Below are 72,089 nucleotides of genomic sequence, written 5' to 3'. Positions count from 1 at the left end.
CCCCAAGTTGCTAACCCAGTACTGAATGACACTCTGTTTCCAAAAGGTATGCACGATTTGGCACAGGTTATGACCCCATGTTATTTTTAGTTAAAAAGAGCTGGGAGCAGATTTTACCTGGGAGTTTGGATCATAGTAGAGCCCCGTTACAGGATCATAATAGAAACCTGATGATTCATCATATTGGTATGTAGAAGTATCTGGAACAGCTGAAAATTTAGAAGTGTGAGCTATTATTATTAACTGCATGTGTTAAATCACCATTACTTAGTAGATGTCAAACCACAAATCGCAACAGTAAATATGATAAAGCAGCAGTTGTCTGACCAACTTGCTCATAATGAACTAGCTAGTCTCGATCAACCCTAGGTCTGAGACACCCAAGAGCAGGCATCATCTGGAATTCTGCTCATAGCAATGCTGATAATCATTCTCGACTCCCTTTTGTATCAATAATTTCCTTCCAGCAGTGCCTTTGCCCTTTCATTTTGCCTCCCAACCCCCCCCCCCCAAAGGTCTTGGATATTCTCACTTCAGGAAAACACTACAGCAGATTAAAAACAAGTTCATCCTACCCACATGGTTACTTTTGTCCTAAAAATGAGCACTATCAATACGTATGAGTGCAAACTGCTGTCTATTTCCATTGATCATTGGAAGGGAAGTTTGCTTACCATACTTGGTGCCAGGGACCACGCCAGTTGAAGATGCTGATGGCACCTGCGCACTAGTGCCTGGCTGTGCTACTTGAGTCTATGGGGGGGGGGTGAACAATTTAAAAATAGGATCTTTAAAAGTTGCTACTATTCAGCAACTTAACATAAAAAAACTTACACCCAGTCCCCCTCAACCTGGTGCCCTCCAGATGGTTTTTTAACTACAATTCCTACCAGCCAAATCAGCATGGCCAAAAGCAGTTAACTGAAGCTGAGGTTCAAAACATCTGGAGTTCACTAGATCTTGAAGGCTGCCTTAAATGAACCTATTCAGTATACTACATACAGGTCAATACTTCCAAAATGGAGTTTATACATGCAAGCTCCACTAAGCCACACCATTATCTTTCAGCCAAATGTACCTTCCAAATTATTATAAGATAAAATCTCACTCCAACAGAATACAGATTATATTTACCGGAGAATCGGGAGAGCTGTTCTGTTGATTATATAACTGAGGACTCTGGGAAACAACAGCTGCTGTGGTAGCACTTGTCACTGGAGTACCTGGCAACAGAGTTATTAAAAGTTCAGCAAAGCAATCTGAAAAACTACAATAGCACTTTGTTACTCAACTAGAGCAGGCATGGCCAAACTTGGCCCTCCAGCTGTTTTGGGACTACAACTCCCATCATTCCTAGGTAACAGGACCAGTGGTCAGGGATGATGGGAATTGTAGTCCCAAAACAGTTGGAGGGCCAAGTTTAGCCATGCCTGAACTAGAGCATTTAGATTTTCTAGACTGTTCAAATACACAAACTCATTGTTTACCCTTGTATGCCACTCTACTGAATGCAGAGACCAGCACTGAGTATTCCATACAGCTCTTGCACAGGAACATGGGTAAGTAGAATTTTACCACAGTAATAGGAAGAGGAAACTGTTACCTGATATTGTAGCTGTATCTGTGTCCAATGTTCCTGCTTGATTCTGGTAAAACTGCTGATAATCCTGTGAACACTATGCAAAGAATTAAGACAAAATTACTTGTGTGGTACATATGTATTTACACAGGCTTGGCTCTTAACAGAAAGAAATTTATAGAAGAAAAGTCCTGGAAGTCCTGCTCCCTGCCCTGTAGAATTTTTTCCACCCAGCTTTGGGTGGGCGGGCCTTGACTGACTCCAGCTACAAAAAGCTGAGGCTGCTGAAGAGGTCGGAGACCATTTTGGTTCTCTCTTTAGTGCAGACCCAGGTCATCAGGCCTGAGCTGCTACAGCTACCACCCACCATGAACCACCCTTGGAAGGCCTGGCAGCAGATGCGTTCTATGCTTAATTATGCTGTTTTAAATGTGCATTTTACATTTGACTTCCTTTAGCAATATTTTCTTATGAAACATTTAAGATATTTTTGTTGCATTAAATTTGCATTCTGTGCTTTACTTCCTTTGTAATGTTTTATTTTGAAATCTTCAGTTTCCTGTTATGTTGTTTTGAATGTATACTTTGACTTTCTTCAGTAATGTTTGATTCTGGATTGTTTTATTTGATGTTTTAATGTGTTGTAAACAGCTTTTGAGATTCCCCCTCATTTAAAATATAAAGTGGTATAGAAATGAAATGCATAATAATGATGATGTTTTCTGCCTCCTGGAGGGTTGGGGAATCTTCTAGATAATGCTGTCTAAGGTTCAGCTTAATTGCAAAAAACTGGGGAAGAGCCCAATCCAATTTTGGGATGATTCATTATCCTCCCAGAAGCTCATTGCCCCCCATTTCATAGCCCTGGATAGGCTTTTTGGAGTGGGTGGGAAAAGAGAGGAAACTTTCTGTCAACTTATTTCTGTTCACTTGCGAACCTAAGATAATACTAGTCATACGTACCTGAGTGTACTGGGTATAGCCATCCTGTCCCAGCTGGAGGTAGTTGAATTCAACTGCTCCGCCTTCTCCACTTTGCGGCTGTAAAATTAAAGGATATGGTAAAGTAAATAAACCAAACCAAACCAAACCAAACCAAACCCAAAGGTGGTTTAGATGGCTAATTAAATTGATGGAATAAGGCAAGGTCATTTACAACAATCAATTTTAGACTCAGATCCCCTACCTGGGTTGATGACCACTGGGCTGCAGCAATGGCTGTACTAGCAACAGAGAAAGCACTGACACGATTACCATCTGGGAGAAGCAAATCCCTAAAAACAAGAAAAACATCTAAGAACATTTCACAGACAACCTGCTGTCATCAAAAGCTTCAAAACACCATTTCATTTCAGTTTTATCACTGACATTTGCAAATATAGCAGCAATACCAATTTCCAATTATTTACCATTTGGAGAAAATTTGACATACATTTTAAATATGAAAGAGCAGCAGTTAATGAAACTCACTTCCTGGCACTCTTGGCAAAATCCACACCAATCGTTTTGCCATCTATTTTAAGAGGTGGCTGAAGACTCTGCAAAATTTGCAACAGCTGAGAAGCATCCTAGAAAGAAATTACAGGTATTGGACAAAGCTCAAATTAAAACACAATATTATTGCTCAGAAGGGCACTGAGCTAGGCAGGCACATCACGTGGGCTGCATACCTTTACACAAGATTTTGTTCTATTATGAGTATTAATGGCCTGATACAATGCCACTGACTGATAAGATGACCAAACGCTGTACCCTTCTCACCACATTTAAGAAGTGTCTTGTCCACTCATTTAGTACTATGTAAGCCATAAATGTGGAATGCCAATAAGATGATCCTCCAAAAGTTGCTTTAATTCCACTACCTCTACAAAGCTAGAGAAGGTACAATTGCTCAAGATGCTGCACATCTCACTGAACTGGAATACTTTTACTTTTTTCCAGTGACCATATACGAAATTCAGTATCAAAGTGAAATAAAGTATGTTCTCACCATTGCTGAAGACAACTGTACAAAAGCAAAGCCTCTATTCTGTTGGGTCTGTTTGTCTTTAATAAGTCGAATGTTATTTACTGCCAGTGAAGCATATGGTGACAGTGCTGTCATGATCGATTCCACTACTGTGTGAGGGGCTATGTTTCTGAGAATAAGAGCTAGGAGAACAAATAGCAAGTTATTACAAGATGCTCCATATATTACCCTTTAAGTGTAAGAGCACACCAAATTCATAAATTAAAAAATATTGTATTAGTATTTTATAATAACACCTAAGGTATATTGATATAACCTAGTCATTTATATGTTACACTCACTATCACAGGAATACATTAGTAAGATGTAGTTTTAAATATGAGTACAAGCAACCCCTGATTTTTGTGGGAGTTGTGTTCTGGGTTATTGTGCACAATGGTGGAGTGTGTATAAGCTTGCCCCACCCCCTCTTTTCTAGCGATTTCTGGGGCGGGCATGTGTCACTTGGAATCACATAAATCGGTTGTTGCCTGTATGTTAGAACTTCTTAGTATAAATATAAAGCTAGCGAGGAGGCCTTTCCTATATGTACGAAGAATGGGGAGCAGGAAGAACCCCAACAAAGAGAATCAAGTCTTATAGGAAATAACATGATTGCAGGGGAGGAAACAATGTGGGGGGAGGGTTCTTGTCTACAGCAAGGGGCCCAAAAAGGGGAGAGAGAGGCAGTGAGTGAAGGGAAAACCTAGAGAAAACCAATTCTCAAAGTGCCAAAATGTTTTATTATGCTCAACATTTCATAATTAGAAAATTTCTTTATCAAGGATAGCTTACAAAATCTGCAGCAAAGCTTTTTGAAATTTGAGAACATTTTGAAACTTGAGCCACTGATGAAAAAGAAAAAGAAGAGTAATGTACTAAGGAGGGGAAGCAGAGGAATATGTGCTCTTAAGAGTGGTGGTAGAGAAAGATCAGTTTAAAAAACATCAACAGAGAAAAACATGCTTGAAGACTGAGGAAGGGGGGAAGGAGTGGGGTAAAGAAAGCCCTGCAACAGCTGTGAGGGCTAAATTTGGGTTTCAAATGTCCTGAGCTAAAACGATCTCAATACTACTTATAAATCTCTGGGTTACTGTGCTTCAGCACCTTGGATTTCTGCCCTATGGTCTACTCTTCTGAAATGAAAATGAAAATACTGAATCAAATCTATGGGGATCTTGGCAGGAAATGGACTTTATCTTGCAACACACACTTTGGCCGACCAATCCCACAGTATAACAGAAGACTTGAGACTTTACTCACTATCACAGTAGTAGTCTACAGACTGAACAGCCTCTGGTCCTCCAGGTGGTACCTCCTGTTCTGAATCTTTATTGCAAATCAGAAAAAATAATTTTAATCATGCAGTAACTTAGGTTGTTACATCAAGACGCCTCTACTATGTCAGAGTAAGAATAACATGCATAATTTATAATTGTGAAATAAAAATATCTTTAGTTTAAGTTACTCAAATAGAACTTACCAAATTTATCTGCTCCACAACGGAAGCATTTTAGACGCCTCCTGAAGTTGTAAAGGCAGCACTAACAAACAAACAAATCCATTACATTTTTAGATCATTCAGCTGATGAAGCTTGCTGTAGCATACCACATCTATACCAATTAATTTAAAGTGAAACTGTTACCACATATAATCATCTGCAGCCTTCAGATACCAGTCTCAACAAACTTTATCCGTTCACACAAATAGCAATTCTGCAAGTAGCCTCTATAAAATAAACTAGCCTATCCTCTATAGCATTTTCTTAGCAATGCCCATCTTTCTATTGAAATATTACAGAATCACTTAATTTGGTGTAAACATTGTTCAGTGTTTGAGAAGAGCTAGAGCTCACAGTTCCCTCAGCTGTATGGGTCTATAGCCCTGGAACGTGCATTTAGAGCAGAGAAGGGAAAACACACAGAACTTATCATCATCTCTACGTGAAGCCAATAATCAGTGGCTTCCGCCTTTAAAGTTTGTTAACGTTTCTATTTTCTCATATTTATCTTCCGCTTTTCTTCCAATGTGGAACCCAGGGAAGTGTACTAGTGGTTCCCAGAAAGTCACCAAATCAGGCACTAAATACTAGACACAGACCTGCTTAGCTTCAGCAAGGAATGGCCTCACACCCCTTCAGATCATTCCCTGGGTATGTATATTCTTGCTGAACTGTTTGTACTTGTTTCTGACAAGCCTTATAATTTATTTAGATTTTGCTGTAATAGCTCTGAATTTTAAATGTTACTAAAATTTAAGTCACTTCCATGGGTGTAGTCAATAATGATTAATGAAGTTAAAGAGCAACTAGGAAAAATGTGAAACATTGCTTTACCTTGTTGCAAAGCCAGTCTTCAAATTTAGGCCTGGGATTACTGTAGTGCATTGCGATTTGTTTCCCTTGAATCAACAGTTTTTTCTGCAAAAAAAGCACATTTAGTTATTCCTGTATCACGGCACAGATGTCCATTTTCCCATGGCAGAGCACACTTCGGAGGATTCAGTGCTCATGAATTAAATGGACAACATATGGGGAGGACGTAGAGAACCAACCACCGCCTCCTACACTCTGCCCATTCAATCCTGCAGGACACGGGCAGTAAGAAAATGGGATGTGCAGTAAAAGTAAACGGAATCAGGGAGTGTTGATCAAGCTGCCAAAACTAAGCGCTGACATGGAACCAGGAAATGTCTCAAAGGAGACCGAGTCCTACTGGCATAGCAACACGCTTTTAAAAATATTGTCAAGTGATTGCTTCACTTCTTTCCCAACTCCAAACACCCTAGAATTTTAAAACTTCAAAACAAATGGACTGTTTTCAGTTGCTTTCTTCATGAAGTGCCCCTTGAAAGTACAGTAATTTCTCCCAAGAGGACCCTGGTTAGCTTCCTGGAGGCTGAACAAAACGTCATGAACTGAACACACGTTCAGTATGAATCTTTTTTGACTAATTCATCAGTTCACATAAAAGCTTGTGTAAGAAATTTGTGTTCTTCAGACAGTAGCTTTCTTCAAATAACTACAATGCTACTGAAATTTCACAATAGGGTATCAGTTCATTTTGCTCTCAGTGCCCCTTCAAAGTTAGAATGACGTTATAAACGATTAGCTGCTTAAATGTATACGAAGAAGCCAAGTTTCTCAACTTAAACTTTATTGATTCCTACATATACATAGTTCCCCTATCCCTCCCCTGATTTCTGTAAGCCATTAACAGCTATTCATTCAGAGAGATGCACCTTTAAGTATGTCAAGATGTGTATGTTAAACCTAATTTTTAGCTAAAATATTACGTCAGAAAGTAAAGTTCTAAATATAAATGGCATGAAGAAACTTAAAGTATCTGGTAGCTCTAGGGTGCAGATTTCATCCTTTTATTGCTAGAGTAGGCAAATAAGGGGAAGGTTGAAGGACCCAGAACAAACTGGGTTATGCACACACACGTTGCTGGCATATTTACAGTAAATCATGTTTGTCTGACAGTTAGCAACAGGGCCACTGGGGAGACGACTACTTTTCCCTAATGCTAGAGGATGTGTGGTTATTTTTTGGAGTGAATTTGAAATTTATTCAGTAAGATGAATACTGATATAGCTTTGTATATGTTAAAAATTGTGCAGAGTTTACTAATAAATCCAGCTAATGTTAATTCAGGCACCCATCTGCGCCACCAATGCATGCTATGGACATCATAAAAGTCATTTAATGCATGCAAGGATTAGGTACTCTTTCAGCTTAATTGATGTGGTGGGTGCCCATGATATGAAGTCTAGAGAAAAACTCATTATACTTCCAGTTATTGGATGTCAGAAGTGGAAAAATTCAGCAAAAGGTGAATTTTCAACCTTGTTTTAAAGCCACAATAATTGTAATTCTGCTCTTTATATATTTTAGCATCTCCACCAGCTGTATAGGTCTAGCTTAACAGCAATTCAGTAGGAGAGAAGTTTTGCTATGAAAAACTGAAGTATTAGTAATCCAGAAGCATACCAATGCACTGGAAATAAGCAGGGAGATATTTCATTATTATTTTAATTACAAATTTATGTTGATTACATTAGTAATACTCCACAATGTTCCACTTTCATTTGTTAAGTAATATTGAAAAGGCATATGTGTTACTATAAAAGTGCAGCTGTAGTTTAATAGACTGCCCTTTCACAGCTAGTGCTAGCATAAAGCACACATACAGTATTACTGCGTTCAGAAAAGCCTGTATGGTTTGAAACTTGAGAAGTTACTATGGAAATAATGTTGAGAGACCAAATCAGTCAGGTAAAATGCTATGTTATTACTATCAGAATAGTAATATGCTGATTTTATAACAGGCAGTTTGGCAAATCTACTGGGGCTCTCTAGCACTATGCAAACACATTTCGAAAATTTTAACATATACAAAGCTTTTAATCTTTAGGAAGTCATGGTTTTGGAACAAACCACTCCTTCAGCCTTTCATTTATTCCTTTTTAAAAACTGTACAGACTTGTTCCATTTTCAGGAATAATCTAGACTTTGTGAGTGAAGCAACCTGATTGGCTTCCATCCAGCTGGTAGCATCTTGAAAGTGATAAAACTCCACGAAGGCGAAACCACGGCTTACACCTAGAGACAGCATTCAGATATAGACGGGATAGTTGTGTTAGTCAGTTCCTTTAAAACAGGTGAATCTCTCTCCAACTGCTTCATTACTTCATGACAAAGCAGTTTTATAAATGCGACGTCAACTCTGAATTTGCTTCTTGTTTTGCCATGGCAAGGAAACCAAGCTGCCTTAACACCTGAATGGGATCCATGTTTAAAGGTAACCATGCAATGAACTACTAAAGTTTAAAAACAAATTAACAGTAGGTGTTACTTACCATACCCTTTAATATATAAAAATCTGAAGGCTTCTTCCACTATCTACAGCCTTTCAAAAGGCCAAATTCCTTACCCATGGCAAACCTTTGATTCTGATTGTACTTGCAGGTGTGGGGAAAACGTTTTAGGCCTGGGGAAGAGGAAGGTACTGCCAAGAAATAGGTTAACACTCTCACCTGTCTTTCTCTTCATCAGCCTCACATCCGCAGGCCGAGGGCCTTCACAGGACTCAATGATCTCACGAATCTGTATGCAAGTTTAATTTTTTAAAAAACTATTAATATTAAAAATTGAGTGCTTTTCACGATTATATAAGCTGTTTCAGCATTTATTCTAATGCAATCCAAATATTCTAAAGACAATAGTTAAGTATTACTTACATCATAGTCTGTAACAGTGATAGGGAGCCCACGCAACATGATGGTCTTGCTTTCTTTCTCATCATTAATGTCATTTCGATAGTCATGCTCTCCATAGTCCCCATCAGAATGATATCCATCTTCTGATTTGTCACTATTACGCCGCTCGCGTTCACGCTCTCTCTGCCAAGTAAGCATGTGTTTTAGCAAGCTGACTCTATAGCACTTTATCCATTAAAAAAACAATCAGGACTTGTGAAAATCATTCAATCCATATTCAAATAAGCCTTTCTTTGCTTGAGAAGCATGAGATACAATGTTTACTTTCTACAGTCAGTATCCAGAAAAAATATTGGCCATATGAGCTCCATATTGTAAGTAAAGCTAGGGAGTCTACCATTGATTAACACAGGAAACAGCACAATACAAAAACACTCATTATGCCAGGGATAAGGAACCTGTAGCCCTCCAACAGTCGAGGTTCTCCAACCACCATCAGTCCCAGCCACAATGGACAATGGTCAAGGATGATGGAAAATGCTAACCAAGAGTATTTGGAGGGCCACCTGTTTCCCATTTCTGCATAACAGTAACCAAAGTTAAAACATGTGTTGTTCAAAACTTTCCATGCACACAGACATTACACTCACCTCAGGACTGTCATAATCTCTACCATCATAATCTCTACCATCATAATCTCTGCCATCATAATCCCGACTATCGTAATCCCGGTAATCATCGTATCTGTCACTTCTGCGCTCCTCGCTAGATCTTTTATAGTCAGAATCCCGTCGACGACTTCTGGAGTCCCGCTCATCACGATCATCTCTATCTATGATAGAGCCATATCTTCCACTCCGTTCAGTTCTGCTCACACTACACAAAGAGTTGGTCAAGTCAGACAGCTTGAAAAATGTAATTAATCAGCAAAGCTTTTAACAGGATCAACAGGGTTATGCAAAAAACAATCAAATAAAGCCCCAATTAGCCCCAGCCACACTGGGGCATCATAGTACAATGGCTTAAAAAGAGAGAGGGAGAGGGAGAGGGAGAGGGAGAGGGAGAGAAAGAGAGAGAGAGAGAACGAGAACATGGCTATACAAGTAACTCCCAAATTATGTGGGGGCTACATTCTAAGTAACTGCACCTTAAAGTGAAATCACATATGCCGTATTGGCCCAAATATAAGCCGCACCTTTAATATTCAAGGGGGGGGGGGGAGAGAGAGACAATACCTGAATATAAGCCACTCCCTTAAAATTCAGCAGGGACTCATACCTGTTCCGTTTTACCGTATGTCTGTTTCAGCAGAAATATCGTAAAAGCCAATTTTTGTAAGGTCGCAAATTTAAGCCACTTAAACTTGTCACGGTTGGAAATTGGAAAAAAGTGAGGCTTATATTCAGGCCAATATGGTATTTGAAACACCACTGAAAAAGCCTGCAAACACCCCACCCCTTTTTGTATTACTTCTGGGTTCAGCACAATGCACATGTGTGCAGTCACACACATATCAGATGTGCCTAAAATGGTTGCTGCCTGTAATTTGTATGTGATTCTCCCTTTTCATAAAGACTTACCCAGGAATATATAAAGGTGGCCCAGGATAGTTTCAGGTACAACTTTGACTAATAAGAATTATTATGCACTTGTGACTTTATAGGAAGACATTCGTTTTAAGAAATCCTAACTAATAAGTGACCTTTTGTAAAGAATGCTAAATTGTAAAAAAAAAAAATCAAATATTTTTTCCTGTGATTACCTCTTTATAAAAAAATTCTAATTCATTGATGACTGACTAACTATTTAACACTATAGAAGACAGCATGAAAACTGCGCTCTCTTTTTGCAAGTATATAAAAAAGTAAATATTGGAATTTGGCTGTTTTACACTGAACAAATAAAAGGTTACTTCAGGATTTTAGTTTTTAGGGCTACAATCCCAAAGCCAATTCCTAGGTAATAAGCTTTGGGAGAGACGGGACTTAAGAAAACATGTACAGGATTGTGCTGTAAATTACTTAAGAGGATAACACAGTTGTAGAAATGATTGATACATTAACTGCTTTTAAAATCTCAATAGCATTTCACTGGAAAACAAATTCCCTACCTGCCTGTTTGGGATTTGGTTTATAGTATTTGGGACACAGCTAGAATGCTAAAAAAATTACTTAATATGCATCTTACTTAACAGTGGTAAAGACAAAAAATAAGGAAGCTATTTGTTAAAAAATGAACTCCAAAATCGTTAGCTTTCAGGAATGATTTAAATTTACAGGGATGTATGTCCTTATTTACTGTTTACACTGGTGTGGTAAAATATACAAAATAGTTGGGTCCTAAGTATTGTACAATCTCTCCTGCTCAGGTTCTTGTAACTAATGTATTAGCTAATTTTTAGCTGTGTTGTGTATTTCTTTAATATGTTAAATACACAACTGTTTTTCTATGTTAATACACAGTGGTTCAAGTGCTTTATAAAAAACACTTTTATTTATTAAACACATTTTTACTCTTCCTTTCCATCAAAACAATCAAAGCAGCTTTTATTACTTTACCTGTGTAAGGTGAACACATACAGGGAAAGCATCAACACACAATGACATTTGGTGAAAGTGGTTGTGCATTTAGGACCAGATTCAAAGATTACAGGTCCTCCCATCATCTTGTGACATATACTCTGAAGCAGGGATTGTATTCTAGGTTGCTTGGCTGGAGATTGAAAGCTAAGAACTTCAAGGCAGCTTTCTCTGAAATGCTACATACTCAATGTGCTAGACAGGCACAGGTGATTAATCTCAATGCATGGTTAATACAAGTGATGACAGTAGGAGGGATTTAGATTTTTTAGGCACTAGGGCAGGGGTTAACAACCTAAGGCCCATGGGCCGGAAGTGGCCCACGGAGGTCGTTTGACTGCCGAAAATTGCAGGGGGGCGCGCTCACGCACACCCACGATCCGACCCACGGAGATCTGATCTAGCCCAGGCAAAATAAACCTTGCTGACCCCTGCACTAGGGGACAAAAGAAAATGTTTATCCACAGGAGGCAGTGATTACCAACTGGGATGGCTTTAAAAAGGGATCAGCATAAATTCATAGAGGGCTATCTATGGCTACTGGCAGTGTGCTTTTTTACATCCCTCATTGTCCAATTGCATTTCTTTTTGCCAAGTTTGTGTTCCTTTTTGTTCTCATTTGGATAGGACTTCTACTTATTTAAAGAAATCTTACTCCATATAATTATTTGACTTTGCTAGTTAGTTACATTGGCTTGATGGTATACCCATTCTCACCTGCAATATACATTTTAGCTGAGCTTTTATTATTATAGTTTTGAACAACCCCCAAGCATGTGAATTTTTTCTTTTGATGTCAAGTGTGACTATCTTGGCAACTTACATATCACTTACATGTATGTTCAATTTGAAAGCATTATGGTCACTGTTTGTAGTCAATTCAATAACATTTACAAGTCACAAAATGTGCTGGATGCCAAAGACCAAGTAGAGGGGTCACCACCCTTCTGTTCTTTTCCATGGCCAACTGTTCAAGGGCACTGTCATTTAGAGTAATTAGAAATTTTATTTCTTTGTTGTGGATGGATCTATGGTGAGCAGTGAGGTGACCAAGTTTGCTGATCCCACCAAATCATTCAAGGTGTTAAGAACAAAAAGTATTGAAAGGTGCTCCAAAAGGATCCATCCAAAATGGGTAAATGGCTATTAAAATGGAAAATGCAATTCAACATAATCAAGTGTAAAATGATGCACATTGGGGCAAAAAGTACCCCAACTTCACATGTGTTTATAGGATCTGGACAGGTAGTAACTGACAGGGAAGAGAACCTTGGGGTAATAGTGAATAGTTTGATTAAAATGTGTGTTGTGCAGCAGCGGTGAAAATGCCATTTTCATATTAAGGATCATTAGGATGTCACTGAAAATAAAGCTACCAATATCATAATTATGGTTATACAAATCTTTGGTTTGACCATACACTGAATATGGAGTACAATTATGGCTTCTGTTCCTAAAAAGAATGTTTTAGAGCTGAAAAAGGGAGACTGAATATGATCATGGGGATGAAACAACCCCCTATGAGGAAAGGTTTCAACATGTGGGGCCTTTTAAATTTAAAAAGGGAAAGTAAGGGAGGACCTGATAAAGGCGTACCAAATTATGAATGATGTGCAGAAGGGGGATAGAGAAAAGCATTTCTCACAGTACTTGGGATCATTCAGTGAAACTGAATGTGGGAAAATTCTGGACAATAAAAAATGTTTTTCCCACAGCATATAAAACTATGGAATTCATTCCTACAAGATCTAATAAGGGCTATCTTGGAAGGCTTTAAAAAAAGATTTAAACAAATTCATGACACTGGAAGCAATATGCCTCTGAATACCAGTTGCCAAAGATCGTATGTGGGCAGAGTGCTGCTAAAACCAAGTGCTGCTTGCAAGCTACCACAGGCATTTTGCTGGCTACTGTAAAAACAAGATGCTGAACAAGATGGCTATTTGGTGTGATCCAACGAGGTGCATGCAAGCTTCCTACACAATTTAGAACCCTGACTGTTCAGGTTTTTTCTATTGTAGAGCAAATAGGCACTCTGCTTCAAAAAGGCAGAATCAGGGGCTATTCAACTTGGGGCAGGGCTAAACAAGTGACCATGCAGCCGCCATGGCCACACATGTTCCCATCATACAAGTAATGCCTGAAGATGGCTAAAGAAATACATTCATATACCACAGATCTGGGACACATCAGGAAAAAAAGTGCTTTTCATATTTCATAAATCTACATCTCTGAAATTGCAGCCGCCATTATGTAATACTTCAATGTTTGCTTTTGCCTACCGTTTGTCAGAACCCATGGCTTGCCTTCAGTTCCTGCTTCTAGTGAATTGAGTTGTCTATTTAGGAGGAAAAGAAAAACAATCAATGCAGACACCGATCATTTTTAAAGCATAGTGCAGAAATGCAAAGCTCCAAAGTAATGCCTACAAAAACCTGGTCAAGCACCCTAGTAATGAACGCCCCTCCAACAGCGTACTTTGAACTAAAAAATAGCTTTCAGTACCCTCGCTCCTAATGCTAAGTCTGCAGCAAAAAAGAAAAACAGTAACAAGATAATCAGGGAATCGCTGTAAAAGGGTTATCTGCAGAGGTGTTAAAATACATATTTAGATATTCACAAAAAGTGACTCTTAAGGTACGCTTATGTTGGGAAGGAATAGAGAAGTCAGAAGCGGAATGGCCACGCTGGTCTTGGTTAAATTAAACCAGAAGAATCCTTTCTACAACGGGTGCCTCCCGCTGGGCATTGCAAGAGACTGGCGCTGACAGGGCGGCGTTTAATGGTGGCCGATATTCCGCAGCAGACAGAGAGAGAGAGAAACGGAGGACGCAACCACACCTGCGGCGACCAACAATAGGGACCACAATAGCAATTATGCGGAGTTCTCCACAAACGCAATGAAGGGGAGGCGGCGACTCGGAGGAAGGGACGGAAAGGCATTTTAAAAGACCTAAAACTGAAGCTCCTTCCCACCGAAGAAGCATTTCCTAAGCCTTCCCCTGCTTGAGAAAGCGGACGGTTGGCGCTCCAAACTGCCGCGCCCACCTCCGCCGCCCCCCCCCCCAAACCGGGCTCCCTATAGCGTCTCTTCTCTCTTTGGCGCCTCTGAAGCTGTAGGAGGCTCCAGTTACGGCTTAAAAGTCTTATGAACAGGCAAAAAAATAAATTCTAATTCGTTATTCCCAAATCAGACTAAGGACTCTTCCCGAGTTCTTCTCTACTGACTATATAGCCGTCTCCGCATCGGAAACCCGATTTTCAGTACCTACCGGGGAGGGAAATGGGCCAAGGGCCGCCTCTGCCACCGCAACAGCTACAGCAGTAGCCACACCAGCTTCTGTCAAACACCACAAAATGGCGCTGAAGGGGAGCTCGCCGTCTTCTACCCACAATCCCTCGCGCTCCCCGCCTCCTCGCTCCTCCTCCTGGAAGCTTCCAGCGAGCCGCGAGCTCGAGAGGCAGCCTTGAGCTCCGCGCGGCCTGCTGGGTAGCGTCGGTGTGCTGGAGCCCAACCTTCGTTTATTGCGTTTCGCGGAGTGGGGGGGGGGGGGGGGAAGGAGGGGGATTGTGCCCAAAAATGTTCGTAGTGGGGCATCAGAGATGCGAAGCGAGACCCACCGCGGCAAGCTTGTAGCTCCCAAGTAGACCCATGACTCAAGCATCTCCCGGGGTTTCCTCCCCGCCGGCCACGGAGCCTGCTTTGTGCAAAAGTGATGTGCAGCGACTGCAAAGATCCCGCTGGGCAGACAACCATTTTGTGAAATTTACATCGCCGGCAATCACGGCCATTTCATAAAGCCGGCGAGTTGAACAGAAGTCTGGAGCGTGTGAATACACCATGATGATGTTTAATTTTTAAAATAATAATAATGGCGAAATGGTATTAAGTAGGCTTTCTAACACACGCCTTAATGGTACATCGCAATTCACATGCAGTCTATAGAAAAGCCTTTTCTTCTGCAGAATTGCCACGTTCTGGAAAAACAAGCGAAGCACGTAATGGGTGCGATCCTGTGCGCATTTACTTTGTATTAAGTCTCCTTGGGCACAGTGAGGCTTACTGTTGAGGAAGCATATACTGTACACAGGAATGGGGAAGCGTCTCGCCCGTCGCTCAACTGAGTCGCTTTGTAGCCGGCGCCGCCCCTCCCTCTCCGGACGCGCCTAGTCAAGGCGGATTCTGGTCTTCTTTTTGGTCCTATTGCAAATACATAAACGGGCCTTACTAAGGGCAGGTAGGATAGAGAAATAAAAGGCTTGCCGCTTGTTTACTCGCCGTATGAAATGGCAGGGAAGATGGTCTCTACATAAATGGGGCAAGCGAGAAAGCGATCTCCCAATTTTACACCCCCCTCCCGAATTCTAACCCTCCCAAAATGGCTGGCGCGGGTGGGTAGAGGTGGGATGCCTGTCAATACCAAAATATCCCTCAACAGCCACTTTCAGGAGCGACACTTGCACTCCAGAATGACTGCACCTGTAGAAATAGAGTTCAGCCAAAACGGTGACTTTCCAAAAATAAGCTTTGAGCTACTATTTATAAAGGTCTAATGCTTAGGGAACTGCAAGTGCAACTTCAGCAACATTTTCTCATGTGTAGCGATCGTCCTGTTCCTGGTTTCAGCCAGCCCTGACCTTCTCCAATAGATGTGGCCACAGTGGATCGCTTCCTGGCTGCCACACGTTTGGGGTTTATTTCTTAAATACTTTTTGTATTTTTGCAAACCCTGGGATTCCCCCAAAGCCTGCCTCCTGTGTGTGTTGGATGGTGCTGTCTTAGCTGCATATGGACACACACACTGAGAATGTGTCATTTTTGGTATTTAGGAAGGTTGTTTGAAATTCAAATTATCAACTTAAAGGGAAGCTTTATGGTTTCTGTACAAACTGAAAGCAGTTAGCTAAATGGGCAACCAAGCACATTAGTTGGAAAAGCATCCTAAGCGTGTTTATGTAGAAGTTGGCTCCAGTGAGAACACTGCCACTCCCCATCATTTTTTCAGATTACAATCTCTCACCTGCACACCCTTATTTGGCTCTGAAGTAAGACTGGTATCATACTGATGCATATATAGCTTTCCCCAGCAGGGATACAGTAGTGGGTGTGGAGGCTGTAAACAGGAAAATGGTAGCCTAAAATGGTTTGTGTATTTCTATTCCCAAACATTTGAATTTGTGCATTGTTTACATGCACCCCTGGTTAGTAAGAATTAAACCCTTTGCCCAAAAGGAGGCATTTGTTGTGAAAGCATGGGTTAAGAGGATATTGATATTGCCCACTCATCAAATGGGTGAAAAAAATACTAGGTTCTCATAATATTGTAGCATACTCCAGGCTGGAATCCTATACATATTTACCTAAGATTAAATCCCATTGAACACTGTGTGACTTGCTTCTGAGTAGCTATGCTTAGGGTTGCACTGCCTGTGGCTAAAACCAGCAGCATACCGTATGATTCTTCTCTTCAGCTTAATGCTGAAATACCATGTGGCTAGAACAGCTAGGAAACTTACAGTGCTTTAGAAATAGATGGGCTGCAGTAAGCATTAGGAGGCTACAATATAGAGCTTGGTAATTTTATATAATATCTGTTGTTGTTGTTGTTTAGTCGTTTAGTCGTGTCCGACTCTTCGTGACCCCATGGACCAGAGCACGCCAGGCACTCCTGTCTTCCACCGCCTCCCGCAGTTTGGTCAGGCTCATGTTTGTAGCTTCAAGAACACTATCCAACCATCTCATCCTCTGTCGTCCCCTTCTCCTTGTGCCCTCCATCTTTCCCAACATCAGGGTCTTTTCCAGGGAGTCTTCTCTTCTCATGAGGTGGCCAAATTAATCTTATGCAATTGCTGTTATTTTCTTTATACATTGTGCTGTATCAATTATTTTGGTAACATTGCACTGCTTTCGATTTCCCTTTTTGTTCATATGAAGTCATTTATTACTTCTTTAATATTTCCATATTGTTCATGGTATATCAGTAATCTTATTTTCTTTCAGTTTATGAAAGAATGAGGCTGCTATTATATAACAATGTACTATCATTTCAAAGGGATTTGAATCAAAACTATTTCCCAGGGAAAGTTCAGCTCAAAAATCTGGAAAGAGGGAAAGAAGAGACCCAACATTGACTTTTTTGTTTTATTCCAAAAACAAAAACACACTTCAGCAGCAAAAAAACATTGATTCAAAAAACAAGACAGACACAAAGAAGGGCCAAAGGGTATGGGGTGTGTTGGGTATGGTGGGATTTCTTTCCAGGTTTATTCAAGTTCCTTGTAGCGGGCAAACATGACTCGCCGCACAGCATCTCGGTACGTTTCATTAGATTGCCTTCTGCTGGGCCTCCCTTGGGTCCCTAATCCTGCTCCCCTCTTTCGACTTTCAGCCTGGAAAAATAGAGAGAGAGAGGGAGGGAGAGATAAAAGCAGCTAGTTGTACTTGCACCTAGAACATTCACCAAGTTCACCTCTTATCACTAGGGAAGGAATAAACATTGCTTGGCATGTTACAGACAGGTCCAGTTCAGGCATTCACCAAACTCATGAGGGTGAAAACTGCCCCTCCCCGCAAATCCCCACCCATTGAGGCTCCTCATGTCTTTCCACTCACTGGGCAAAAATCAGAAAGGAGCCCCCATGCAGGGACATTGCGGGCAGGACTTGCACACACCCCTATCCCTAGACAGTTTTAGCTCTTTACATGGTCAAGTGAGTACATGAATAATCAAAAGCCATTTCAAGCTATTTAAAACATAGCTTAACAATATTGCTTTGAGTAAGGATGATGTACAGGGAATACATAATTTAATACCAGCTAGCTTTGCCTAAAAAATGCTGTAAATAAGGACACTGAGTGTTTGGTCCTTTAAGTGGCCATGCTATGCCACCTCTATTCTTGGGGATCCTTTTCTGAATCCCACCTTCAACACCACAACCCACCTTGCTCCAGTATTGCCAACCACATTAAAAAAAAAAACATACCCCTCACTTTCCACTTCAGTTAAGTGCTCAAGACAGCTAACGTAACAGGAGTTAACAAAAAATATAACTAGAACAGCAATGTTTTCATGTGAAGACTCTGCTAATAAGGAGGACAGATTGACTTCCCAGGGCAGGATATTCCATATCATGGGTGCTGAAACCAAGAAGACCCTTTACCTCACTTCCACTAATAGCACTTCAGATGCCAGTACGCAGAGATACTGCAGGGATACTGTTCATGCTTGTAAGATGCAATAATTCAAAACAGTTGCCTTTGCAAACACAAGAATTTTACCTCCACTGGTGACGTCATGCCCTGTTCATTGCGACCCAGACCTGAACCTTCCTTCCAGCCCATAGCCTGCATCATACGGCTTCCTTTGTTATTGCTCTCCAGTCTTCCTCTATCTGTGGGCTTGTAATCACTGCAAACAAATATAAGTATGCTGGCATGAATAAACTTTCAGGAGCATTATCTGCTATAGAAATTATTGTATAAGCAATAGCATGTTTTATAGATGCAAAGAAACTTTAAGGAGCCAGGCTGTTAGATGCCTAAAGAATGAGCATCTAGGCCAGGGTGCATTAATTTTAATAGATCTATTCTGAATAGAACTTAGCTGGATACAACTGAAAGAGTTGGGAGGCACTTCAGTTCCCCCCATCACCACCAATGCACCATCTGTCAATGCAGCAAAGCCATTACTATGGCATCCCTGTAAGATAGTCATTGAGCCTCTAACAAAAAGAGATCACACTTTGCAAAGCAGCCTGTTTCCCTGTTAAGGAATAAGCTGGCAAAAACAGCTTTGAGACAAGAATGTCCCAATACCTTTCAGAATTCCTGAAATTCTTCGGTCGTTTTCTCTCTGGAGAGTTCCGTTCCTCAAATCTCTCTCTTCTGTCACCTCCTTTTTCTTTAAACCTTCCCTTTATATTAAAAGGCAGAGTTAGTGAAGATGGCATCACAGATTTTTCCCTCCCAAAATGCATTCATTCACTAAAAATTACACATTTGTGCAACTAACCTAAGGAGTGGAGAAAAATTCCCCAGTAGTCCCTCAGCACTGCAACAGAGCATCTTGCTTTATTTTCCAGACACTTCCAAACAAGCATCTACAAGAGCCTACCCATCTTATTAACTTTGTATTATCAATGTAATATCAAAGTACAAGTATCAGCCACTTTGATTTTGCATCTCCATAAAATTGAAACCATTTGGTTATCTTTCAAGGTGTTTAATTTTCTTTGGAAGTGTGGAATGAAGTGCTAGCATTAAGGCAGAGAGGGGCCTGACATTCAGATCCAAGAACACTGCTGCACACTGAAAGCAAGACTTTTCTGTGGGCATAAATTTAGCAGTCAGAGTCTACATCTTCTGACAGATCCATTTTGTGTCTCTCCCTATCAAGGCAAGACGAGAGCCAGTGCAGTCTCTGTGCACAGCTAAGACAAGAGTCCCCAGGGCTGGGTGTTTATAACAAACCATGTTCCTACACGATCAGGTTGCTTAATTCTTTCCCACTTGGAGCTTTTATTGGCACTTGACTTTATTTCTAAATAGCAGGTACACTAATGGCACCCAGAAAAACAAGGTAAACAACAGCACTCTCCAGATGGCAAGGAAAATCTCAGGGAGGCACAGAGGTCACACAAAGGAAAGTTCGCAGTATCAACTGATGGTGCTGCTTAAGGCTGTCACGGCATGACAAAAAATTGGATAGATGATGGATGATTGTTTAATTCACTTTCAGGAGTCACTTAAGCCTAGAATCTAGATACCTGCTGCACTGTGTGTGTGTGTGTGTGTGTGTGTGTGTGTGTGTGCGCGTGTGTGTGTGTGTGTGTGTGTACACACACACACACACACAAGTAAGCATTGGTGGGGCCCACAGGGAATTAGTGTTTTGTTTATGCAGAGCCACAGCTGCACAGGACCATACAAAGCAGATGTAATTACCTCACGTTCTCGCCTCTCCAAATACGCAAGCTCTTGTTCCGATTGTTTTATTTTACGATGAATTTCTAGGTTTTGCTGTAAGAAGCAAAATGAATGAATAGCTTTTGAATTGTCTCGCTTCATGCAATGAAAAATATTTATTCTAGCCATGTAAAATGTTTAGCCATTTCTTAAGTAGTGTGAGATAGTAGGATGCATGGACAAACAATTGGAAATAAAACGAAGTGCTATACTGAATTCCAACAGCTGAGTACATATTACTACAAAATAAATATACCTAAGAGTACAAAATGAAAGCAAAGAAATTAAATTTATTCATATCCATTCCATGTATTGCTGTTCCTAAAAAGACAGCTTTTCATTCTCTCAAAAATGGCCACCTGAGGCCTTGTTTCGGGTGTCATTGCCAAATGAAGCTTGGGCACCAACTTGGTGGAATGCCCTCCCCAGAGAAACTCAGCAGGCAATGACTGTTCCCTTTCAGGTATAACCTGGGATTTTTAGGAAGCCTTTGGCTAATCTAACACTGTTGTTGATTTCTCACTGTTGTTCTGATTTTTATTTCTGCTGAGAAGGGGATTGGAAAGGTTTGCACTGAGCTAATTTTGGGGAAAGGGAAAACAGGATCATAATGATCATCTAACACTTTCTGATATCTCCCACAAGCTCACATGTACCATCCTCTTTCCTCCGTCCCTTTTCAGTATGAACCATGGTTTAATGCTACACCTGCCTTGCGGTTAACACAATCTGAAACCAGGATTTGAAGCTGTTTTCAAAAGCAGGCATAGCACTAGCAGATCACAGCACTGAAAAGAGAAAGGAGTGCATTCAAGCAGGACACAATACAGGAAGGAAAGAGAAATCAGGAAAAATTACATCTTTGAGAGGTGCTTGTGAAATATGGAGAAGTTTTATTTTATGCAAGATAAAGCATGAATAGCAGATTCTCCTGAACGGGTTGCTTTTTTCCTTACTTTGTGAAGATTGGAAAGTTGTTGATGCTTGATCAGGACTTCTTTATTTGGAAACTGTCTCCGGCAAAGTAAACATGCTAACTTATTCCAGTCAGTCAGCTTTTCTTCATCGTTTTCAAGCTTCTGTGGCCGTTCCTCCTGTTGCACTGGTGGCCGTGGAGGCTGTGGCTGTGGTTCCTCTTCTTCCTCCTCCTCCTCCTCATTGTCACTGTCTCCACCATATTCTCCTAGGAGTCCTATCAGAGGATTCACCACCTTTGGCTGAAGAGGCGGAGGGGGGGGGGGCAGAATGAGAACCACATGCAAACCAAAGCCAATTCAGTGGATCTGAGGTCTTAGATGCCTTAACTGATGTATTACTGTTGCTAACAGGGATGCAGGTGGCGCTGTGGGTAAAAGCCCCAGCGCCTAGGGCTTGCCGATCAAAAGGTCGGCGGTTCAAATCCCCGCGGCGGGGTGCGCTCCCGTTGCTCGGTCCCAGCGCCTGCCAACCTAGCAGTTCGAAAGCACGTCAAAGTGCAAGTAGATAAATAGGGTCCGCTTACTGGCGGGAAGGTAAACGGCGTTTCCGTGTGCTTTGCTGGCTCGCCAGAGCAGCGATGTCACGCTGGCCACGTGACCCAGAAGTGTCTCTGGACAGCGCTGGCCCTCGACCTCTTGAGTGAGATGGGCGCACAACCCTAGAGTCTGTCAAGACTGGCCCGTACGGGCAGGGGTACCTTTACCTTTAGCTTACAGTTGCTAAGTGACTAAGCTACAATCAGGGAAATCCCTGGTTTGAATCTCACCTCTACCATGAACTCACTAGGGGGGAAACTGATAGCCAAAATGTAAGAAGACAAACGGAAGGGGTGCCTGCATGCAAAATAAAGATAATTGGGAACTGGTACTATTGTTGCATAAATTTGACTTTGACTCAATCCCTGATTGAAACAAGAGACTGAAACGGTACAGGCCATTCAACTAGCTCACAAGTTGAATGCAACATTCTGCTGCATGTGTAGACCAAATCTAAGTCAGCACTGCTGTCTCTTCTGTCTTGCACATGGTGCTCCTGTTGACATGTTGCTTTTTTTGATGCACATTACACGGACAATTTGAAATCTGTTACAATTTCTCCTCATTTTCAATCAATTTTAAAAAACTGATATGAAGAGAAATGAAATCTAAACAACTTAGTCCATCAAGAGAAACACTAACAACAAAATCCTATGCATGCAAGTTTATTCAGAAGTAAGTCCCACTAAGTTCAATGGCTCTCACTTGAAAGTAGGTTTAGGGATACAGTCCACAAGGCCACCTCACCACACAGCAGCCCATTCAGTGTTGCTGCAAGAAAGAGGGGGACAGGACACTTTCCCTGCTACAATGCTAAGAATTGTTACTGACTAGCTTACTACAACATGCACCAGACAAATTTCAGCAGGACAGCAAGCCTCATACTTGATAAGATCAATAAATAATAATTAAATGTTCCAGATGACAAATGCCAAGTAAAGTCCTTACTGGGGGTGTACTCTCTTCTTTTTTCAGTGTTGGAGGTAGTGGTTTTTTAAAGACATCTTCTGCAGGAAGTTTTTCTTCTGGATTCTCATTCTGAAACATTAAGGCTGGGAGTTAAAACTTACTGCCAGCTCGGCTTCCCCACTGTCTGCCTCCAATCATTTTTCTTACTAGTACCTTTACTTCCTTTACAGCAACAAGCATAAAGGAGATACATGGTTTCTTGTCTCTCTCACTTTTGCTATGCTCAGTTATACTCTTCTGCATCAAAGAATGACAAACTGTGGCTGAGAGTCAGAGGGGTGTTCAAAAGGGATTGTGTAGCTGGTAGATACTTGGCAAACAGCGCATCAAAGATGTAAGGAGGAACGCGTATGCCAAATGTTGAAATCTGCAACTGGCTGTATGAGATGTTGAAAATATGCTTTCAGCACCTGTTCTTGAATTCAATTAATGTTGCTCTTCCCTCCCTGTTCAGATCAAGTCAAACTAGCTTTTAAACAAGGGCAAGTGCAATGCACTCATTTACTGGGTAACTCTTAGCATGTAAGATTCCCTGGAGATTACACAACAAGAATCAGACCAGATTTATTGTGCATGGAAACTTGGTATTTTAGATATCCAGTTTACTACTGGAAAATTCTCCTATTTGTTCAGGATGAGTCACAGGAAAACTAGAAGCTTGAGCAATTTGAGGAAGCAGCCTCTAAATCAAATTACAGTCCTCTGTCACTCTCAGAACTTTTATCTCAAAAGAAGAAAATAATTATTGACAGTTATACTGAACTACTTGTGCCCACTTATGGGCTTACTAACACCTCTCTTGGAACTCTCAGTTCTGGATGTGAACTGGGCTTTGCTCTCTTGGCAACTTCAGGGACAAAGTTGGATTGTATGTTTTCAAGAATGGTCATTTTTAAAATGTTGTGTACACTCAAGTGGTCTGATCTGCAATGTACCATTTCAACAGTCCAGTGAATCATAGTATTTTCTACAAATAATGATTTTTATATTTTAGTTACTTTGCTTGCATCTTTTAAAATACACACTTAGGTTTAATAGCACTTGGTTTCTGGATCCACATACCTGTGCCCTCCTTTGAAAGAGTGTTTGATCTGCTTGTTTTTATGATCAAATGAGTTTTTGTGCTCATGAAGAAGCTGGGTGCCTTAAAAGGATTATGAGTTTAAAAGGAAATTGGATTATCTACAGGTTAAGCTAAACCCTATCTATTGCATATTTTGCAAATTCCTAGACTTGCCTAGCTGCAAAAGCAAGCTTTGACTATGGCAGCATTAATCTTTGGACCATGCCAATTTGTACAGTTCATAAGAATGATGATGGCGCAGATATTTTACCTTGGCCGACTTGTTTCTGTGTCTCTCTCTTCTCTCTCGGTTATCTCTACTGGATGGCTCATCTCGTTCACTTGACCTATCCTGGCTCCTGCGCCTCCTCCCAGTATGTGGTGGTGGGGATGAAGATGCTTCTCGACCCATTGGAACATCTCTCTGGAAGGAGATATTTGGCACATGTTTAGAGAATATTTTTTCCTGGCACTGAAATGGCAAAGTGAGCACACACGTGCACATGCCCTCACCTGAGTATTGGGATCATAGTATATCCCTGTAATGGGGTCAAAATAGTTTCCAGTGTCTGGATCATAAATGAATGTGGACACATCGGAAGAAGCTGAGGGGGAAAAAGAAGTAAGGACAAACTTATACTTCTGAAGATGTCAAACATTATTTAAATAAAAACAGAGATGGCCCAAGACATTCTGGTGTTCGAGGGGGAAGATTCCAAAAGGGTTGCCAGGATAATAAATATAAATAAATAAATATAAACACATGCAGAACCACATACACAAAACCAGTACTCACAGCACTCCCCATTCCAGTGCTAAAGGAGAGGGAAAATGCTGGCTTTTCATCTTAAAGACTAGGCTTAATCTTCAATATCATTGCTATGGTACATAGTGCTGAGATCAGAGACAAAAGATTCCTTTGGCTACCTTTTGGAGTAGATCTCTAAAGAACAAGCAGAGGGATTCTATCTCCCAATCGCTCTCTAAAGGATAGATAGCTTGATCTCCTGATCCCATCAGGATTGATGGGGACCAATGTCTACTTCCTATGACTTGGTAAGCCAGATATGGCTCACAGGCAAGCCACATTTAGCGCAGGGAAGCCTTACGGTTCTACACTCAATTTGGCTGAATTTTTCAAGTCAGAAAAAGTTCTTGCAAGTTTTTGCAGTCGGAATGAAAGTCAAACATAGGATCAACACTTACTTCTACTGAAAAATCTCCTATGTCCAATACAAAATCCAAAAACAGGAAATTTAAGGCTGGTGTAAATGTTTTGTTTCAAAGCATACTCAGCTTTGAAAAGTGCATTTGCAAAAACTTCTAATTGTTATTGAAAATGTCAACAATCCTATGGCCAGAATTCAACCAAAATATCTTGTCAGCGTAAGGATTTCCATTTTCACAACTAGACTTCCCCCTGCCCCAAATCTGCTCCAGATGTTTGGGGAAACCCCTAGAATAGATTTAGGGGGTGCACAGGGGTAAGAGGAGGGAAGAATGTTCTGTTGCACAAGTAGAAATCTATACTGATGGAACATTCACATCAGTGCTTTGTTGGTTATAACCCTATATAAGGAACATTTTTAAAAAGGGAATAAGGACACTGAGCTTTCACAAGTAGAAAGTGACCAGAAGAACACAGTAACAAGAAAATGAAGTTGAGTCTTACACTCTGATCTTCGCTTCTGTGAGTCAGCGCCTCTCCTGTCACCTGTGCCTCGTTTGCCCTAATACAGAAAAGGCATTTAAAAACACAAACCAAGAAAGCAGAACATCTGGTGGACATTTCCCCACAATTTAAAGTACTCCAGACTAATCTGCATGTACTGGGTTGTCATGCAATAAAAGGCACCTATGTATGCTTCTCTGACCTAAATGTGAAACTCAGGAAAGCCAGTATGTGGTCCTCTATTGACATCAAAAGGCGCCAAGTCAGATCAGATGTGTATTACCGAAATGCCTACAGAAGAGATGACTTTCTCCTGCTCATCATGGAGGAAGATTGGAAGGGCAGTAATCTGAACCAATACTGGAAAATACAGGTTATTTCCCTAGTGGCAACTTCTATAGAACAGTTAAGAATGCCAGCAAACACTCATAAATCAAACTCTTCAATCCCTCAGTGTTCGCATAGCTGAGAGGCAGGAGTCAATTCCCTCAGAGTGCCATCACAGATTGTACTACAACCATACCTGGCTATAGCGTGGAACATCACCATGGTCTCCATATTCGTTTCTAGCAACAGAAAGAGAACATCTGAATTAATACCAATTTAAGTTTTCTGAAGATGCTACATGCATGGCAAGTGTTACTTTTGCTTCACTCTAACGTTACTAGTTTCAGTGGGCAATTTGGTCAACAAGAAGCTTGGCTTTATAGCTCAGTCGGCTGTTGCTCATGTTCACTATGGCTACCTTCCAAATGGCTTAGATGTGATATCACCACATTGTTGCAAAGGAACTATGAGCTGAGTTCAATAGCACAGCCATCTTAACAAGGAGATTCAACTGCATATAGTCATAATGCTACTGTTTTGTTTTGGTTTTTTTGTAAAAAAACGTCCTCTGCAAAACTTCCCTCAAATGTATAGTCAAGCATCGATCTGAATGTTTTGGTGCCTGGTGTAAAAGCATATGTTGATAACACAGAGTCACAATTGTGTATTTTTAGTGAGGTTTCTATTACCTCCTCTTTCCGGTGGCTAGGTTTACATCCACAGCACGGCCATCTATGCTGATTGGGGGATCCAGATCTTGTAAAACCTTCACTATGCGGACTGCTTCCTGTGGAGACAAGAATCCAGTTGGGCGTGGGGGGTGGGGGAGAGAAGTTTGAGCCACTAAGCCAGAAATAAGTTGTCACAATAATAATAATTTTATTATTTATACCCCCACCCATCAAGTTCCTCTAGCGGCCCTAAATCCAAGTGAGTCCCACCCGTCCCCAAAGGAGCTCTCACTTTCCTCCTCTTGGTCACCAGTTCCCTCTGACACCAGTTGATCCGAGGCATACTCTTTCTCTTGGCCCAGCCTTTATGCCCTGAAGAAAAAGCTCAAACCCAGACTATGACACATAGCCACAAGGAGTTCAGAAGCTTGACTAACTATAGCTCAGAATTACAGGTGAAATGAAACAAAACAGGTACTCTCTACCATGGTTTTCTAAAGCAAGTCAGCTTCAAACTATGATTTATGAAGCTGGCTTCTTTTTGTAAACCATAGTTAAGGTTAACCACAGTTTTGTGCTTGGAGACAACACTGAGCTGTGCTTAATAAACTATAAAGTGGAAGCTTTATGGCCACATCAGGAGGAAAAGCATCCTCTTAATGCATTAACTATCAACCACTGCTGGCTAGCCTTGGACAGAGAAGGCAGAAGAAGTAGTTCCAATATTGTAACTAAACATTATACACAAAAACACGAGCCAGAAAGGGGCTCCGTCACATAAGAAGATAAAGGCACAGGAAAACATCCAGTGTTGCTCCAGATTTGACAGAATTGTTCTTCCTCTCCTTCCCCGTGAATCACATGGGGGAGGGGAGCTACAGGACGGGTGACACTGTTTGCACAAGTGTATGTCTACCATAGAATTGTCAATACTATACTGTGCGGTGGTGGGTGGCGAATGACAACATACAGCATGAGAGTCCAGTTCAATGAAGCCATAGGTGTAGCCCATCCGACCGGCTTTGTTCTTCATGACACGCACACTTGAAGTAGACAAGCGGACGTAGGGTGCCAGAAGTCCTACAATCACTTCTGGCGGAGTGAAGCGAGGGATGCGTTTTAGCATAATTGCTGTTACAAAGTTACAAGGAGAAAGTGAAATATTAATTCAGGAGGAGAAATGTACTTCATCTTTTCTGTCATCCTATGTCAAAAGCTCCTGGTATTAGGCTCAGCTGACTTGAAGACCAGTGTTAAAATCAATAATGCTACAGGACACAAAGAGAATTCTAAACTGCAAGCTTGAATCCAAGCCTCTTTTTGCAAGTTACTCAAGTGTCCATTATGAACTCAGTCAGTGAGACCAAATGCTTGCAAGTATAATCTACTTACTTTTACTCTCATCCTCCTGGTGTTTGCTTTCCATGGATTCTCTTCTTGAACCATGTTCTTGGTTCTCCCTTCGAGGTGGGTACATTTCAGAGTCCCTTTTCTTTTCTCGTGAAGGCCATTGTTCCCTACTTTCATCCTTCTTGGGTTCAGGTTCCTGAGGTTGACTTCCCTGCTCAGAAGGAGGTTTCTGAGGAGAAGGTTCCTGTGGGGGAGCAGGGTCCTTAAGAGGTTCTTCCTCTGGTGTTGGTTCCTCAGATAACTCTTCCTCCCCCTTTTCAACCTTTTCTTCTGTTACTAGCAAAAAGTAAAACAAGTGAAGCCCTGTCTGCAGTAACCACTGTATTAAAACGGTTCTTTTAGTCCCTTATATGTACTAGTGAAAACTGTTTTCAGCTTAGCCGTCTACATATTATAGACTTGTTAGTGATTTACACCAGTGATAGACAGGATCACACTAACAAACCAGATACAAGGATCAGCATAAACATGAGTAGCACCACTTGTTCCTCTAAATCTCCATCATTAGCCTTTAACAGCTTGGGAGGTAATTTCTTCCCTTCCTCACTCTTTGGTAGTGCCAGCTTGCCAACATAGCATTACTGAAGAGAGAGACTTTGGATGAAACACTGCACTTTCAAGCAAAAAAAAAAAAAATAGTATTGCAACTAATACAAACTTAGACTGTTCCAAGTCCGGACCAATCTCTCTGTCAAGGAGAGTGCTTGACTAGCTTTAAGTTAACCATCTGCAGAAAGGAACACAATAACTCTACAAATAATGCTGGCAATATTTGCTAGAACATCATAGTTGAGGAACCTACAGCCCTCCAGATGTTGTTGGTGCCAATGGGAGTTGTGGTCTACAACATCTGGAGGGCCACGTGCATCTCAGTTTTTTATTCACTTAGTATTCACACTACTATTTGTTTATTTAAATGTCAATTAAAGAAAAGTAGGCTCACCATCTCTTGGGAGTCTGCAGTAATAACAGGATGACCGATACCCTACTGTGGACACTTTACACTGCAATGAAAGAGGCACAGCATGAGGGAAAGACACTTAAAATATTTTTCTCCATCCAATATACTTCCTGGCTCTTATACAAATGCCATTGCTTTATTAAAGCATAAGCTGAAAGTTGCACCATTGCTTTATTAAAGCATAAGCTGAAAGTTGCATCAAAATGTGTGTGTGTGCTACCACCTACATCTCCAGGGTTGGTGGCATCTGTCTGGAGTGCGCCTCTAGGGATGAAGTGAAACCACTGCATTAGGCAATACATATGGTGGTCCTGGGCTGCCCTGATGACAAGACCTCACTGATGTGGCCCAAAGGGAAGCAGAGCAATATGTTTGGCACCAGCTTGGCTGTAGGAGTTCCCGGAAGGAGGCATACAAGACGCTATCCAAATGTCTTAGGGCTCCATTCCGGATTTGTGTAGGGTTCACTCCTAAGCCTTTTCTTGTCCCAAAGATATTCCACAAGAGAGCAGAGGTTTGAGACCAGAGTTTTCCTTCTCCTAGATTGATGAGGTTCTTCTTCCCAGGTTGTTGAGCCCCATCTGCCCCAATCTGCATGGTATTGTGCAGATAAAAAGCATGATGTTTTGTCATGCTACTGTCTACCCAACCCTTGAAAGCGGCAGCTAAATGAATTGGGGCAGGTGGGGGAGAGGAAGGATACTTACAGAATGACACATTATGCTCCCCCTGCCCCCCAAATTACACATTATTGGAGAGACGCAAGCAGGCAGCTCCCATGCATCTGCTCATAGTATAGTTTAGGCCTTAGGCAAGCAGCACCAGAGCCTATGTCATGAAGAGGTCTTGAGTTCAATGGAACAAAATCTCAAAGCTGTTGATTATCATCACTCCTCATTGGCAATATCCAAGTCTTATGTACTTCATTGGAATTTCCTTGTAATGAAACCTGCTCTTGATCAAGCTACCTGTGAAGCTTATTTTCTTCATTGTTTACAGCAGCCCTATATATTACAAAACATTTTGCAGTAGTGCAGGTTCCTTACTTTTAATGTCTGTTTTTAAAGTACTGCGGGTGCCAAATAATGCCCATTCTGCATTTGTAAGAGCTTGATCATTTAATATGGCAACTCCTACACTTTGGAACTCCCTGCCTATTGAGATCAAGCAGGCGCCTTCACTGTATTCTCTCTTTTTTGCGCATACTGAAAACACTGCTGTTTAGATAAGCCTACCCAGATAATTAGGAAGTTGAGGTAATTTTAATCTTTTTTAGGACTTCAACTTTTGTATGTTTTAAAGTAGGGTTATAATTTTTTCTTTATTTTACTGTTTACCAAAGTTGTAAACCACTTTGAGGGGTTGTTGTTTTTTTCTTCTTACAGTCAAGCAGTGTATAAATTTTATGAAATAAGCAAATAAATAAAGCAAATAAACGGGGGAAATACCTCTGGGATTTTTATACTAGACGCCAATTCACAAAAGCCTCATTTAATTCGAGGAAGAATTCTCAACTCAGAAAGCGTCTAGTTTTGTGCACATTCCCTCCCCTGCCAATGGGGAAACCCTGGCAGCACCATCCCATGTGGGCTTAGGAAGATTCCACATCCAAAAAAAAATCACATTTATTTTCTCAGCAGAGGGATGGTACACATATACCCACAACATTCTTAGCAGCTGGAGATTTCTCCCCCAGAAAGTAGCACACCAACAGGATAGCATTCAACACACTGTATCTGTGGTCTAATTCTCAATGCTCTTTCTGAAATAACTTGCAGTTCTCTTTCCATATACTCACACGCCTGCAGTGCCAGAATTCAGGCGACTGGCTGTATTCCAGAGTCACTTCTTTACCACCAATCACAAGGTGTCCCTATTAAAATAAAAAAGAGAAAGGGGAATTTACATGCCAAACGTAACAAAAACAAACAAACCTGAAGAGGGACTTTATTGGGGAAAGTCATGTGGCTGATTTAAACACCTGAAATGTTGGAAATGAATGAAAACAAACAAGGAAAAGGTGACTTGCATTTCAGATACATCAATTCTATACTGCTATAAGCTGACAGAGCAAAAATCTCAAGTTAACTCTACAAAGAAGAGGCAAAATGGTATTGCCTTTAATAAAGGTTATACATGTGCGTGTTAAGAGAAAATGGAGATGATCAAACTAGGTTTTAGCCATATGCTACAAATACAGGCTGAACTTAATAAAGCAAATTTAATGGTAAAGACATTTACACTCTAATCCTAAAGAAGCCACTGCTTGTCTAGTTTGCCTGCAATGTCACTGTGGCACAGACATGTAACAGCATGTTTTAGTAGGGATTTTTGGAGTTGGAACCATGAGGGTCATCTAGTCCACCCCTGCAGGAATCTTTCACCTTGAACCCACAACCCTGACTGAGCTGTGTTGTGCTGATACGACTGCTACCCAGTCATATGATATAAGGTCCAGTGCCGAGGGCCTTCTGGTGGTTCCCTCCCTGTGAGAAGTGAGGTTACAGGGAACCAGGTAGAGGGCCTTCTCAGTAGTGGCACCTGCCCTGGGGAACGCCCTTCCATCAGATGTCAAGGAAATAAACAACTATCTGACTTTTAGAAGAAATCTGAAGGCAGCCCTGTTTAGAGGAGTTTGATGTTTTATTCTGTTTTTAGTCCTCTGTTGGGAGTTGCTCAGAGTGGCTAGGGAAACCCAGTCAGATGGGTGGGGTATAAATAATATTTATTATTATTATTATTACCCCTTACCTGATCCTAAATGGTGTGTGGTAGTGCAGAAAGTCTTTGGGCTTAAAAAATAACAATTACTTTTTCCTTACATGTATCTTAAGATTCGGATGCATATTTATTTCATTGGCAAGCTAGATGCTTGTCTTGCAGGCTGAACACAAGGCTTAAGTAATATCTTAAAACACTTCTCCCTTTAAAAGCTTTGTCAGAAAAGGTAGGTTACATCTCAAGAGATTCTCAGCAGTGCTCGTCTTATGATGAAAGCAAACAGGTGACACTTTGCCAGTTAGAATCAACTTAGGAAATATTAAGAACTGAAAACTTGTGATGGCCTACATAAGAGGATTTAATGTTCAGCTGATATGTGGTACTCAAGTTTATTAAAATGAAAGAAATACCCTGTAATCAGAACAGTCGGTTCCTTCAAAGGATGACTAGAAGAAAGTAAAATACCCGTCTCTCTACACTTTTAACCTGTCATCAATACAATTATGATGAAAAGGTGACGGACACATATCTAGCACCATTTTACAATACAGGAAATGCTTCTGGCACTGACACGTTGCTCTTTACCGAAAAACAGAAAGAAACAAAACCGGCACCTTCTTTTGACAAAACACAAAGGAACGATCACTCCAGAGTTCTGTTATAAACTCCAGTGGGTTGGCGGACCTGCCAGAGCAGATGGAGTGTGTGCATAAAGGGTTACAGGAAGGGGGGGGGGGAGTCCTGTCACATCTGATGGTACAAAACTGGGTCTTACCATATATGACAGCCCTTCAAATATTAATAAGGGCAAGTTAAGAGACTCGTTTTAAGAAAAGCTCCCAAGATGGGCATGTTTAACGTCTATTTACGGAAGATCTGCATATGTCCATGACAGCAAAGATAAAAAGGTGCCTAGCAGATATAATTTGTTTTTCTTGATTCAATTTCCTACTCACTCCCTAGATAGATGTGTAATTTCCATCCCAAGTGGTATTCACGAGTGACTCCAAAAATATTCTATTTAAATTCGCAACAAAATCAGTATTCCCCCCCCCCCATGGATATCCAAATCCAAACTTGTTCTCTATAATTTGGTTCAGATATCATCTCCCTTCAAGTTCCATTAGTCAGTTTTATCATCTGTGAGGATTCTGTGGTGAAACAGTAAAGTGTAGCTCCAGCAGATATCCTAGTACCATATTTGAAGACATGCCTTTCTGGAGTCAACCCAAACTAAAGCAAGCTATGACAGATCAAGCAAGTTAAACTAATTGTAAAGTTTCATTAAGCTAAGACTAAGCAACATACACAGATATATTGCTTCTAATTCCTCCAAGTCCAGGTCAACCCTGAGTTTAGTTTTTCTTCCTTCCTTTCTTTCCCCGCTAGCCCATTCAGACAACAGCCTTTTATCTACTCTGACTTTTTCCCTTCAAAATTTGAGGGTCTTTTCTGATTGGCTCCCTAAATTGTATCTTCCTCTGGGGATAACCTCTGGCCCAGCTGTTAGCTCATTTCACAGACAGGAACACTGTACAGCATGCCTCCCCCTTAACCTAGACTTTGTCAGACTCTGATGCTAAAACTCCGATGCCCTCCTGTGCTCATTAATTTGTTAAAGGGTTGGGCCTATGCAAATTTGCTACTAAATGTCTGTATTGTATTCATCAAATCTTTTAGAGGTCTTACGCAAACATGTACACTTCTAAATAGGTACCAAGCATTACTTCTGCTAATTTTGTTATTTCCAAATGCTTTTAGCTATCATGCTTACTCAAAGCTTGATTTATCAGTCATATATTAAATGAAAATGCATGTATTCTTCTAGTCCTACACAAATGAAAGAAAAACCAGGAGCCTTTGTTTTTACAACAATTTTTTACTTAAGTCAGATTATGACAAGCAAAGTATTTCCTGTCTATCAAGGCTAATTTGTTAACAGCAGTATTATATGAATTTCTTCGGTTTGTTGTGTTTTTATACTCTGATGTTCCAATTCAGATTCTCAAACTGAAGATCACAGTTTCGTTGCGCTCCACATATTCCTAAATGTGAGGTGGATTCCAACCTGGAAACAGCTGATCTCCTGAAACACAAAAAGCATTCATGAACAATAACATAGCTATATTACTTATTAGCATATTTTTTATATTACTTTATTAACAATCATAGTTACTACTTACCAGATGCAGTCATCAACAACAAGCTTTTCTTTCTTTATAAGAACCGCTTAATAGTGGCTGTGTTAGCAATGCTGCATTGACTTTGGATCCCTCAAAATTTCAAGAAGTCAGAAACTACATTAGCCTGCTCACCAACTTCTTGCCATCACAGGAAAACACTCCAGGGAAAAGGTGTTGGGTGGGTTTGGTTTTTTTGAACCCTTTTCTATTTCTATCTCAGAGACTTTAGCTTTAAAACTCATCTCTGTACTTTAGCACATTTTTAAAGGAAGGACCTAAGTGATGTTTAACATTTCACTTCTTATTTTAAGAATAATTTCTCTTATTACATTTTTATCCTAGCCTTCCCCCCTGCTCACATGCATCCTTCTACCACGCTCTGCCCAAGACGTGTCTTTATGCTGCTTCTATTTTCCATTCCCAAAACAGATTATACGCAGAGATTTTCAAGCAGTCTCTGATACACTGAGTTTTATTCCCAGACAGATCATCACCATAAATGGCACATTCTGGTCAAAGGCTGAGAGCCAATGTAGCATGGGCAGGCATCTGCTCACGCAAAGGAACTTCTCTTTTCTCTCCCCTCCCACCTGCAGCCCCCAACTGCCCTGGAGGGTTGGGGGACCCTCTGTCACAGATTTTGGGGGCACACAGGACTGTAGGGGAAAAGAAACAGGAAGTCCCATATGCAGAAGTGGGTTGTCACTGAACAAGTGGGCAGATATCACTGGATATCAGCCATACTCACATACTCTTTCTTTTTAAGAATAAGAAATAAGACGAGCCAATGGGTGGGTGTGAAATGTACACCATTACATTTCTGGATTATAAAGCATTAATAATAAGGGCCAAATGACATGTTAAACACAGAGATGTATAAAACAGCTTCTGGAGCATCCACTTTCAGCAGAGAAGCGCAGAGAGTATTTAAACCTTTTTCACCCACTGCAACCACCCCTCTCCTTGCACTGCCGATATGTTTCTAAAACCGCATGAATGAGGTGAGGAAAAAGCAACTGGGGAAAGAGGCACGTGCAGGTAAGTTTAGGCGCAGTACAGAATTGTCCTTCCAAACCTGCTTTGCTCTACAAAAAGCAACAACTAGGAATTAAATACCTGGAATGTTGCAAACTTAATTTCAAATATCTGATATACACACCCGTATCTCAATCTGCTTTGAAGATCGTCTCATGGCATATAGTGGAGGGGGCTGCTGCTTCAGAAAAGCAAGTCTAAAGCTCACTTCCATATACAAGCAGCTGTGTGATGCTTGGTGTCCTTGCCATTGTTTCCTTAATTGAAATCTAGATATGTGGTCTTAATACGTCTTCAGGAATTAACCATTCAAGTTTAAGTGTAAATCAGTTTACAACACAGTTACTATAGGCATGCCATTTTGAAATAAAAATTAGTGTCAATTTGGGGCCTATTAATAGAAACCCGCACAATGGGGCTTTCCACTCTCCCACCCACCCACAAACTGGCTTGGGGAAGATCAGACAAACCCCCAGAACAGCATGTGGTGGGAGGAGAGGAGGGATTGATGCAAGTAGTGAGCTGATGGAAAAACTGAAAGTGTGACATTCCTCCCTTTGTTCTCCCTATCTAAATTCATCAGCTTGCCTTTACATCAATCCAGACATTTGGGACAGGTGAGAACTACACAGGAAGGGGTGAGAAGAGGAAACTGCCACCTGTTTAACCAAGTGGGTAACATGTTTATAAAACTGTACACAATAGGACATGCTAGCACCCAGTTTCTTCTGCTGCTTGCTTCAGGTGTTCTCCCCACCACCACTTTTTTAAATTATGGCAAGGGTGCATTACTGAACAGAATAGGGAAAGCCTAGAGTCAGTGTCAAGCTAAATGAGAGTGTTTCCAGGCAGTTCCTAACACTGTGAATTTGATATTTATATACAGTAGGCTAGATGTGGGATGTTTCACACTGTCTCGCTTTGTGTGTGTGTGAACATCTTGCTATCTTTTGTCCACGCTAGTATCTATGTCATGCTGGAGTTAGGTTAGGGTACATTCATTTGAACAGCTCCTATCTTTAAATTTGTCTCCTTTTCTTTGCCCACATCCCCTCTGGCTGGTCAGTTCAGCATGAGTCTTGAGCTGCCAGAAACTCTGGCTGATCACTGTGAATTCTCCAGGGCTTCCAATCCCACAGAAAAAAAATCCTCTTTCTTCTGTGTTCCACACAGAGGAAGCTCTTTTACTCGCACAGGGAAGACTTTGAGGGAATTGGATGGGAGAGCACACACATGAATGCCAAAACAATTAGAGATTTAAAGGAACTGCAGCTGCTATTCAGTGTTGGAGACGCTCTTCCAAAAAGATGGATAATTAAGTCTGCTTAAAGCAAATAAGAAAATGTACTTATTACCACAAATGTGGCTCTCAGAAGTCCTTCTAAATATTACTAAAACCCTTTTCCCATTCACCACAATTTTAAAAGGCAGTGATAGGAAACTAAAAAAAAAAAGCATTACAGTGTTAAAGCAGTATCACACTTGTTTGTTTAAGCAGTATATTTACTAATAGCTCAGGGTGCAATCCAGTCATCGTTGTTGCTGTTGTTAAAATTTGTTAGTCACTTTATCTTGCCCAAGGCAACCCAAAATGATTTACAACCAAGCCCCCCACAGATACAGTGGTGCCCCGCAAGACGAATGCCTCGCAAGACGAAAAACCCGCTAGACGAAAGGGTTTTCCGTTTTTCGATGCGCTTCGCAAGACGAATTTCCCTATGGGCTTGCTTTGCAAGACGAAAACGTCTTGCAATTTTTTCGCCCCCCCCCTTTTTCTAAGCCGCTAAGCCGCTAATAGCCTTTTAGCCGCTAAGCTTTTAATAGCCGCTAAGCCGCTAATAGCGCTAATCGGGTTGCTTCGCAAGACGAAAAAACCGCTAGACGAAGAGACTCGCGGAACGGATTATTTTCGTCTTGCGAGGCACCACTGTACATTAAAACCAAGTGCAGAGCGTTTTATATTAAAACATCCCACCCATTTCTAAAAGCTCACAGACAGTTAAAGACCTGGTTATAGAGATGTTTTTGCCTGGTGCCTAAAGATATATAATGATGGTGCCAGGCAAGCTTCCCTGCGGAGAGCATCTTGCAATATCCGCCCTCCCTTCCCCACAGGTGGGCAGTGTTTGCGGCACCAAGCGGGGCTCACCTGGGCCACCCACCTGCTTGAGCTGGCCTTTCACCCGCCCTCGGCCGGGGAGGGCAATGGGCGGCCGGCCGAGGGTGGGCCTAAGGCCAAAAGAAAAGAGGCTGACTCCTTGGCTCAAGCCTCTTTTGCTGTTCTTCCTTATTGCTTAGGTGTTCCCAGAAAGGCTTCTGATCCAGCAAAAGCCTCTGCTAATAGAAGACCCAATTTGGGGGGCTGCAGGGGCACTGGCAAAAACTGCCTCTCCTCTTCCTTTCTTAGCAGATGGGTCCACTGGATCAAAAGCCCTTCTGAGAGCACAAGAGCACCAACTGGATTCCACCCTTAATATTTAAACACCTTATAACCAAAATAGCATTTTAGCACTTGCTTTCAGACATTTTCCCATTTTGCGTATGGCCACTCCCTAGTACAAATATGTTTTCAGCCATTTGGGGGGTCTTCTCCATTTTTGTAAAAGGTAAAATTTGGAAACATTCCTATTGAATTCAACGGGACTTATTCCCAAATATATGTGTAAGAATGTAAATTCAGGAAATATTTTACACTTCAACACCTGCTGAGCAACCCTCAAACATATGCCTTAAACTCTCTGTCAGCTGCAGAAAAATCTGGAGTGTGTTTTAGCCTGCACATCTTGCTCAGAAGCAGCACTTGCCAGGTTTACTAATACTCATCATGGTCCTGTGTGAAATAACAGTGCATTTTAAAGGACACCAATGCACACATCTCAACAGCTGCACATCACAGGGGAAGATAATTCTTGTGGGCAAGCTTGTATGCCATTATTATCTTCTTCTCAATGAGGAAGTCCAGGTTTCATCAGACCACCACTTGAAAAGCATAGGGCTCAAATATACAAATTCTAGAATGCTCTCCAATGAAGAATACTTCCAACACTACTTTCTCTTGCTTGCACTCTGAGAAGTGCAAGGAAGTGGTTGAAATGCTGGCCAAAGTCATGCTTGGGAAGAGGCAAATCACCAAAGTCATAATAGCAGAGGAAGGTTCTCCATGCTGTTCTGGTATGGAATCTTAACACACATGCTGTAATAAAATTTAGTCAGACACATACAGAGAAGCAGCAGACATACACAAGTATGGAGCCACAGTTTGGGGCTCCTGGGAGAGAAGGCATTAATCACAGCAAAATGTATAAAAAGTAGAATTTATAGGTCAACATCTTCTAATTTAGATTCTACTTTCAGTCACCCCATACTATGTGGGCACACCATTATAGAGCACTTACTGTGATCATACAGATAGGAATTAGATGGCTGTCAAAGGACAAAACACAGGGTCAGCCTAACAGAGCATTTCAAAGATTTGAAAATGGGGGCAGGGAGAGGTTCCTGGACTTCAGACCCATTTTGTCAATGAAGAACCATTGCATTTTCAGTATATACTATTTTCAGTTCCTCATTTAGCCAAGATAACCATGCCAAGGCACGCAGATCTTTAGCAGTGTGAACTTTGCTTTGTATCTCTCTTGCTCTTACACTGCCCTGTGGTATTACAGGAGGCTAATCCGTTGTCCTGTGAGAAGGCCTTCTCCAACCCCAAATGCCTTGTGGCAATGATCCTGATGACTTCTAATATTGTTTGGTCAATGGGTGGTATTCATCTAAGTTTTACTCAGGGCAGAACCACTGAAATTAATGAACATGACTAAGGTAGGTACAATGATTTTCAATTGGTCTGCTCTGAATATAACCTGACTACCCCCTTGTTTGTGGTGGTGGTCTTTTCAAAAAATGCTTTTTGTAAGCCACTTTGGAAATATGTTCAAACTAAAAGTTCAAATTTAAATAAAAACAAAAACACAAAAATACAGAGTTTGTCCCCAAATTGTGCATAGGCTTATTTTAAAAACAAACTTTTAAACTTCTAATTCAAGGGGTTTCCTTTTGTCACAGGAGGCTTAGAAACAAGTATTGTAATCTGAACCTAAGATGATAAAGTTCCAAACTCATATACTCAGTGGGGGCCAAAGTGCCCACTATGGGGAATTAGTTCTTGAGGAAGACTTAAGGAAATGTGACAGTACCATATTGGAGAATCCAGAGAGATAACTTACAAAGCACTCTCAGGTTGAGCAGTAACAGAATTTTAGGAAACTCTTTTAATGGGAGGAGGGTGTCACAAGATAAGCTTAGGGTTTCTACAGCTGCAGAACTATTTGTTGCTTTATTTCTTTGATGGTGTATTTTACTATGTCTTGTCTATTTTATAAATTTGATTAATTGGTTTTTATTATGTGTTCTGTACCCCATCCTTGTATCTGCATTCACAAAGGGCAGACTATAAATATTTTTAATAAATAAAAATAATGCCTCTACCAACAGATGAGCACTCACTCAATTGTGTTGCATGTTAAAACTAGACCTTTGTGGATCAAAGGGCCACAGCTGGACTAGTTGTTACTAGTATGAGCTTTCATTTTATTGCCATTGCCCAGATCTTATGGCAACTATGGAAAATGTAGGACAAAGTACATAGTCTCTTGTGAAAAAACCAGCTTTCTCTGAGATGCAAGATTCATCTTTTGCTAACCTGAACTGGTCAACTATAGTCTGGAATATTATTATTATATACAGGAATCCTTGCCGTTACATTTGGTACAACTTTTGTGAGCTCTCAATGGTATTTTTAGAATTTCACTTACATCTTCTGCAAGCCCTGCTTAATTGCAAACACCCAGGTTCACACAATCCTTAGTGCAAGGGTGTGGTGCTCTCTAAATGTTACAGGACTACAACTCACAACAGCCACACCAGCATGACCAATGGTGAGTGATGTTGGGAACTGAAGACTAAAAATATATGGAGGGCATCATCTTGACTATTCCTGCCACAGAGGGTCTTCTCAAAGACTAACAAATTTATTGCGGCATACATATTTTCTGGACCAGAGCCCAAGAAAAGTAGGGAAAAAATGTGTGACCATTGTTTTAACAAAGCCAGGACAAAAAACAGAAGAGATAGTGGTGGATGTGTCACTCCTATGCATGGTACAGGTTGCATGGAACCCAATAAAATTATTACAAGATCCATGTTTCCCACTAGTCATGAACAGATATAGCAAGATCAGTTGTGAGTAAATACCTACAGAGGGACAATATTTGCTGCAGTGATCTAGCCATTTGATGGACTCTGCAAATGCCAAGAACAGCTTACTCATTAAAGAAAGTTCCCCTTCTATAGGTGTCCACTTAAACTGGTGACCATGCTACATCTTTTCATCACCAGTGGCTGTTAGTCATGAGTGGATGTCACCACACTGGTTGAATCTTCCATTTCTGCTCTCCTGGGTACTGTTACATACCAACTTCTACTGACTCTTTGACCTTTCATTTTAATGCACACATTTCCCCCTTCTCCTCTCTGAACTTGGCATAACTTGCAATATACCAGGCCCCTTAAATTACCACTTATGGATCTAACAGTGGACTTTGTCCTATGGAAAGATAGGCCACAAATACATGTTAGTGTTTAAGGTTCCGCCAGATTTTGTTTTTGTTGCGACAGACCAACAGAGTTACCCTTTTGGAATTTGTCTCCATTTGCAACAGTTATACTTGTCTTTCAAACGATTAAGTTTTCTCATTATCTCCAAATAATAATAAAAAAAGGTAAAGGACCCCTGACAGTTAAGTCCAGTCGCGAACGACTCTGGAGTTGCGGTGCTCATCTCGCTTTACTGGCTGAGGGATTTGATGTTTGTCCACAGACAGTTTTCCCGGGTCATGTGGCCAGCAGGACTAAGCCACTTCTGGCGAACCAGAGCAGTGCATGGAAACACTGTTTACCTTCCCACCTATTCATCTACTTGCACTTTGACGTGCTTTCAAACTGCTAGGTTGGCAGCAGCAGGGACTGAACAATGGGAGCTCACCCCATCATGGGGATTTGAACCGCTGACCTTCGGATCCGCAAGCCCAGGCTCAGTGGTTTACACCACAGTGAACAGTTTGCCCTTTAAAAAGACAGTAACATCTACAGGGACTTGGATGTTATGCCCTTGCTTCACTGTTGTAGCCAAGGAAAAGGCCTGACCATTACTTCTTTTCAGAACCCCAATGAACAACTAGATCTAACCCACAACATGTACCCACCATTGGACCATGAGCTTTCAAACTGGTCTTTTAAAAACAGTCCTTAATATTCTTGTTATTAAGGAGATCCCAGATGTCAGTTACTTGGATCCATGAGATAAAAATCCAGGAATAGACAAAGATGACAGCAATAACTTTTACGAAATGCAGGCGCAAGCCGGCACCAGTGAAATGAACAAATATGTGTTGGCAGAACTCCATCCATGAGACTCCTCTGTTAAGAGGTGGGGAGGCACTCATTCCCCCTGTCCACGAAAAAGCTACTCAGGAGCAAGGTTACCAGATTTTTTTCAATGAATCCAGGAACACTTTAGATAGATAGATAGATATAGATAGATAGATAGATAGATAGATAGACAGACAGACAGACAGACAGACAGATTGTGTGTGTAAAGTTATTTTTTAAAAATTAAGAAGCAATATCTTCTCTTCTGTGGTCTCCTCTGCTGTGCTGCCTTCCTCTGGGTCCCGGCCTGCTTTCTTGGAGGGCTAGATGTGCTTCCACTCCCTCCCTCTCCCTCCTTGCACTGCGATCCCCTACAAGCTTACTCAGGAGTAAGCGTTAGCATAAACCCCTTCCTCCTGCTGCTGCCCTGCCCGCACAGGCGTCTCCTGCACAGGCACCAGTGGAGTTTGAGAAAACGACTGTGGGATGATCACAGAATCACAGATTTAGAAAGGACCTCTGAGGGGCATCTAGGCCAACCCCCTGCAATGGAGGTACCTCAACAAGAGCAGACACAACTTAAAAGAACATAAGGCTTCCCTGCTCCATTTACACCTATTGTGACACAAAAGGTACCCCCCCCAGCCCCAGCCCACCAATCTCTCCCTTTTTATCAAAGGGGAGGGGAGGGAGGCAAGCAAGCAAGCAGAGGTAGCCTCTTTTAATTGTTTTAAAGGTTTGTTTTTAATTTTTTAAGGTTCATTTTTTAATAAGAAGAGAACAGGAAAGCTGTTTAGGGGGAATCAACATAAACACCCCCCAAATAAACATAAAACATTCCTCCCCTTTTATTTTTTGCTTGTGGGGGTGGGTGCAAGGGAAGAAAAATGAAGCAGCAGCACATAATGATATATAGGGTTGGGGAACCAAATGTGTGAAAAGACAAAGGGAGAATTGGGAAGAGGAAAAAATGGGGAGACAGACAATAACACAGAGAGAGGGGAGGGAAGGCAGTCCAATGTAGCTAACAAACATGAAGAATGGAGCAAAAGAAGCAAGACAATTTCCTCCACCACCACCCTTAACTTTGAAGCAACAGCCTCTGTCTGGGAGAGTGAAGGGAAGGCTCAAGGCAGCATCCTGCTTTCTGCCGGCTTGGTAGCTCAGCTCAAAAGCAGGCAGAATGCAGCAAAGGGGGCTATAAAGGCATGAAAAGGTGCTCCTTCTTCCTCATGAGCAAGCAGGAGAGACAGGGTAGCTTGCAGAGATGTCATGCAGGGAGGCGTCTTCCCTGCACCTCAGCTCTGCCCGTCCAAAGAGCAGCCTTGCCTCTCCTGCTCAAGCAAGCAAGCAGGAGGATCAGGGCTGTTTGCAGAGCTGATGGAGAGGGAGGTTTCTTTTTGTGCGTCAGCTGAAAGGCAGGAGAGTTGCAGCAAAGCCCAGCTGCACCTCCAGCTCCGGAGGAGACCCTCTCTGGAGCGGTAGCGAATGATTGCTTTGGGCTCTGGGGAGGGTCTGGAAGTCCCCAGGCATATGATTAATCCGGGGACATTACATTAAATCCGGGGACATTCAGCGGATGGATTTTGTCTGGGGATAGATTAGTAAATCCGGGGGCTGTCCCTGGGAACCGGAGACATCTGGTAATCATACTCGGGAGAGTTGTAAGACCCCTCTAACAGTGTGGAACTGCAAAAGAATATGCCAAAAAATCACTTTCTCTGCTCCCCCTTCCCTTCAGCGGTACCCTCTGCTGGAGCTTGGTCCTTCCACAAACAGAAGTCTAGATCCAACCACAATGAGTGTTGATAATTCTCAGAGCCCAAACTGGATTTCACCAGATAGCACTGTGTATCATTATCTTGAATGCAAAACTGTTTGTGGCGCTTACTTTCCACAGTTTATTCAGCTTGTGACAAAATAGAAAGGAATTGTGGAGAGCACTGAAGTATAAGTACCTGGAACTTCTAAACATTCTCCATACACTGGACACACATTTTCAAGGTGGCTGAAGACCTCTGATTTCAGCGTGCTTCTACTGTTTGATTTATTCTTCAAGTTTGCTATCTCTGGTTCTTAATCTGGTTAATTGGTTTTAAACTATATGATTTCATTTTTTAAATTTTGCATACAGTGTATATTTTATTGCATATTTAAAAACTTTTGTAAGCAGCTTTGTTTACTTGCCAAATGAAAAGGGAAGGATAGAAGCAGCACTAGTAATCCCTCCAAGCACAAAGGCTGTGGAGCATGCTATTTCTCTCCAAAGATAACTAGGTGGCCAGTAGCCGTGTGCCTGCAGATGGGGTGAGAAAAGGCAGTGGGCAGGGCCACACATACCCCATCACAATTATGCTTATTCACACATACACAGCCACCCCATCACAGTTACACACATCCATTTACACCCACACTACCGTCAGTAGTGTATGATGGGCTGAGGAGAGCACAATTTACATGAAAGGACAGTTCCCACCCAGTTCTCCTCACCAAAAAAAAACACACTCCTATTTGTTGAGCTGGGGGAGGACAGCATGACTTGCACTAGGAATTTTGCAGTGGGAGTAACTCGGGCACCAACATAGGGCACTCTGAAAGGTTCCAACTTGCAATCGGCAAGTTGCCCACATGTGAGTTATAGCACCTAAATATTTTGGCTAGCATCCAACAACGTCAGCAGAATGGTTGGCTTTTACACTTCATGGAAATCTGCTTGAGAAGGTATTCTGACATTCAGGGTAGCTTTTGAGGGACACAAAGGTAATAGAATCACAGAACTGTAGAGTTGGAAAGGTCCATGAGGATCATCTATTCCAACTCCCTGCAATGCAGGAATACTGTATGCAGCTGTCCCATACAGGAATCAAACCTGCAACCCTGGCGTTATCAGCACCATGCTTTAACCAACTGAGCTATCCAAAATCCTAAATGCTAAAGGCAGAAGGCTAGAAAGCCCTGCCCAGGAGGTTACACATGGCCCTTTAGATTCCTGCTATTACCCTTGCATCATTCCTATATAGGATTTACTCAGTCAGTGAGGGTAATTCAAACTTACCTCTACAGCAAAGAGGACTCGCTCGCTTCTTGCTACAGGAAAGTTGATATTGTCCGGAATCCCATGGGTAATCTGGATATGACCCTGCAAGCTCTTTTCTGTAATATGCTGCATGATTGCAGCCAGTGAGTAGTTTCTGTAGATGCACACTTTCTGTCATGGATTGCTACCATGTAGCTCACTGCTACTTGGAGCCATGTATGATTTTAATTCCTTTAACCATGCCAGTAAATTAAACAAAAAAGCCAGGATCCACTGGACTCCTAACAGCCCAAACAATCACTTGACTACAACCAATACATAGTAAAAACGAGCTGCAGCAGGAGCAAAGTTTTTCTTCCGTTGTTTCACTAGGCATGTTTACACCACGCATTTCATCACCAGACAGATTCTTGTGAAAAGCTCAATCAGGCAATCAGAATGCACACTAATTTTCAGTCCAACCATGGAAGGACAGTCACAACGGGATAGCTGTATATGAACTATTGCAGCTACTCAAATATTCATTTCTCTGCCAGCACAGAAAGCACAGAAAAGGAACAGCCTGGATGAAATGTCTCAAGAAAGCAACTTGACTTGACAGAAAGACATCCTGTGCTGTGTCTTCTAAATTGTGAAAGAAAACAATGCTATGGGAAACCTGCCAAGGTTCTTCTAAGAAGTTACAGCATGTCATAAAAAGGATATCAAGGGACTCTTCACCATGAATGCCAAACACAAAATAAAAGTGATCTATAAAAAACTGAAATGTCTCCACACTTGAAGTCCTTGCTTTCACTAAGATTTTCTAAGAAGCACATTTTTTCCTATGGCACAAGATGCATAGAGTTTAAGGCGTCAATGAATAAGCTACAAAATGAGATGATTTTGTTTAAGAATGTTCCAACCTATTTTTGAAATACAACAGAATAGTCTTAAACATATACAGTCATACCTCGGGTTACAGACGCTTCAGGTTGCGTTTTTTCTGGTTGCGGACCACCGAAACCCGGAAGTACAGGTTACTTCCAGGTTTCGGCGGTCACGCTTTGCGCATGAGCAGAAGCACCGAATCGCAACCCGCACGTGCACAGACGCAGGTTGCGAACGCTGCGGGTTGCGAATGTGCATGGATCATGTTCGCAACCCGAGATTCCACTGTATAAGAACTTAATCATCTTCATGGCTACAACCTCCGCCTCAACAGTAGATCTATTATCATCACCTCCAAGCCCTCAAGAGCTACTAGTTCTTTTAGGAGAACAAGAAGAGTCCCTTGCACAGTGCTTATGTACTATCAATCTGCACACGAGGGACTGTGCACAGGGCTATTTTTCTGCTTTACTGCAATGCATTGTTTTGGCCTGAAGGAAGCAACTGTACATTCAGTTCTTACAACTGTGTCCTTTATTTATTAATAGGCTTGCATTATGAAAGTTCCATGCATAGTTGTGACACCCTACTTTAAGGCAGGAAAAGTTATCAAAGACAGCACTCAGATGAACGGGCCAGGGGAGGCCTAACACCCTTCTTTATAAGACATGGCCCACTGACTTATTTCTGAAGTGAAGAAAGTTTTATGAGAAGCTAATCCGATATTTCACAGTACACAAACACTTAGTCTGTATATGCTAGCATTGTCAAGTGAAGCTAATATACCCATATAAGATTGTGAACAATGACCAGTCTGCACCCTGACATTCACTGCTGGTGATTTGCATATTGCTTGGTTTTTGCACTTATTGAATAATGAAATTAAAGGGAGGGGGACATAAAATTCACAAAACTACCAATATGATGGGACTTCCCTTGGACACTGCCATTCTGTGTCTTAGTATGGTCTTAGTTGATGTTCTGTCAAGACAGGAAAGGGTTTTCATACTCTCTCATTCTGGCAATAACTAAAATACATTCCTGTATCACCAGAAGCAGGGCTTCATTCTTTTATATAAGGTATGAAAGGATGATTTCAACCAGAAATGTTTTTTGTAAGTTGCAGCATAGTAGGCTGACCCGCGCAGCTGTTACCCTGGAGAAAACCTGATCATTACTCCAGTACCCCAAAGAGGAGGTACAAGAATCCTTCAGAGCATCTCTCCAAGAGATTAGCTTCTTACTACTCGACTTAGTGTGAGCCAAGGGCAAACAGCATGTCCAGTCATGCTGTAGTACAAATAAGGCTTAGAAGCATGCACTTTAATGCCACGTATATTACGTGGGAAGAAAATCGTTCATGTTTCTTTGAGCCAGGGGGTGGTGCCTAATGCCTTGAAGGGGGCAGTAGTGTGACTGTTCCTACAAACCCTTACTTGGACTCTGAGAAAGTTGAGAATTGTCCCTTAGTCACAAATACCACTTCTGGTGGTAAAGCACTGTACAACTTTAGATTTTGGGGGGATATTGGTGGCCCTACTAAAGACCCTCCTGGAGGACCCATTTTAATCCAGGACTGGTTTGGGGACAGAATTGGCCTTGGATTACCTTCTATGGGAGAGATATAGGGGAAGCACAACCCTGTTGTTCTTGCTTGATCTCTCAGTGGCTTTTGATAGCATTGACCATGGCATCTGACTAAAGCAGCCTTTCTCAACCCTGGATCCCCAGATGTTGTTGGACTACAACTCCCACCATCCTTGACCACTGGTCCTCCTGGCTAGGAATGATTGGAGTTGTAGTCCAACAACATCTGGGGATCCAAGGTTGAGAAAGCCTGGACTAGAGCATCTCCAGAGTTGGGGATAGTATTTTACCATGATTCCACTCCTACTTAGGGTGGCAGGTTCAGAGAACAGCATTAGATAACCGGGTTGCACGGTGATGCCTATCAGTCAGGGCTTGTGAACCTTCTTCAGCCCAGTGACCACACTGACATAGGCCACCCCTCTAAGGGTCACATACCAGTGACTGGCATGGTCAATGTATACAGAGACATGCTACACACATACAAACCACACAAACAGCACACACTCACCACCATGCCACTACCCAATGCACAACTCATTCCTCCCCCTTGCCAAAATGCTGTGTTTCAAAGAGATTACTGCAATGTGTTATACAAGGAGCTGCCTCTGAAGACTGTTCAGAAAGTCCAGCTGGTGCAGAATTCAGTGGCCGGGGTGCTCACGAGGGCAAGTCCATTTGAGCATATTGCGCCAATCCTGGCCCAACTGCATTGGCTGCCAATTAGCTTATGGGCCTGATTCAAAGTGCTGGTTTTGACCTAAGGTAAAGGTAAAGGTACCCCTGCCCGTACAGGCCAGTCTTGACAGACTCTAGGGTTGTGCGCCCATCTCACTCAAGAGGCCGCGGGCCAGCGCTGTCCGGAGACACTTCCGGGTCACGTGGCCAGCGTGACATCGCTGCTCTGGCGAGCCAGAGCCGCACACGGAAACGCCGTTTACCTTCCCGCTAGTAAGCGGTCCCTATTTATCTACTTGCACCCGGGAGTGCTTTCGAACTGCTAGGTTGGCAGGCGCTGGGACCGAACAATGGGAGCGCACCCCGCTGCGGGGATTCGAACCGCCGACCTTTCGATCGGCAAGTCCTAGGCGCTGAGGCTTTTACCCACAGCGCCACCCGCGTCCCTTTGTGGTTTTGACCTATAAAGCCTTAAATGTCTGAGGACTGCAATACCTCAAGGACAGCCTCTCCTCATATAAACTGACCCAGACCCTGTGATCATCATCTGATGCCCTTCTTCATGTGCCTCCTCCATGAGAGTGGAGAGGTCCAGAGAGCGGCAACTCAAGAACAGACCTTTTCTGCAGTGGCTTTCCAGTTTGTGGAATGCTCTCCCCAAGGAGGCTCGCCTGGCACCTTCATTATATATTTTTAGATGCCAGGCAAAAACATTTCTCTTTAAACAGGCCTTTGGCTGGTTAACATTCTATGTCCTTTTAACTGTGTTGTGGGAGGGGGCTACTGTATTAGTTTGTGTTTTTGTTTTAGCATTACAGATGAATATGGTCACTATTTAGTGGTCATATTACTACAGTGGTACCTCAGGTTACATACTCTTCAGGTTACATATGCATCAGGTTACAGAGTCCGCTAACCCAGAAATAGTACCTCGGGTTAAGAACTTTGCTTCAGGATGAGAACAGAAATCGTGTTCCGGTGGCGCGGCAGCAGCAAGAGGCCCCATTAGCTAAAGTGGTGCTTCAGGTTAAGAACAGTTTCAGGTTAAGAACGGACCTCCAGAACAAATTAAGTACTTAACCCAAGGTACCACTGTACAGCGTGGACACCTCTTCCAAATCCCACAGCAATAAGAGGTTCCCCTAACCAGAGAAAGAGGACAGAAAGCCTCTTTAGTGCAATCTCAGCAGGATCCTATATTGATATAAGATTTTGCTTTACAAAAACGACTGCCGAAAGATTAACAAGAGTGACTAGAGAAGACAGAAGTGTAAAAGCTACATGGAAAGGATTGTTGTAATCTCTTGGTTAACCAAACGACTCCCCCTTTGTACAGAGGCAAAATATGCAACACAATATTGCCAGCACACGCAATCCAATTATGCAAAGATACGATCGCCAAAGTATTTACACATAGATGAAAGCAAAAGGCAAATATTTTTCTCATGCAATTCTAACATTGTCCAACTTTTATTATGCCAACTTCTCACGTATTTGACCCTAGTGACATTTTTTAAAAATTCCATTATATATATTTCCATGCTATATACAACACTGTCAAAAGGTAGCTTTAAAACAATGAAACCACCGCAAAACATAAGAGAGTATAAGTAGCCACATTAATAGGACACAATAGTCAAAGATTAAAAGGTTAGTGGGGGGGAAATGGCCTTAGCTGTGGACCTGCATGAAAGTAGGGAAGGAGTCCAGAGCTTTCACCAGGGACAGCATTCGACCATCTAGGCACTACCAGAAAGAAGGCCCTATCTCCGCTGCTCACCTACCATACCTCTGATAGCAATGGGATATACAGACAAGGGCTTTTTACTGTGTCTTTAACACTCAGGCAGGAGAGTATGACACTTAAAATATCCTGGTCTTAGGCCCGCCCCCCGTTACAAACTTGTTTCTCAGCTCAATTCAGGTTGATTGCACAGTGGTACCTCGGGTTACAGACACTTCAGGTTACAGACTCCACTAACCCAGAAACAGTACCTCGGGTTAAGAACTTTGCTTCAGGATGAGAACAGAAATCGCGTGGCGGCGCAGCAGCAGCAGCAGGAGACCCCATTAGCTAGAGTGGTACCTCAGGTTAAGAACAGCTTCAGGTTAAGAACAGACCTCCAGAGCGAATTAAGTTCTTAACCTGAGGTACCACTGTATTAACTAAAGCCCTCAAGGGCCTATTTTTTCCTTGTTGATGGTGCACTCCCTCAGGAGTAAATCTGCTATTTAAGAGGGAAGGCACATGCTAGTAGTGAGCGAGCAGGAGCAAATAACTGACAGAGCCAGAGAAAAAACTGTTTTGGATTAACTAGCCCAGAATACCACTGCCCTGCTTCAATTTTCACCATGGCTATCTCAGATTAAAATTCCCAATCCTAAATGCCACTGGGGAAGGAACAAAAAGCAAGAAAGGAACTGGTGGGGGTGGAAGAATGGGCCATCTTCAGATGATGTCAGGGGCTGTGCTTACATGGCAGCTAATGGAAATGTTGTAAGATGGGACAAGCTGCATTCTGAGATCCCATCCCGAAGACCACTTTTACAGTGGTGCCTCGCAAGACGAAATTAATTCGTTCCGCGAGTTTTGTCGTCTTGCGATTTTTTTCGTCTTGCGAAGCACGGTGTCGGGAAAGTTTTGGAAAAGCTTCAAAAATCACCAAAGTCTTTAAAAACCTCAAAAAAGGCTACCACACCGCGTTCTATGAGTTGCTCCTCGAAGTCAAGTTGCAACTGTATTAACGGTGTTAAGAAAAAGGAAACAAACTTGCAAGACGTTTCCGTCTTGCGAAGCAAGCCCATAGGGAAAATCGTCTTGCGAAGCAGCTCAAAAAACAAAAAACCCTTTCGTCTAGCGAGTTTTTTGCCTTGCGAGGCATTCGTCTTGCGAGGTACCACTGTACCAGTGGATGAGGCTGCCCGCCTGTCAATCATACCTCATCACCATGGCATCAGGTGAACCACTTAGCCCTGCTATGGCTGGGGATTGTCTGCACAATGGAGTTCCCATTGAGAAATCCTAGCCACTTGGTGCCAACAAAATTAGCTGCAGGAGCAACTTGTCATCTCACACTGTTTTCCACTGTAGTTCCATAGATATCACAAGGATACCCAAATAAATGCTCAGTCTGAGACCTCAGATGCACACAAATGAAGCTCTTTACTGGAAAAAGATATTGGGCTGTAACTTATGATGCCTTGTACTAGTGGAAAGCGCTTCTGCTCATGCAAGTTGAGCCATCCAGTTTTTAGTATTTCCTCCTCCCCACGACAGCCTTCCATGCCATACCCCACATTTTCAAGAGAGTTCCCCAACCTTTAGGAGCAGCATAGAAGGCATGGAATGGAGCTGACAGGATCAATCCCCAAAAGATAATGTACCCCTCTATGCACAATCATGTGCTTTCTGCTAGTGCAAAACCGCTGCTGGATACTGCAGCTAACAAGTGAATGTGCCACAGACTGCACATAACAAGTAAAAGAAGAACTGCAAGAATAGCAGCCACACACTTCACCAACCTTTCTTCCCAATAAAGTTCTCTTCCTTTTATGTCACAACTGGTCAAACATATCATAGATGAGCTGCCGGCCTCAATGTTTCATCCTTAAGTCAATGCTCTAAATTGACTTAAATTGCCTGCACACCATCAGTGGTTCATGGACCACAGTTAAGAACCACTCTTGGCAAAGGGCTTCAAACTTAACATGAATCAGGCCTCACAGGAAAGATAAGAGAACATATTTTGTGGTTCTTCTACAGTTCCTTAGCCAGCTCATTCTAATGATTTATCAATGATCCAGAAAATAGTAAGAGAAAGATCTGCCTGTGCTTACAGCTACTTAACAACTGTGAGAAATTGAAAACGCTTATCAATTTGGTTTATGGAATTTATATCCTTTGTATTACAAGGGCTATAACTAACTTGAAATGGATCACTCAACTCAGGCGTAGCAAATAAACCTTGTAACACAACCTTGTGTCAGCTCAGTTGTTTCACTGACTGGCAACAGTATCACGACAACTATACTAATGCCATCATCTAATACAAATATTCTTCAGTTTTCAATCACAGGTAATCTATGCTTAAAATAAATGGCAGACATTGGTTATTTTAGAATAGGAACCAAGACAAGGCAGAACTGGCAGCATTTTAATCTTCCTCGGCTCCTGGTGACTATAAAGAAAAAAAGCGCATGAATACCCTGGATAGCTGAGATTTTGAAAATTAATACAGGTTGCTCCCTCCGTCCCACACAGGGAGCTAAACATGTCCTCAAAATGAAATAACCTTTTCAAATAATTGAATTCTTCAATTAAAAAAAATGGCAAACTCAGTAATTTTCTATTAAGAAGAAATGCTAAATTCTTTCCTTTTCAAGGCTGTTGTCTGAAGAAGGAAGGAGCCAGTTCATTAACTCTGAAGTCATTTTGGTAGTGAGATAACAATTCAGCTTCGTGTATGCAGGCGATGCAAACTAGATAAGACACATTACTTTATCCACCTCTTCCCTACCTAAAAAGGCATCTCACCCCAAATGGACAGCAGCAACATACTAACAGAGAAAGTGATGTCAAAACCAAATGACAAGACAACTGACAACAGACCACCATGAAAGTCATGGTATTAAAATTTTACAAATATCACACAGTGGGTGTTCTATCAGTGAGAACAGGAGACACATTCAATTATCGTTTGCTTTACTCATTTCTCTACCCTGAATTAAATGGCAATGCACTTGCAGCAACAAGAGTGCCTGGAATGCCAAATAAATCCCTCTGGTGACAAGGACAACAGTAACCCTGTGGATTTCATCATCATCAACAGATCCTGCTTAGTAGCGCCCTGCTCCTGTCGCCTGGGTGCCTTCACCGATATGGCCAGACACTGAATAAATTTCTGGGCTTTTCTCTGTATCTTAATAGGAGAGGTTCTAAAACTCTCGCGGTACATTAAAAAACCCCACATATTTTAACTGGTTTGGCTACAGCAGTCCAAACTGGCAGAAGACAGTACATCAGGCATACTTCCTACAAAAAGTAAAGTAGCTTTTTGAGGGTGAGGGGTCTTCATGTACAATACGTCAAAGAGGAATTCTGCCCTGATATAGAGCACACACCCACACACACGAACTCTACAGTTAATGAACACGCAGAAGCTGAACCTGGTCAATCCTGAGTCAGAAAGCATCCAAACATTATAAATCAAAAGTTGATCCAAAGGAAGGGAAGGGGCTCTGCAGTATGCCCTCTGCTTATGTTTGACGGTTAACCTTGTGCCAGTGCTTTTTTGAGCCATATGTACACAAGAGCCACTGCTCAGATTAATTTGGGACTCTCTGCGGAATAAGAAGCTTTAATGGTGGGAAGCTTGTTTGTGGCTGCACGGCTACTGGAAACAACATCTGAGGTTGCTGCAGCTTAAGTGAGATGAAGAAGAAACAGGGAAACTGTTTCCAGGCCACTGGTGAAAGAGACATGTTGGTTTTGGAAATAAAACCTTGTTGGTGGGCAGCACTGTGGTAAATGCCAATCATATTTAACACAAATATAAACTATGCTACCAAAACAGCTAATCAGATCTCTGTGGGAAGCCTGCAAGTTGAACCTGAGCCAAACAGCACTTTCCCCACTTATCACTTTCACTAACTGGCATTCAGAGGTATATTGCCTCAGGTAGTTGGGTTAACACAGCCATTGTATCTAGTAACAATTGATAGCCTTATCCTCCTTGAATTTGTCTAATCTTCTTCTAATGTCATCCAAATTTGTTGCCATCACTTCCTCTTTTGGGGTAGTTATCTTCTGTTATCTGTCCAGAATAGGATGAACTATATAATGGTATAAATGCAAATAAGAAGAAGAGAAAAAGACCTAGCTACAGCTCAGAATAAAGCTGCAGACAGACAACTGGAACAGCAGCTATGAAATGCTGCTAAAGGTATAAGGAATTCTTATTCCAAAGTAATATTTCAAATTCAGTCGTGATTGAGAATTTATGGAACATCTGAAAGAGTTAAAAAAACAACCCCCCCTACCAAGAACTACAGAGCTTATGTATGTTATGTTTTACATTGCCAAGTCACTTTGAGACTTTTTATGGTACAAAGTGACTGATAAATGGGCAATAATAATGAAGTATCATCTTCCTTATTGGTTAAGCCAATTTTGAAGAAGGAAAGCAAATTCATATTCTGAGTTATAATCAGGCTTATATATAGTGCTGCCCTGAGTTTTTGAGCTACGGGGGACAGTAAACAAAAAAAGGATGGGCAATGACAATATCTAGAAGGACAATCCGTAGATTCTACAAAAATAGGATGCTGTCAGAAAATAACTACAACATTCAAATGGCTGCTTTACTTTAATATGTATAAACGGGTACCTGACAGCTGTTGGAACAGGAAAGCACTCTGGTCATTATATCTGATAATTATATTATGAGAACAGATTCGTGGCGAGGATTCCTAAATTTCATTTCTCAAATTACTGGGTATAAATCATCACATTTAGCATCAATCTGTTCACTGAGATTACCCAGACACAGTGTTTCCAGCTTACATTATTTTTGTGAGAAAATCACTTCTAGAATCGTAGCAGCCAGAAACTGGAAGACATTTCTCAAGCTGGATATGAGGAACTGAGTAACAAGAAATAAGAATTTACTATGTAAAAATAGTTGAGAATTTGATCAATTTCTTAAAAGTGGGGGGAAACATAGGGCTTATTTTCTAAAATCTCCAAGCCATGGGTATTATTGTAAGATCAATTTTCTGCTATAATTGACTACTTTTTAGCGACTTTCTATTTCTAAGAAAATGTTAAGACATTCAGATTAACCAGGTGCAGCTGGAACAGGCCAGACCTCTCTTATGCAGCTCCAACTTGCATAAAAATATAAATATGAATACTCAAGGAAACAGACAAAGCCCGCCCCTCCAACCAGATGAAAACACATAGACAAATGAGGCATGCAAATTGGATTTTTCACTCAGAGCAGCATATTAGTCGTCTAGCCCATGAATACGCGTAGAGGGGTGTGTGTGAGTCTGCACTCCCAAGAGCATATTCAAACATAACTATTTTGCTTAGAGGAAGTACAGATTTTCATTTTACTGTACAATCAAGAAAGTGAAACATCTGACATTAGCAGTTTAGCTACTGCCACTTGAAATCTACCACATATACAAGCTCATAAGAACAACCACCAGAACTGGAAACCTTTCCTTAACTACCACACTTAGAAACTATCAAGCCTGCGAAGCATGCACAACTTGAGAGGCAGACTATTTAGGGAAAAAATGAACTTAAGTTCTTTCTGTGGAACATTAAGCCTCTCCAGATTTCTGCAATACATCAGCATATTGGCTGTTACGCTGTACAGGTTTTTTGGGGGGGAAGACTTTCTCTGAATCTTTATTTTAAAAAAAATCACTAGGTGTCAACCCTCCCCACAAAAATATTCTTCTAGCAGCATTTTCGACCGAAGTGTAAAGCAACCTGGTTGGCTTCCATGCAGGCGATGGCCTCTTCCAAGAGGGAAAACTCCACGCAGATATAGCCATAGTCGTAACCTGGGGACAGCATTTAAATACAGACGGGATTTGCGTTAGTGCCAGAAAGCCACAATTTCAGTACCCAGTTTCCCCTTCCCTTCAGCACACACCCATTTACCGCCACCCTATGCTCCCCATAAAACAAAACAAAGGCAATAGTTGGTGCTTTTAAAAATTGGTATTCAACACTGTAAAATTCAGTAGGCAATGTGGGTTTCCATTAAAAAGCCATCAAAAGTGTAAAGGGCTCATTCTCCTAGAAATTAAGGAGACACTGAACACTACAGAGTTACACTTATTAAAAAAGCATAACACCCATTTCAAAAGTCCAGGCAGCAGAGTCTGGTTTCAGTGGCATCATTTCAACCCTTGTGAAACCAAGAAGTCAAAGTGCTTAAGTTTTTGTTAATTTTTTACTACAGTAATAGTATTAGTCTCAGAATCTTTTTCACCCCAAGTGCAGATCATTTATTTAACCCTTTTGATTTTTATTTTTAAACTGATCTAATGCAGTTCTAAAACACTGCAAGAAAATTAACAAGACTACCCTAAAATGTTAATGTTCCTTTCTTCACAGGTAGTCCAAGTTAAAGGACAAGCAATTATTTTTTTGGAGGGGTCCATTTGTAATCTCTTTAACCATATTGTAAAATGGTTAGTTAACCATATTCCACTAATAGAATAGTATTTTCTAGTGATGAAAGTTATTTCAAGAAGCGATGCACCCATCTGCCTTAAACGGAGGCCAGAAGGGTACATAAAGATGTCCTTACCTCAAAATTATCAAGGATTCATAACCATCTAAATTAATACCAAGGCTTACTCAAGGGAAGATGTGTCACTTTAAGCAGGGAACAGTGTGCAAAGTTTCCAAGGCTGAAACTGCAAGAACTGGTTTGCAATGGAATAATTCACAATGAAACAAAAATAAAACATTTTGTTTTGACTGCTTCATCTACTCAGATGCTTCAGTTCTTTTCACAAGTAACACAAAACATAAACTTTATGTACTAACTCTGTCCGATCTGGTACTGCAGATAGAACAAATTAATGCAACAGAAGGCCCTGTGTAGCACAGATAAGTAACTGGCACAGGAGTAATGAATAGGTTTTGTTTTTGTTTTTTCTTTAAAGAAAACAAGCAAACAAATACCAGAAACTCTATGTCACACACACACACACACACACACACACACACACACACACACACACCATCTTTGTATATCAGGAGATATCCACCTTCCTCTGCCATGAAATCACTGGAAAGATGCTGTGTCCTAAAACTAGTTTCAGTCTCCTTATCACTCAGTGCTGAACTTTTTACAGGTAGCATAGGGATGTGTGATATAAGAACCTATGGAATTTGGCTACGGTGGGGGAAAGAAAGAACACATCAATTACTGGGGGTTGGAGGATCCAGAACATTTCTATGCCATCTGGTGGGATTTTCTTTCTTATGCTTTGGACCTTGATGATCAAGATTCACCATCTACGTCAGCTCAGGACATATGGATGACTTGAGTTATATTAGTTTCTTACCATTTCCTTTTCTTACTATTTATTGCTTCTTTTGCTTTCTATATACTATGATGTAATACCCTGCTAGTGCACTTTTGGGTTGTTAATAATGTCAATGGTGATTATTTTTTAAGCAGCATTCCATAATGTACAACAACATTTATCCATATTGTGATGTCATCACATTGTATGTTGTGTGTCCATCCCTAACCAATATTATTGGTGGCGGCCGTTAAGCAAATTTACAGCAAGAGGATGTCATGACTTAACTTGCTACACAACTGAAGGGCAGAATATTTAAAGGAGATGTCCTATTCAGCAGTATCTCCATGTCACTAATAACTTAAATTTTGGCTAACAGTGTTAGATTTTATCTATTTCCTCGGGGGGGGGGGGACGACCAGCAGATTGAGTAATTCCCATGCCCATGTATCTGGAAGATGAACTGCTGAATTCTGCACAATCAATTAAGCAGCTTTATAAAGGTTTCTTGAAGGCAAAACTACATTTTATTTTATTTTTATTTAACAGAATATATATGCTGCCTGATTGTAAACAAAACCTCTAAAAACAGTCTCATGCTATCTGTCTACCTACTTATAGTGTGAAAATTTGCATTCTAGTGAAATACGTTTGCAAGCAGCAGATTTTCCTCTGCCTCCACACACCCCAGCAATACAGCTGCCATCAGGTAAAGATACTAGGGGAAAGGATTGTACAGATCTATAAATTCCCAATCGGAAATTTGTGACACATTTTTACCACAAGACTAACTGTTGTGACTTTCTATTAGAAACAAACACTAATGCTGAAATTAATCATATTCTACACAAACGATAGATAATGCCTTCTGTCATTAAATCTATTTTTACTTCCATGTACTGCGACAATCTCCCACTTTAAGATCTTAATAAAAATAAAATGTTTATTTATTAGACCTCTCACAAGGCCAGCAAGAGTTGCATGCAATTTTAATGAGTTTATATTGTAATTTACACTGAAATATGGAAATAGTTTTCTTTTATCCCAATAACCCTGAAGTATATGTTAGGTTGGCTTCTCACAGCCTGTCCAACACCACTTGGTAAGCTTTGTGACCAAGCAGCGATTTTGAAGCTCATTCTCTGCCATACAAATTCAGCACTATCCACACAGCACCCCCAACAGATTTCTCAGCAATTCAAAGCAGGATGAAGATGACAATTGCCTCAAACTTTCTATGCACTGCCTATTTGGATTTTGGTTTAAGCATTTTTTAAAATTTATTTGCTTATTAACAGGATTTTAAGACTAGGTTTCACTTTTCAAAAATACCAAAGCGGTTCAAATCATAACACACAAAACCTTAAAAAACCCCAGTAAGTCACAGTAAAAACATCACAGTAAATAAAAACAAGTTTTCATAACAACGTCACAGTAGCCAACGGCAACAGGAAACAACACTAGCAATCAGGAAAAGTTCATGGCAGGCAACATGCCACCTTCAGTGCCCACCAAATCTGAACAGAAAAAGTGTTCTACAAGGTAAGTGCCACAACAGAAAAGGCCCTTCTCCAGGTGCCCACCAAATAGATATTTGTAGGTTGAGCCGCAGTAAGGAGGGCCCCTTCAGCAGACAGTATTGACTGGGTCAGTCTATAGGGGATTATCCATGTCTTGAGCTACTCAGGGCCTTAAAGGCCAACACTAACAGCTTAAATTTGGTCCAGTAACTGATGAGCAGCCAGTGCAGTTCTTTCCGCACAGATGCTGTGGGTGAAATGGGAGACTCCCCTCAGCAGTGTAGAAACCATTCTTCGCTAGCTGCAGATTTTGAACCAAACCTAACAGCAACCCACAGAGATTGCATAATAGCAATCCAAACTAGGTTACAAACACATGGATCACAGCCAGTAGTTTATCCCCATCCAGAACCCATTGTAACTGGTGCATCAACGTAAGATGGTGAAGGGTGCTCCTTACCACAGAGGTTAGTTGAGCCACCAGTAAACCAAGAGCACACCCAGACTACGTATCTGCCCCTTTTTAGGGTGAGCGCAACATCAGCCTCAATTCCCAGACCCAGGAACCACCTCTGCACAGTGCCTCAATCTTGTCAAAATTCAGCTTCAGATTACGGGCCCTCACGTGGCCCACCACTGCATTCAGACCAGTCTATGTCAAGTACTAGACTAAAACACATCAGAGAACTAATTTATTGCTCCAAATCTCCTAATGACCACTCCCAACAACGTCATACAAATGTTTTGGACCATGGTAGGGGCCTAAGGTTAAACTCCACAATATCCATATGTTCCCTATTTGGTCTCTTCCCCACTCCATACTAGCTATTTTTTAAAAACAAGTTGTTGTCAACAACAACAACTTGCTTAGTTTGTGCTCAGAAGTTCATGGCAGGGAAAACCTCAAAAAAGTGTTATGTTAACTATACAGCGGTATGAATTTCTCTAATGGTGACTATCATCTTACATATCTTTCTTTCTAAACACATATTTATCACAGTCATCACTGGTATTTGAGCTTATGGGTATTTTACATAAAGGTTCAGATTGGTCTATGCATTATCGGCATAGCAGATTGCTGGAAATGGCCTCCATACAATAGCTTACACTTGACTATATGTAACTCACCATATCATTTTTAATAAATTGAGAGATAAGGATTCAGTTCAGACATAATGGTTATTGGCCAGAGAATTGATCACATGACTGCACACTCCCTCCTAGTCCCTTGGCTTGCATTCATAGAACCTGGCTTATTTAAGCCATAATTATCCATGATATCAACAAACAAAGAAAAAGAAACTGTGGTTTAATCTCTTATTTAAAAAATAGGACATGAAATTTTGTATGCAGAAATTACATCACATGTAATTTCTATGAAATTGAAACCATGGAACTGTGGTTTGATGAAACAAATGGAATATGGGTCTGTCTTAACTATATTTCAGACAAATGGCAACACTGGGAGTTTGGCTTTTTAAAAAAGAAACTTTTATTCAATAATTTATTTAGTTTTAGACTTGATCACATCATTCTTGGGAGTTAACAAGCAATCACAATGCTGGCTAGAAAACGAAGTGACTTGCTCACAAGCTCATTCACTGGATATGATGGCACTGGTCAGCATTATTAGAGACAACCTACTCCTTAAAATATTTCTTGACTCATATGAAACAAAAGGCCATATGTCCAATTTCAAGCTGCCTGCAATAAAAATGACATTAAGTTCTCTTTTCCTGTGATGTACATACCCTAAATAGGGGAAATGAGATGCTTCAATGCACTAAGGCACGAACTGAAAAACCATCCCACTTCTCCCCCAAATTACTCATATACAGTGGTACCTCTGGATGCGAACGGGATCCGTTCTGGAGCCCTGTTCGCATCCTGAAGCGAACACAACCCGCGCCTGCGCGTGCACAGGTCGCGATTCGCCGCTTCCGCGCATGTGTGTGACGTCATTTTGAGCTTCTGTGCATACAGTGATACCTGGAAGTAATGTGTTCCGTTACTTCCGGGTCGCCGCGGAACCCAAGGTATGACTGTACAGATCTCTTCTTCTCTTTGAGCTTCAAATCATCAACCGTCTACCATCATGCTCAAATCCTCTAGCTTGCTTAAACATCCTGTCAGATCTAGGCTGCCAAAATATATGGCAGAACACAGACTGAATTATAACTAGTCAAATCCCAGAAACAAGAGCATGAAATTGATCATGTATGATGTGGTAGGTGAAGCGTGCATCCTTAAGAGAAGTAAGAACAAATATCTTATGCCACGTTATCAGAGAGGATCGATTCAGGCCATACTTGCTCACTTTTCACATGGAGACTTACAGTTGCTATCTGGTCACATCAACATAACATACCTGCCTAAAGAGGCTACATGAATTATGAACTAAATATGCCATGTTTTCAACAAGCTGCAAACTCCCTGCCTACCAGAACTTTAGCATGCATTACACAGAGGAAACTCAGTTCCACATGCAACTATTTTCTCATTGAGTTAGAAAAATATCAGGGAAGCCAAAGATGAGGGGAAGAATTCAGTTATGGCAAAAACGGGTAAGAGAAGGACTGAATGAAGATCTTTCATCGAACAGATATAACCTGTAATACTCACTATAACCTAAAGTATTCACCAAACCTTATTTGTTAAATTTATATTCCACCTTTTCATATATATTTTTTAACAAGGCAGCTAACATGAGAAGTTCTCAATCTACACAGATTGTGATAGATAGAGAACTTTTTACAAACTCTTGCACAAACTCTACCTTCATGCCACCCCTTCAGGGCTTACCTCCTGATAAACCGCCCCAAGCATCAGTACAAACATCAAATCATAGTTGCAAAATACGTATCTCAAAGTGCTTTCAGTTGCTTATAATTCAAGTACACATTTGTCTATCAAAATATGAACATAATTCAAATATTTTTGTCCCTTTCTACATTCCTATCATTTTCAAAATATTTAGATTTATTGCTCTGACAAATATATAAGGTGGCTTAAAATAGAATTTTCTTCCCAGAAAACCTAGATGCCTGTAGAATACAGAACTTTCTCTGCACCCAGAATCCCCTCTATATATTATTTTTTTCTGTTGTATTGCAGCAGCACACAGAACATGGCATTCAATTTAGTTTTGACTGAAAGTTCTGTAAATGGTTGACAGGATTTCTCAGCCCCCTCGTTTGGGTACAGCTTCTCAAGCAGTGCTGAGGACTGTTGGAAATCAAACCCCACCAGTACATTTGTAATTCCCTGCCACCCCCCCGTCATAATCCAAAGAGAAGTTACACCTTAATACAAATCAAACACATATTTTATGCCTGCTCATACATACCAGAGTGCTAAAATAAATTTCTCTCCTCTAAATTCTATTTTACTAATGATTTAGTGAACTTTTCATTCAGTGTAGTTACTCATGAAACGGAACTCAACCCTACTTTATCCCAATTCTCTATTTCCCAACATACTTGTCAGAAACATAAACACTGGGATTCAATTCCAAGGATTTGTTTTTCAGCTTCAAACATTTCAAAAAGAAATCAGTTGACACCGAAAGTAAAACAAAACTGCACACACCTATGCTTTAATTCTAGTTTTTCAATATGATGCTGTATTGTTTTTAACTATTTACTACTAGCAGTCAACCTCTCTGGGAGTAGGAATACAGAAGGGTGTGAAATTATAATTTTCAAATAAATATTTTATAGTAAATATTTCTTTAATTATTATATATTTTTAAAAATCATAAATCTGAACAAAATCATGTTGTAAAAAGCAATACATAAAGGAAGCAGAGAAGCACGGATCATATGATTTCCCTCCCAGTTAGCAGTTATTGCGCTGGATGGCCTCTTTCTCACTGTGATTAAGAACACTGTAGGGAGAATCTCCATATATTGACAAATGTTTGTATCCAGCAGAACAGACTTACTTAAACTACTCAGACTTAACAGCAGAACATGGGGAGGTTTTCAACTAAATAATTGTGCAAACAGAACACTTCTGCCTGCACAATGGATCTTTCTCCCTACATGCACCCCATGCCAGCATCAAATCTGTTCCAGAAGCCTGGGGAAACCCATAGAACAGATTTAGGGGACACAGGGAGGAGAGGTGGAGGACAGAATGTTTGCCTAAGTGCTATATTGAATTTCACCCATGGTTTGGCATCACAAAAACAAGCCTTAGGCTTTCACTCTGCTTCATACCACCACAGGAGAAAATAAGGAACTTCCAGCCATGATCTGCATCAAACCACTATTTGCAGTTTTGCCCAAACATTAAACTATGGATTTACTGCAAGTGATGTTCAACTCATAGTTTGCAAACCTGGCTTACAGGCATTTTGCAGAAAGCTTAGTTTGCTGGGTTCAGACAAACTGCAAATTGTGTTTTGCCTAAAACGGTGATCAGAAGCTTCTGATCGCCGTGTGCAAGTGAAGGAGGAACTGCATGATGCTAAGGTACATGTTTAGAGTGCCAATGATGGCCTGCTGTTACGTCTCCTCACAGCCCCCCAGTTTCCTTCACAGAAGCAGCCCTAATAGCACAAAGACACTGCTCTTTATACACCAAGTTCAAAAAGCAGTTTGAATTTTGCTTCCCTTTAAACTGATGCAAAGTCTCCAAACAGATTCTGTACTCAGGATATTGAAAGCAGTTTGGAGGTACTCCAAGAACAACTTCTGAAAAGAAAAATTTGCAACTTGGTGGATATTTTCAGTGCCCTTATCCAGACTGAGGGTATATAAGCAAACTATTTGATTCCCACATCACAGCGACCCAGGAAATACATGTACTAAGGATGTAGCACACACTAGTAGGTTACAGGACTGTTTGCTTTAAAGAAGCTCCAGATTTTAAATCCTTATAGAGATTTCTGTTACAATGGAGCAGGAAAAGGAAAGGAAAAGTTCCAGAACATCTCCCCATTTTTCCTCCTGCATCTCTCACCCCTTCTGGAACTATAATATTAATGTCTCACATTCCCTACCTTCATGTTTAACCTTGTCCATCTTTCTTTGCCTCCCCAAACCCCACCAAGAAAACTGCTAATTATTCCCTAACCAAACTTCATTTGGACAAGTCAAGAACTTACGGATTGAGGCCAGGAGATTTTAATGAAGCCATCCTCTGAAATGAGAAGTCCAACCCAACGTATAGAAACTTGGGAAGCATATAAGTATAGAAACGTTTCCACTGAGCTATTTAGAGCTATCAGTATTTGAAGATACTGGAATTAGGTGCCACAACATCTCAAGAGAAGACTATTTGTACATAGGATGTTACAGGGCAAGTAATCTTGCCCAATGAGAAGATTTAATAAAGAACATCCACTAGAAACAATCCACTGCCATCTCCAGAAGGCTTCCTTAGGAGTGTTTTTGGGGTTTTTCCATGGCTAATGTAGAATTAGCAAGTCAGCTGTAAATCACCTCTGCTAAGCCTGGGCTCAACCCTGAAGAAGGCAAGGGAAGACTAGATGACCCAAAGGCCATTTAATCAATAGTAGTAAGGATGTCAGAAAAGGAAGCCATAATTGCAAGGTGAAATGTAAATCCACCCAACAGACACTGAATAAATTCTCACCTGTAGTATAATCTTTCAGGCGCATATTCTTCACTGGTGTCCCAACACACGCTTGGAAAGCATTAAGAATCTACAGAAGCAAACAAAGTTTCAGGATAAGTTTTTAAAAAACAAAAACCCTATACAATAACATTTTTTTTAAAAGGAACATTCTGTTCTACCACAGGGCTGCCTCTGAAGACAGTTTGGAAACTTCAGCTGGTGCAGAATTCAATGACCAGGTTGCTCACTGGTGCAAGACCAGTGTATAACACCAATCCTGATCCAACTGCACTGGCTGCCAATTAGTTTCCCGATCCAATTCAAAGTGCTAGTTTTGATCTGTATAGCCTTAAATGCTTCAGGTCCTCAATGGCCGCCTCTCCCCCTATGAACATGGACCCTGCAATTACCATCTGAGGCCCTTATCTGTGTGTCTCCTCCATGAGAGGTCCAGAGGGCAGCAACACGAGAATGGGCCTTTTACACAGAGGCCCCCCACATGGAATGCTCTTCCCAGGGAGGCTTGCCTGGCGCCCACATTACATACATTTAGGTGCCAGGCAAACACAATCCTCTTCAAATAGGCCTTTGGCTGTTAAACTATATATGGCCTTTAAATGTGTGTCTTGGGGGTGTTATTGTTTTCACTATTATGTTGTGCATTTTGTGCTTTTATGTTGTAAACTGCCTAGTGATCTTTGGATGAATGACAGCATATAAATTGAATCAACAACAACAATAAAAATAATACAACATATGGAGAAAACTGTCACTGTGGAATACTGGCTGTTCTAATTAAGTTTCAAGCAGCAAAATAAATACTTACATCATCTTTTGTTGCAGTTTGAGGCACTTTTCCTAGTCGAATCAGCTTGCTTGGTTTTATATCTTTGAGGCCGGTTCTATAATCCTGGTCCTTAAAGAAAAAGTTCAAGGAAACTTTAATGACAATAATGAAGACCTATCATTTTACTAAACAGTTTATAATGATTTAAAATAAATAACACTGTCTTGTTTTTATATAAAACGTTCACGATGTTGAAGCACAACCAGCTTCACATGTAAACTGTTTGAAGTCCCCTGTCAGTCAGGAATGTGGAATTTGAATTACTAGTAAGCAAAGGAAGACTACTAGATTTGAGAAAGTTTCAACGTTATAAGATATCATTGCAATATTACCTTACAGTAGCTTAACTAAGTTTTAAATATACAAAGGAGGGGAGGCTGTAATTAACTTATTCTTCCAAAGCTTTCATAAATATGTTTACACATGATTATAAATACAAGCTTTCCAATGAATCACATACCTGAAGATCTGGCTGAGAATCTTTAGAAGACTTGCCCTCTGCAAAAGACTTGCCATGTTCGTAGTCAAACATTTGACTTCCTGGCAGTCGATGATCTACATCTCGATACTCAATGCCCCTATAGTCTGTATCCTGCCTTCCAAGGAAATCCAGGTCACTTTTTTCCTTAAGTCCAAGAGCAGATGGTTCAGATACTTGCTGTTCACCCGCAGGGAACTCCTGATTGCTAACAAAGGCCTGAGAAGGCTTATCTTGATCCTGAAGAGTGGGAAGAGGACCACAGCTACTTTGGAAGTCTACTGACGAGTCAGTCTCGGGCTTCTGTCTTTGAGATTCTTCTTCTCTGGCTCTTGGTTCTGAATGTGGAAACTCCTTGCTTTGAACACTAAAGGAAGACCGCTCCCTAGCAGCAAGTCCAGCCTCATCTACCTCACATTCTCTATCTGTTGGCGGCACTGTAGAAAGGCTATGCTGGTAGTCCACAAGGTTTGGGTCCACCGAGGGCACATCTCTGTCTGCAAAATCCACAGGAGGTGGCACATCCCTACCCCTAAAATCCTGATCAGTCTGAGATTTTGGCCTATTTCTGAAATTTGAATGGGGTACATCTCTGTCTCTGAAGTCTAGGTCAGCTGCACCCACGCTCCTCAAGTCCATATCAGGCATTTCTCTTTTCCTAAACTCTGAATATGGCTGCTCCCTGCCCCTATAATCCTGTTCAGGCATGTCCCTTGCCCTAAAGTGTGGGTGAGATCCATCTCGGTTTCTGAAGTCTAAATCAAATGTTCCCCTTGCACGAAAATCAGATGGAGCATCATCTCTGCCTCTATAGCTCATATTATGAGCTTCTCTATCCCTGTAGTTCATACGGAAAGAATCCCTATTCCTGTAATCCATTGGAGGAATGTCTCCTCCACTATAATCCATAGATTGCCCCTCCCTATCCTGGAAATCTCCTTGATACATCTCTCTGCCTCTAAAATCTGGAAGAAGTGGCACCCTGCCCCTGAAGTCCAAGTGTGACTCATCTCTATTCTGAAAATCAGGTGGGTAATCTCTGCCTCCAAAACCATGCAAATGACCCTCCCCACCTCTGAAGTCACTATGTGGTCCATCTCTACCTCCAAAGCTGAAAGTAGGTTCCTCTCTGTTGGCAAACTGAGGATTGAGGATGCCTGGGTGTCCCTGGATATCAAAAGGAAGTGATTCTCTGCCAGAGAAGTTGCCAGAGTGTCTTTCTTGAGCAAGACTATCAAGGGGAGGAGGAGAGTAATCCCTGTTCCACCCGGGAGCAAACCTTTCTTCTTGGCTCCCACTGTAGAAATAAAGACAGTGTTATTCATAATGTCCTTCGAGTTTGTAATCTACACATCAGCATGTTCTTCTCTAAACCTTTTACAGAGCTGTTCAACAGTAAGATCCGCAGAAGATATTGATGTTTGGTAGTTTAAGAGGAGGCAGTATACGACAGGCGTGACAAGTAAACTTGCGTACTCCCATTTCACCATAATTCCCAGTTGAACTCAACATGGAATACCTGAAATATTAATGAGTCATTGAAGGTAACAATCTACATAGTCTCACAGTACATACAGCTGGGGCATTTGGAATTATCCATTAAGGAAGCCACCGCATTTGTCCTTGATGCTCCTCCAAATAAAGAATTTCCATTAAATCTGGTTTTATCACTATCTTAAGCAGTTGAGCAACTATGCTCATGCTGCTATATTCATATAACAAGGCCTTTGTGGACAAGCTCAATACTGTATTTGAATGACACTGCCCAGCCATTTGTTAGTTGTACTAACGTACTATCAAGGAGGGGAGACAATTATGAGATTTTATATACTTTCTCGGCTCGCACCATTGTTTTACTTTGATCTCAATTTGCAGTAGTGCATATTGCACCTTCCTCATGTGCTCCTTCATCTGCACCATAACAACTGCATACCCATCTAACATGTCTCATGTGTATTTAGTAGGCAGACCCATGCATAAAAGCAAAGCATCTTTGTCGTCTGCTGATGGCTACTATCCATTACTCTTTGAAGACATTTCCCCAAACCTATCGATGTGGTTCTGTCAGTATAGCTGTTTCTCTCAAGATTTTTCATTGTGTCAGAGCATATGCATGCATGCCATAAAGTTTCCAGGAACATTTGATCCTAGAAACTCCAAGGCCCTACAATAACACAAGGCATAATGTACAGTTCTAGTAGCCTAGCAAAGTAGCTTTGGCCATGAGGGTCAAGTTCATGGCCTGCACATATAAACACGAGCATAAACACTCTTCCATGACCTTATAGTGTCCCAACATCGAGTGGAATCTATTTTCTGGAACCTACTTTCTGCCCAAACAACATTTAATAGTTCCTGTAGGCATTTGTTAATATAACTGTCAATTTGACAAGGGAAATGTTCATACCTTCCAAGTGTACACTGAGTTATATGCACCAGCTACATCTGCTTCCAGGATACTCCATTCTATCCTCTTCCTCTCATCAGCATTCCATGACCATGGTTCCCCCAGAACTAATGGTACCTCCCTCGTGTGTACTCGAGATGTTATTTTGACTACATAAAAAGCAGCACTAGGAAACCTTGGGGAGGAGCTGGTGAAGGGGAAGGGCAAGCCCTGTAAGGATGCTGTGCAAGTGGGTTGTCACAAGTGGTTACCAATTATGAAGCAGAGATTTTGTGTCATCTTATTACATGGTATCTAGCCTAATGCAGGACAAATATAAATACAAAAACTTACCGAAAAGGACCCATTCTGTTGGCTGGTCGAGGGTTTCCCCACATTTTGTCTGTGATAAGACAAACAGAAGAAAGAGTTCTTGTTTTTGTCAAACTGCAGCTGTGTTTTCTACAAGATACAAATATGATAAAAAGCCAACTAAATTAGCATTCTTCTGGCTAATAAATTTTATCTTTTAAACCAGCAAATATTACCCAGTTCAACTTCTTGAATGATTTGAACCTACAAGGTAAGAGTCAAAAGCTAAGCAGTTGACCGCTGTGCAACTGAAAGACAGTGCGAATTTCCATTGCAAACTGTGAGATTTAACTATTCTAAATCAAAACATTTCCCCATCACCTCTACTGATAAGAGGTTTGCAAGGTCCTATGTTTCACAAGAGTGGTTGAATCAATGACAGTCTAGAATGTTCATCAGGTCTTTCAACATCTCAGTGAATCCTGCACATCTACAGACAGCACTTAACTCAATCAGAATTACAAAATAAGCCCATTCTGATTAGAGCAATTTAAAATATAGCATCAATACCACAACATGGGTCATATCCAAAGAAAAGCAACAGGTGCTAATTTATTGGGTGAAGTTGCTCCATAATTTATTCAGAAGTGTCAAAGGAGATGAGATATGGAGAGTGGAAAGAGCAGAGGAAGAGGAAGTAAGAGTAAGGAAGGAGGCCCAGCAAAACACATTGCACATCAGAGAGAGGAGTTCTTATCTAATCTTCACTGAACTTTACACACATCTAGCATACCTGAAATTCAGAGCCACTTCCAGTCCATCCTAACTGCCCACAAATAAATCACCTGTGTTTTGCCAAAAACACTAGCAAGATGCTCTTTATCCTGGATATTGGCAAATGTACAGCACTTCCTGAACTGCACCACAATTTGCCTTAAACACCCACTCTATAAAGAACAAAAGTCTGTATGTATCCCAATTTAAATCGATGTACAATATGTTGAAGGTGAAAGAAGAAGAAAGATCAGATCCACCACTATTAATCATACGGGAACAACCATGATACTAGCTGCATTATGTCTTCCTCAGAAGAACTCTGCAAATGAATAAAATGGGCAAATATGTGGCCAGCACTATGCCACATTGTCCAATTGAGCTGTTTCCAATGTTTATATCAAAAATACTTTTGTTTCCAGCATACATTACAGGGCTTGACTTTAAAAATAAATCTATAAATATGCATTTCCACAACCAATGGGCGGGTTTTCACTTAATACAATACACATTCCAGTCCAGGGAATAAATATTATTAATCTGATACTGATAAGTTAAAAAAAAAATCTGTGCTAGCATTAATTCTGCATGGAAACTTGTCTTTTTATAGATGGGGAAGTAAATATGATAATCTAGTAAACTAAAGCAAAAATGTGCTGAGTTCTAGATACCTTGAACCCAACTGCACTGGGGAAAAACATATTTAGTATACATTTCTACCTGAATTATAGCTAGAATTAACAAAGATAAATTGCAAAACAGCACAGCTGAGTGTTGGGGTGGAGCAGTCTGGAAAGAAAAGACTGAGCAGCAGGATATACAAAGCCCCTCTTTATGTGTCACTTCCTATACATGTTCTGTGCATCAACTAGCCTGTATTGAAAGAAAGTCACAAATAACCTTATGAATTGCATTGATTTGAGCATTATAAGAATAACTACTGAACTGATAACTAACTGCATGTTATCCTAGCAACAACCAATTACTACATTTCTGACAATGGCAAACAACTTTCCATCACTTGCAACAATGAACTGCTATAGTTTACACAGGACAAACAAGGTACTGTATTTTCCGCACAACAATGAAAGGACAGAAAGCAGCGATTAGAAATGGCAGCACAAGAGAAACTAGGTAAATATTTCAATCCAAGGATATTCCATTTTTGCCCTGAAGGTTACTGTACACAACTTTTTAAAAAAAACAACAACAATTTTTAATGGCAGACAAACTATTTGTAGAGGTATGTCCTTTGTTTTCCAAGAACTCAATGTGATGCATTTTAAAATATAACTTTTATTTTAAAATAATTAAAAAGTGTTCAATATATTGATTTCCTTATTTTGAGTGTTTTTGATGTTGATGATTTGTAATAATTAATGCTTGTTTTAAAATGGGTTCTTTTGTTTATTTGCATTTTCAGTTATTTATTATATTAAATTGCTTAAAGCCAGTTTGGAATGGGTGTCTTCTAGCAGCATATAAGTGTAGCTGTAACAAAATTAAACTATGGCTACAGAATTAGGTGTTCCCAAGCCAATGCTCAAATAGAGTGTGTTCTGAATAAAAATTCTACCATATTAAAACTAATAAAAACAAGAATATGCTCTATATCCATCAACAAGTCTTTCCAGATATTCAGTAAATATAATGGGGGAAATGCCAAATAGTTTTTATTTATTTCATTTCTTATCCCACTCATACTCTAAGGAGCTCAGGGAGAGGTAAAGGGTTATTGATGGTTTGCATAATTAGAATCTGTCATTCATTTATGTGTTGCCTGCAGCAACAACATGTCACTGGAACAAAGTGTGACCGCATTTGCTTTGATTCCAAGACTAGTCATTACTCATAGCCAATTAATTAAGGCCACACTCCTAATTCTACCTTCTTGGGGGTAGATACAATGGAGTTCAACAGAAGTAGCTTCCAAGCAGACATTTTTATTTAACTTATTAAATTTCTATCCCACTCTTCCTCCCAAAAGGGCAGTTAGGGATGAGATGTAAAAATGATATGATTAAATCTACACAACTCCACATAAAATTAAAATATTTTTTAAAGGGAAGAGCACTAGCTTTTTAGATTATCATAGAGTTATAGAACTGTAGAGTTGGAAGGGACCTCGGGGGTCATACAGTCCAACACCCTGCAATGCATATGTGTATGTGTGTGTTACTGCTAGCATTCTGGCATGTGAGATGTGGGAAGGCGGGAGGCTCCCTTCTAAGATAGCCGGTGATATCTGCTGTTTTCACAATTAACTATATAAAACAATGAACACATTTTTAAAAATAAAAACGCCTTCCTGAGATCATTTAAATTTACTAACTTTTCATTTCCTCCCCAGATGCTTGCACAATTATTCCTAGAGCCAGGGGTTTTATTTTTGTTTCTGCACCTTCAGTTCCAATCATACTTGTGGATCACAAATCTGCAAGCGCCCCACATCTCCTTGACAGAGTTTAACAGCACAGGAAATCTTACTACACAAGACAATCCAATGGTACACCCTCAGCTTAGCCTACACTGGCAGCAGCTCACCCAAGTGCCAAGGAAGAGAGGCCTCTGAACAACCCTATCAACTGAAGACACCAGTAACTGAAGGGGAAGCTTCCAAAGGCGTTCTCACAGGAAGCTTGAAACCCATCGCACCCCCCAATTATTTACGAATCTGTCAATTAAATGTGTATACCGCCCTTCACCCGAAGATCACAGGGCGATTCACAACATAGAACTACAGAGAAAGGACACAAAATACATAATAAACCAACAGTCCTCGCCGTCGCCGGGTGCAGAACTTGGGTCTACCTCCTTCACTGTTAACAAGCGGACACCCCTCCAGGCCCCCCTCTGCCGTGAGAGCATTTCTACGGCCCAAACGCCCCCCTCTTCTTGCCCCCCACCCAGCAAATGCCACGAGCTGAGGATGCGTCCGAGTCACCGGTACCCCTGGCAAGAGGCTCCCCTCCCCGCCGCCCTGTCCCGCGCGGCCCTGTCAGCGCCAGGCGCGTTTCCCGCGTGCGGTCTCGCTGCTCCAAAAGGGACAAAAGGAGACCCTTTCCCTACCCGCCTCCCTCACGACCCAAGGCGGACGGGAGTCGGCCGCACAAGCCCAGCGAGGCAGGTTGGGCCTTCCGTGCCAGAGAAAGAGCGGGAGCGCGAAGGGGAGATACTCACCACAAGCAAGGCGGGCAGCTCGGCCACTCTGGGCCTCCACAGCGAAGCCGCAACGCCGAGCCAGAAGAAACCGGAAATTCCGGTGCGCTCAACCATGTGACCTTGCAAAGCGCACCCAGTCATCCCGGGGCACGCGCGCAGCGGCCTATACGGCTAACCATAGACTTAAGGCGGATAGAGCGGTTCCTAGATAGCTTCGGAAGCCATCTTTGGGGGTCTCTCCAAGAGGCGGAAGTGGGAGCTGCCCAAAGAAAACAATGGAGAAATCCAAGATTTTAAGCGTCGCTGGGGTTGGGCTGTGTGTGGCAGCCAATTTTTTAAAAAAAGCAAGCTTTCTTGCGGAATTTTATTTTTATTTTCTTTTTTTTGGTCGAGTGCTTTCAAACTTTAAAGCCCCACGGGTTTGCAGTCAAGTCAATGAAGCATACGTTTTCTTATATGCAGTAGGATGCTGGGTGGGGCTTATTAACGTAGGT

At 41.3% G+C, this 72,089-nt stretch overlaps 2 protein-coding genes across 4 annotated transcripts in view; both read right to left on the bottom strand.

Annotated features, from left to right (window-relative positions):
- RBM5 (RNA binding motif protein 5) overlaps positions 1–14,772 on the bottom strand; it is a 20,264-nt gene extending 5,492 nt beyond the window's left edge. The window contains exons 1-17 of the mRNA XM_028718635.2: positions 14,660–14,772; positions 13,670–13,725; positions 9,459–9,684; positions 8,830–8,991; positions 8,626–8,695; positions 8,118–8,191; positions 5,924–6,007; positions 5,071–5,131; positions 4,851–4,916; positions 3,570–3,730; positions 3,050–3,147; positions 2,766–2,853; positions 2,543–2,620; positions 1,604–1,676; positions 1,135–1,223; positions 675–753; positions 118–209 (exon numbers count right to left, since the gene is read on the bottom strand). Of these exons, the coding sequence (XP_028574468.1) occupies positions 118–209; positions 675–753; positions 1,135–1,223; positions 1,604–1,676; positions 2,543–2,620; positions 2,766–2,853; positions 3,050–3,147; positions 3,570–3,730; positions 4,851–4,916; positions 5,071–5,131; positions 5,924–6,007; positions 8,118–8,191; positions 8,626–8,695; positions 8,830–8,991; positions 9,459–9,684; positions 13,670–13,686 (1,518 nt within the window). The 5' untranslated portion in view covers positions 13,687–13,725; positions 14,660–14,772. The remainder of the gene's footprint in view (positions 1–117; positions 210–674; positions 754–1,134; positions 1,224–1,603; positions 1,677–2,542; positions 2,621–2,765; positions 2,854–3,049; positions 3,148–3,569; positions 3,731–4,850; positions 4,917–5,070; positions 5,132–5,923; positions 6,008–8,117; positions 8,192–8,625; positions 8,696–8,829; positions 8,992–9,458; positions 9,685–13,669; positions 13,726–14,659) is intronic.
- Positions 14,773–17,515: 2,743 nt separating this feature from the next.
- Positions 17,516–71,726, bottom strand: RBM6 (RNA binding motif protein 6). Of its 3 annotated transcripts, none has more exons than XM_028718632.2 (21): positions 71,614–71,726; positions 67,702–67,809; positions 64,944–66,258; positions 64,463–64,552; positions 63,655–63,724; positions 54,978–55,051; positions 30,738–30,812; positions 28,922–28,982; positions 27,961–28,254; positions 27,539–27,699; positions 26,587–26,684; positions 26,094–26,136; positions 25,571–25,628; positions 24,412–24,503; positions 24,170–24,322; positions 22,815–22,904; positions 21,309–21,569; positions 20,332–20,406; positions 19,204–19,301; positions 18,667–18,796; positions 17,516–17,777 (listed from the first exon to the last, which is right to left on the bottom strand). In XM_028718632.2, exons 2-21 carry the CDS (start codon positions 67,743–67,745, stop codon positions 17,652–17,654), a joined length of 3,408 nt encoding a protein of 1,135 aa, XP_028574465.2. In that variant the 5' UTR covers positions 67,746–67,809; positions 71,614–71,726; the 3' UTR covers positions 17,516–17,651. The 3 variants fall into 3 exon arrangements, with proteins under 3 accessions (XP_028574465.2, XP_028574467.2, XP_028574466.2); XM_028718634.2 differs by having other exon boundaries at positions 27,961–28,248; XM_028718633.2 differs by having other exon boundaries at positions 67,702–67,750.
- Between the last annotated feature and the right edge of the window lie 363 nt (positions 71,727–72,089).

Source organism: Podarcis muralis, chromosome 2 (genome assembly GCF_964188315.1).
Source record: "Podarcis muralis chromosome 2, rPodMur119.hap1.1, whole genome shotgun sequence".
Taxonomy (NCBI): Eukaryota; Metazoa; Chordata; class Lepidosauria; order Squamata; family Lacertidae; genus Podarcis; species Podarcis muralis.
Note: the sequence above shows the minus strand (reverse complement) of the source record. Positions and strands in the feature narration are given on the sequence as shown.

Coding starts and splice junctions, on each gene's coding strand:
- RBM6 (XM_028718632.2), bottom strand. CDS start 67,745: ATGTGGGGAAACCCTCGACCAGCCAACAGAATGGGTCCTTTTCG. Junction 30,813..54,977: donor CCTGCATGGAAGCCAACCAG/GTTGCTTTACAC, acceptor TTATTTTAATAG/GGACACCTTGTGATTGGTGG. Junction 28,983..30,737: donor AATTCTGGCACTGCAGGCGT/GTGAGTATATGG, acceptor CTTTCATTGCAG/TGTAAAGTGTCCACAGTAGG.